This window comes from Chenopodium quinoa, unplaced genomic scaffold (assembly GCF_001683475.1).
Source record: "Chenopodium quinoa cultivar QQ74 unplaced genomic scaffold, ASM168347v1, whole genome shotgun sequence".
NCBI classification, from domain to species: domain Eukaryota; kingdom Viridiplantae; phylum Streptophyta; class Magnoliopsida; order Caryophyllales; family Amaranthaceae; genus Chenopodium; species Chenopodium quinoa.
Genome location: NW_018743175.1, coordinates 1270314 through 1324591, shown reverse-complemented (window position 1 = coordinate 1324591; position 54278 = coordinate 1270314). Strand labels below are relative to the sequence as shown.

Here is a 54278-nt window from a genome sequence, read left to right as displayed (position 1 = left end):
CGTATGATGATTACGGTCCATTCAGTCAGAGGGTTGATGACATGTACGAGACACATATGGTGGAGGTGCGTAAGGGTAGGGGTGGTAGGTTTGTTAGTAGATCTGGCACATCATCTGCGTCCACTGTATCTGGGGCAAGCAGGAAACGGTCGAGGGTCGTTAATGATTCTTGGGTTGTTAGGAGTGAGGTGCCCGATGGGCCTGTTGACGGGAGTGTGATTCCTAGCTTTCTAGGACACATAGCTGCCCGTATTTGGGAGGACCAGAAGAGGCCTTCAGTTACGGGGTTGTTGAAATGTCATACCCGGGAAAAGACTTGTAGCTTTTTGCGTACATGGGCTGAGGCTTGGCCGGCGGAGAGCGAGATGTTCGAGCGACTGGAGGGCACTGGGGTGAATCACGTTCCTGCCACCATGCACGATAAGATTGACAGTACGATGATCACGGCTTTCGTTGTCCCTCCTCCCCCGGCATGCCCGATGAAGGCGGTCCGACCTGCATCGTCGAGGGACTACGTCGTGCAATGGCCGGATATCATGACTGGGACGTGGGACCAGTTTCCGATGGTGGCCCGCTTATGGACTGCGGAGTTGCAGAGGCCGCCCTCTGGGGTTCCTCCCATGTGTGACCACTACTACATGGAATGGTTCAACCGGTATTCGCACCCGAGGTTGATCGCAGATCTCGACCACAGCGATGATGATTATGTGCCACCGCCTACTGCCATGGAAGCGGTATGTCTCATAAAATATTTATCGTTGTTTTTAATTAAGTTTTATATGTTGTTATTGTATTTCATCTTTTATTTTTTGTTGTATGCAGTGGATGGGAAAGATAATGGAGGACGTACAGAAACTCTCTCTGGAGAAGGACAGCATGAGTGCAACAGTGAGAGCTGCTGTTGATAGTCTGGAACAGACCCTTGCGCATTGGGAGTCGGCGTCGAGGAGGGATTACTGATGGTTTTGTCATTTTATTTATAGAGCACTTTAAATATTATCGTTTTAATTTATTAAATTGGACATTATGTTTTAAGTTTGTAACATTTTAGATTGTTCTTTTAGCTTTCAACTTTGACATATTATCATTGCTGTTTTTAAATTTTGACATAACCTTTCGTGGATCCGCGCAACTTACCCATGCAACATATAAAATGCAGTAAGCAATACATTATAAAAAATTAATGTTCTCATTAAAAGAGCAACGTACGAATAAGATTACATAGGAAGAATGTAAACATGAAAAACTAAAATGCAACTAGGGTGTTCCATTCGTGGATCCGGTCATGGTATAGCGCATCCCAACCCTCTACGCTCGCTGTGCGAATGGTGTACCACCGAGGTATAATCGGTGGCACTGGAAAATCGGATGACATGTCTAGTCGGATGAAATGTCTGTATGACGACCCAAGAAACGCAATAGTTACCTCTCTGACCAATATGGTGACAGTCTCACGCGAACGCCAAGGGAGAACCGTGGTACAAGGATAATAAGCTTGACTATGCAATCCCAGGCCGAAATGCATGACTGCGCACTTGTAAATGTTTGCAACGGCAAACAGGCGCGTCAAAATAATGATTTTGGCCGCAAGGTCCACCTCCCCACCGGATACTCCGCAGAGCGCCATCCAAGTCATCCTGGTACACATGACGATAAACATTTCGGTTAGAGGCAATTTCGCTGTACATCAACTGACGCACCAAACCGTAGTTGTCTTCGCCCATTTGAAAAACATCAGCCACGACCCGGAATCCGCAGTTACCATCTCCGACTACATCATTCCACCCTTCCAAGTACGGCATGATGATCGCAGGTATCCTGTCCTTGTACGGAAACTGATCAACATCGTCTCTTCCTATTCACCATATAATTAAACACAGTTAAGAAGGCAGGAGTAACCTTATAAACAATGTGCAATGTAAAAAACCAAAACGTACCAGTTCTCAGGGGCATATTCACAGACGATGAAGATTGACTACGACTAGATGACGAAGTCCGACCACGAGCACGACCACGACCAAGACCACGGATATACTCAAACGCACTCCTGTTCCGCCGTTGGCGACCTCGAGGACGGTCAACTCCTTCGGGTTCCTCAAAATCTAAGGTAGACGTGTGGAACATGTCATGAAGTACATGAGTAGCGTCACGAATAATAGAAGGATGGCTGGAGGACACTCGGTCGTACATCGAACGAAACTGCTCCAACTCCTCCTGTTCACGGTCGGCCGTTTGAGTATCTGCATGCTCACCAATAACGAGCGTCCGCCAGAATGAATGGACCTGATCAACATGTAACGACGCCCTTTCTTCTGTAATAACGCGGTGAATGGTGCATGCGCAAGGTAATCCATGAGTTACTGAAATAGCACACCCACACCGAGCATACACTTCGTCAGCCAAGTCCCTCATCCTGTTCAGCTCAGTGAGAATCAACCCCAAGCAGTAGTGCGACACACGACCATGGAGAATCTTAAATATGAAATGGCTATACATCGTACCATGTCGTCGTCTGGAGTCCTCTAGAGAGTTCCTGATGCCGTTCTTCTGAGTTTCAATTGACTTGTTAAGTCTATCGAACAGTGTATCCAAAGCAGCGGTCGATGAATCAATCCAGTCCTTGGTAGCTCTATGAGCGCTCTCAACTCTACATGTTGTAGTGTTCCCGAAATGAAGTACCTGGTTTGTCCAATATTTGACAAACTTTTCCCTGTGAGGGACCCATTGCTGCATCACATAGTCCACCAGTGTCGGACACCACTGGTACGAATCCCTGAAGTTAGCCAATTCTCGCTCGTACGATTCCTCTGTGGTAGCCTGTAGGATCTTCCGCCACTTACCATTCACCAATCTCTCTACCATTTCCAAATTCTTGTTGAAAAGGTTGTAGGCTTTCACTTTCACGCAGTTGTTGATGTGCCATGTGCACAATAAGTGGTTCGATTCTAGAAACAGCTCTGCTATGGGGGCAAAGAGACCTCCCTCACAGTCGCTGACGATGGCTGCTGGATGAACATTAGGCCCGATGTAGTTTCTCAGCTTCTCCAAGACCCAATAATAACTTGGAGTCGTCTCATCCTTGATGATTGCATGACCAATCAGAAAGTTCTGGTTCGTTGGAGTCATCCCCATGATCTCAACCAGTGGGAACTTGTACTTGTTTGTCTTGTACGTTGAGTCGATCAAAATCACAAATGGCCAAGACTTGATCATATCAGCACAATCAGGATGCACAAGGAAAAGATGAGTCACCTCCGCTGTATCTTCATCAGAATCAAACCAGAACAGGTAACCACGTGATTGTGCCTGGTGTAGCAGCTGCTGTATAGAGTTCCTTCCCTCTGACCGTTCAAACCTGAGTTGCTGTCTGACGTTGTAGATGTGTCTTCGGTTTGGATGGTCTTCTGAAAATTTCTCTAACACAGATGCTAATATTTTAGCAGGCTTGACTTGAGCATCACTCATTTCTTTTACAACTAGTTTCGCAGCAGGACTTAAGCCGCTCAGCTGTCGATGACCCTCTTCATATACTATCTTCTCATGGTTGTGATACCCCCATTTAGAGTAACCAATCACTTCCCAACCGTCACGACTCCGTAGTTGTCGGACCTTTACTCTGAACTCACACCCACAACCTTTCCGCTTTGTATCAAACCGAGTGGCTGTACGAAAATCTCTTTCTTCTCTTTTGCGATAACGGTCACATCTCAAAATGCGATCCATTCTACCATCCCGTTGAGATTTATGAGTTACTACTACCAAGCAAAATCCAGCTGCAATTGCAACCTGTTTTGCCCAATCAATCGCTTGTTGAGCTTCTTCGAATGGACCATCATGTCCAAATATCCCACTGTAATCATTTCCGTCACCACCATAATCCTGCATCAATTATATATTATAATAAATACATTTAACGGATAATACATTTAATTTCTATATTTACACAGAATTAACAAAAAAAAAACATAATTATGTATAATATTATTCATACACATACACATACAAATTTTAAACACAATCATTTATAAAAGTCACATAAACAATTTCCAATTTTTTTTTAATACAATTTCGAATTGTCAAACTTAATTTTAGAAAAAAACCTTTCTCAACAATCAAACTTAATTTTTAAAAAAACCCAATTCGAATTTTCAAACTAAAATTAAAAAAATACCATTTCGAATTTTCAAACTTAATTTTAAAAAAACCTATTTCGAATTTTCAAAATTAATTTTAAAAAAACCCATTTCGAATTTTTAAAAAAAATCATTTTCGATTTTTTTAAAAAAAAAATTAAAAAAAAAAACAACAAAATCAAAAAAGAAAAAAAAAACGAAAAAAAATATAAGGTGGCGTCTGCCAGGGCCGCCACAGCCACTGGACTGGCGCCTGGAAGGGCCGCCTCATCCAGTAGAGTGGCGCCTGGCCAGGACGCCAGTCTGGTGGTCTGGGCGTCTGGGCTGGACGCCACTGTGGTGGTTATGGCGTCTGGCTTGGACGTCCAGGCTACGGTTAGGGCGTCCATCCTAGGCGCCGGAGCCACTCCTACGGTTAACCGTGAATTTTAACGGTGACTTACCTCGTTTTCCGTCGACGACGACGTACCTCCGGCGTCCCCCGCATCTCCGGCCTGCCCTCCGGTCTCCCCCGGCGAGCCAGTACGGCTCCACATTTTTTAAACCGAGATTTATTCAATTTTAGAAAATGGGCATAATGGTCACACCATGTCATATTTGTGGGCTTTATATGGTAATTTGCGGGCGATGTTTAACAAATCCCATAATTAGAAACAAAGGTAGTATATACTTGTACTTGTTTATTTTTATTTTTGAAAGGAAAAGTACTTGTTTATAATCAATCAATATATATATATATAAACAGACACCAGGAATGACACATGTCACTTCTTGGTACTGTTTTTTCCCTCCAAAATCACCCATCCCCCCCACCTTTTTTTTTTTTCTCATTTTCATTTTTTTTAGTCAATATCACTTACTATAATTTATACGCAAAATATTTACTAAATAATATAATCGTGGTAATTTTAATTCACATACTTTACATCTCTATAATAAAATATTTTTCATATTTATTACGTTATATCTTAACTCTTAAATATACCTGGTTCACATTACTTTATTGTGAACGACTAATATTAGATACATTATGGTCATTTTATTAATAAAAAAAAGGTCACTATGTCAAAATAAAGGTTATTAAGTTAACATAAAAGTTGTTGTGTTATTATAAAGGTCATAAGAGGCTATTATTATTTTTTTAATGAAATTTTAATATATTGGTCAACATGAATAATAAAGGTCACTATATTAAAATTAGGGTCACTATGTTTAACATAACGTTGTACTTCAGATTTACAATAATATTAAAGATCACATAAGTTTTAATAAAGGTAACTATGTTAAAATTAAGGTTACTATATTAAAATTAAGCTCACTATGTTCAAAATATAGTCAATTGCGCGTGTATACATCTCAGATCCATAATAATATTATTGTGAACGGTCCACACAAGTTTTTCCGCATAAATATTACTTCGTACTTCGTATGTCATATCTTTAAATAGCATAATACATTATATTTTATTATTTCAAATTATTAATATATTTTAACTAATCTAATATAGTAGCAATATTAAAAAAAAATAATAAAAAAAAATAAAAAAATTGATGAATCTATTATAATAAGAGATTCATAGTTCGTACTACACAAATTTTTACTTCCTCCGCTTTTTTATTTTAAATAAAGTAATGTATAGTTTGTTTTGGACTTATCGTGCGTGACATGGGTCTTAAACTAGTGCAGTAATAAGGTTGAGGTGGGTTATTTGCTTTGATTCTTTCCATATGTTATCACAAATTTGACAATGACATCAGGCACCATAGTGTCCTTTCAACAAAAAAAACTGAAACGAGAATAGAAAAATTAAACGAAAATGTAAAGAAAGGTGGGGACAATCGGACAAATAACGAAAGCTTAGATATTGAATTGAATTTTTGATAATAACGCAAAATCTTTTAATTCTAGAGTAACTGAAACTAATTAAGCACTATATAAGCTACGAATTTAAACATGATTTTACGCTACTATTTACAAATGAGATAGGGAAAAAAAATAAAATCAATTAAAGAGCTAGAATTAAAAGAACAAGACTAAATGCAAATTATGCAATTCATCATACTCCCTATTCAATGGAGATTTTCCCACATTAATCTTGTGTAACTCAACCATCAATTTTCCCCAGCAACTCAAAACGGAAATATACACACTTTGTACACACGAATCGATCATTCCTTATGAATACGAGCCAGTAAAAGACTTGAGATGACCAACTTCAACTAACCGCATCAGCAGCAACTGCCTTTAACTGATAAACTATCCCAGTAGTTTGATTCACCAAAACCCTCTCTTCAACATCAACAGTGGCAACATCCCCTGTTTTAAATTCATCACAAATTCTTACCTCAGATTCCAAAGCAAAAATCAACCCACTCGAATTCGAGTTCTTAAGAAAAACCCCATCATATGATTCAGCCACAACAGCTCTGGTTCCTGCATCACTCAAAGCATCAACAGCAGCATGTTCTCTTCCACAACCAAAATTATTCCCTGCAATAATAATCGAGTACTTTGACTTTATCCCGTCATCCTCAACAAATCGAAGAGGGTAATGATCCAAGCTGGAATAATATTGTGTAGGAATGATTTGATTAGTCTCAACATCGTCCCGAACTACGTAGCAAAGACCGTAAAAGTATGTGGAGGATGAAGGAGAGGATGAATTTGAGGTGGTGGTAACGGAAGAAGATAAGGAAATTGCGGTGAGTGGTGCTAGTTTTATTCGAGAGGTGGCGAATATAGAGAATTAAGCAGAATTGTGTTTGCAATTTTCTGTGTGTTTATTGCTGGTGATAGTACAAATATTTATACACAGAACCAAGGTTACAACAACTACTACCAAAAATACAGCCTAAATATTTGCAGAATAAATTGGTCAATATTTAGTCCCTTTAATTAAGGAACTAATTATGGTTATTTCTACACTCCCCCTCAAGTTGGGCATTTGGTGCTCCAATGCCTAACTTGCGTAATGTCTCATCGAATGCTTCACTGTTGACAGCTTTTGTCAGGATATCAGCTAACTGATCTCTTGATCTCACAAATGGAAGTTTAATTATCTTATCTTCCAGTTTGTCTTTTATGAAGTGTCTGTCTATCTCAACATGCTTCGTTCTGTCGTGTTGAACTGGATTTTCTGAGATACTTATTGCTGCTTTGTTATCACAAAAGAGTTTGCATGCTGTTTTTTGTGGAAAACCAATTTCACTCATAAGTTTCCGGATCCATAAGATTTCAGTTATCCCTTTTGCAATACCTCTGAATTCTGCCTCTGCACTTGACAAAGCCACTACTTTCTGCTTCTTACTTCTCCAGGTGACCAAATTACCTCCTACTAGGGTGAAGTATCCAGAGGTGGATTTTCTACCATCACGATCTCCTGCCCAATCTGCGTCCGTGTACGCAATTAGATCTAGGTGATCATTCTTGTCAAAGTAAATCCCAGTACTACTTGTACCCTTTAGGTACCTCAAAATCCTCATTACTGCTGTCATGTGTTGTACTTGTGGAAGATGCATGAATCTGCTCACTACCCCTACTGCATAGGCTATGTCTGGTCTTGTGTGAGCTAAGTAAATAAGTTTCCCCACAATCTTTTGATACTCCTCCTTATTAGTCAATTTTGCACCTTCAAGAATTTGAAGGCCATGATTTGCCACAATCGGTGTTTCAGCTGGTTTGCAACCAAGCATTCCTGTTTCTGCCAGAAGGTCAAGAATATATTTCCTCTGGTGAATGAAGATCCCTTGCTTTGATCTCAAGACCTCTATGCCAAGAAAATATTTGAGATTGCCCAAATCTTTCATCTCAAATTCCTGAAATAATTTTCCCTTTAAGTCTGCAATCTCCTCCTCATCATTTCCTGTAATAATCATGTCATCTACATAGATGATTAAACAGGTGATTTTCTCTTTTTCTTTCTTCAGGAATAAAGTATGATCGGAATTACTTTGCCTATATCCAAACTTCTTCATAGCTTTTGTGAATCTTCCGAACCACGCCTTAGGAGACTGTTTTAGTCCGTAGAGAGCCTTCCTCAATCTGCATCCTTCCCCATCTCTAAAATCATGAGAATATCCAGGAGGTACCTCCATATACACCTCCTCGTCAATGCTTCCATGAAGGAAGGCATTTTTTACATCAAACTGGTACAAAGGCCATTCCTTGTTTGCAGCTACAGAAAACAGAACTCGTATCGTGTCAATTTTGGCCACAGGAGAGAAAGTTTCTGAGTAGTCTATTCCATATGTCTGAGTGTATCCCTTAGCAACCAGCCGTGCTTTGTATCTCTCAATAGTTCCATCTGCTCTGTATTTGATGGAGAATACCCATCTACATCCCACCTTTTTCTTCCCCTTTGGTAAGATGCATTTCTCCCAAGTCTTGTTTTTCTGTAAAGCCTGATACTCTTCTTCCATAGCCTGCTTCCATTTTTCATTCTTGACAGCTTCCTCCACATTCTTTGGAATGTCTGCGGAGTATAAAGAGGCATTGAAAGCTATGGCTGTGCTGGATAGATTTTCAGTGCTGATTCTTTCGATTGGGTATCTCGACCGTTGGTCCTCATATTCAGGATCATATCTCCTTGGTGGAACTCCTCTCGTACTTCTAGGAGGTAACTCATACCTGTTTTGTTCACTTTCATTGGAGACAGGATTAATTTCAGGCATATTATAGGAAACAGGAGAGCTTTCAGATGGTACCTCTTCAGATGGATGCTCATTTGGCGGATTTGGTGGAGACCGAAGAGGAAGTGAGACTACTGCTTCTGGGGTAGCATCGGTGGTATTGCCTACTTGTGTTGTAGGATCTGGGTCCACCATTTCTGGATATGTCAGCCAGCTAAGGTCATCACTCAAATTCTCCCCCTGAGGACTTAGCGGGGTGTAATAGTAAGTTTGTTCAAAGAACTCACAGTCTAAGGTGGTGTAGACCCTTTTTTGAATTGGATCGTAACAACGGTACCCTTTTTGATGAACCCCATACCCAATAAAGACACATTTAACTGCCCTAGGTTCGAGCTTATTTCGAGCCCGTTTTGGTAAATGAACATAGACAACGCACCCAAAGACTCGTGGAGGTAAAGAATGGACTGATGGGATGGTGACATGAGAGGATAAGGTGTCGAGAGGTGTTTTGTAGTCAAGTGGTTTACTGGGAAGTCGGTTTGTGAGATAGGTGGATGTAGCAATGGCTTCTGGCCAAAAATAGACCGGGACATGGGATTCTAACATGATAGCTCTGGTTATTTCAAGAAGGGTTCGATTTTTCCGTTCAGCAATCCCATTTTGTTGGGGAGTGTCTGGACACGTGGTTTGGTGAATCAGACCATGGTCAATAATGAATTGTTCCATATCTAAGGTTATATATTCCCCCCCATTGTCCGATCGTAAAATTTGTGGGTGAGCATGAAACTGAGTGCATATCATATGATAAAATTTAACAAAGACATCAAACAGTTCAGATTTATGTTTTAAGAAATAAACCCAACTCATACGAGTACAATCATCCACAAATAAAACAAAATAAGAATAGTTATGGAACGCAAATTTAGGCGCTGGGCCCCATACATCGGAATGAATCAAAGCAAAAGGTTCAGAGGCATGACTTAAACTAGGATGATAAGTATGTTTATGACTCTTAGCTAAAACACATGCTTCACAGTTCAATGCTACATCAATATTTTTAAATGAGGGAAATAAACGTTTAAGGTAACCAAGAGAGGGGTGACCTAGCCGACGATGCCACATCCAAAGTTGGTTTTCCGGTGATCCATGAGCAAGCAAAGCGTTACCCTGTTGAGCCACCTCATCCACATAGTACAAACCCCCTCGTTCAGTACCACGCCCAATGATCCGTCCTGTTAGAGCATCCTGCACAATACAACCAGAATCCATTATTAAGACTGTACAATTAAGCTCTTTAGTCAACTGACTCACAGATAAAAGCTTATGAGTGAGACTGGGAATTAAAAGACAATTATTTAAATGAATGTCCGAGGTAACATCAACGGTCCCAGCCTGGGAAACAGGAATATATTCCCCGTTTGCTGTTTGAATTTGGTTACGATGGGTGGTTTGAGTGGCTTTAATATCTAATGGGTCACACGTCATAGTGTCAGTAGCTCCACAATCAAAAATCCACGGGATAGGTCTATGACAAACGAGGCCAAAAGATTTTTGGTTTAAGCTAGGGGGCTGAGTATTTTCAACTTGGGCTCCTATTTTTTGTTTTATTGGGCTAAATTTATTTTGTGGGCTTGGGGTTTTAAGAGGGACGGTTAGAGGGTGAGAGGGGGTGGGTTTTTTGTGGGTTAGGTCTTCTACCGTCCTTGCCTCATCCTTCCCATTTTCAATCCCTCTTTCCATTTTCTGCTCTCTACCTTCCTGACCACCATAATTCTCGGTGGTACTTTCTGCTTCCTCCATGCTTGCGATCTTCTCTGCGCAACCTTCCTTGCCTGAGTTTTTTCCGCCACCATCATTGTCAGATCTACTGGGGGTTGGGCTCGATTTCACGGCAAGATGTGCCCTGCCGCCGGTCTGGTTCACGCCGACCTTGGTGGCGGCCTTCTTCTTTGTGTATTCCTCCCACCATTCCGGATACCCGATAATTTCGAAGCACCCCTTTTTGGTGTGTTTCGTTCCTCCACAATGGGTACACTTTAGGTGGGATTTGTCTTCTCGCCGGAATGAAGATTCCGACCGGCGATTAGCAACGAGCCCACTTCCAATTTCTGAGGGATTTTGTCCCGGTGATGAAACGCCGGTCATTATCCCGCGACGGGCAATTTCCCGTCTAATGAATGCGTATGCTGCGTCAATTGATGGAAGAGGGTCCTGATTCAGTAAGTCCCTCTTCTCTTTGTCCAGTGAGTCGTTAACACCAGCCAAAAATTGGTATAATCTCTGCCTCTGTATAAATGAATTAAAGAGGGTAATATCTTCTGAGCACTTCATTGGGTTTGGCATTCTCCTATCAATTTCTTTCTAGAGGGTATTCAGTTTACTGAAATACACCTCTAGGTTTTCGCTTCCCTGCTTCAAAGATGCAGCCTTTGTGTTCAGATCAAAGGTCTGTAATTCGTCCCTCCCACTACTGAGTAGGGTTTCAATGCCCTTCCACAGATCTCGAGCATGTTTATAATCTAGGAATTGGTTCACTAGATCTCCATCGATGTTTTCGATGATCCAGGACAGAACCAATGAGTCCCTTTGTGCCCACTGTGCGTACTCCGGATCATCTGGTGGTACGGGGTTGGCAGTGATGTGATTGAGCCTTCCCCGGCCACTAATTGCAATTTGCATCAATTTACACCATTTGGTGTAATTCGTAAAATTCAATTTTTCAGCAACACGCACAGTTTGTGATGTCCCTGATTCAGTGTTTATTGGGTTTTTGTTTAATTTCTGGAACATTTGGAACATTTGTTCCATCTGTTCCATAGAAATCAGTTGGTTGTTGTTGTTGTTTTCCGGTGGTTCCCCCATTTCAAGGTAAGTCTCCGGTATATGATGAGGCTAATTTAGGTTTCGGTTTCCCGAAGATCCGAACCTTACGGCTCTGATACCATATAGAGAATTAAGCAGAATTGTGTTTGCAATTTTCTGTGTGTTTATTGCTGGTGATAGTACAAATATTTATACACAGAAGTATCCTGTAAATTAGGCAACTACTACCAAGGTTACAGCAACTACTACCAAAAATACAGCCTAAATATTTGCAGAATAAATTGGTCAATATTTAGTCCCTTTTAATTAAGGAACTAATTATGGTTATTTCTACAGCGAAAGCGATGGCGGGAAGCTTGAGAGATGAAGGGGGGTGTGGAGGGATTGAGGGTTTAAGGGGTGAAAGGAAGGTGAGGGTGGTGGAGGAGATAATGTGGGATGTATTAGCCATTGTTTTTTTTGTAGTGTAAGAATTGAATGAGTTATGACAATATTATGAGTTTAGACGTGGAATTTATGGTGAATATATCTTCAAGAATTGAAGCACGTGTTAGACGCGTGAAATTTAGAGTTGATGGTGATGTTTGTCTTTTATAATGCAATATGCATGTAAAATATCAGAATATATATGTGATGTCAATAGAATGTCTAATTAAGCTAGTTCACAAAAGAAGTTCTTGGAATAAGGTTTTATTATTATTGGTAAGAATTTGGAGTAGTTTAATATAAGATTATTTCTCTCTTATACTTCGTATAAGGAAATCGTCAATACATTCTTTTTTATATGTTTTCTTTGTAATCTTCCCTTATTTCAATTCAATATTTGTGAACTTTGTGACATACCCTCTTCTAGAGCTATATATAAATATATAGTAAATGTATTTCTTAAATTGGTACTCAATATTGACTTAAAAATGTAAATGTAAGATAAAATCACAAATCAATTTTATATTTTATGCATAATTTATTTCTTTATTTTAAAAAATTATCTAAAAATGTAAGAAAATAAAGAGAATATAATACGCAATTTATATAAATCAAATTTTTTGGGGTGTACAAAGAATATATTACGTATGATAGATGCATATGATTCAAGATTCCATACTTTATTATTTTGGTTCATCCAAAGATATAGAAGATTGTGCATCACTAATGTAGGATAACTAATCTTTTAAAAGAGATGATCCCAATTAATCATTTGAATATAGTCTATAAAACTGGTTATGTTAAAGAAGATGGAGAATATAGTGATAAAAACAAGTTAAAAACAAAGACAAAGCCTTACAATAAGTTACAAATACTACGTATAATAAATATTAATAATATTCATAACATCAATTATAGAATATTGATTGTTTGCTGTTTTCAGCTTGTGAAATATGAAGTATGTCAATGAGAAAACAAGATAAAATAGAAAACCAAGGAAAATAAATCATACGAGGTATAAATTATAGAATACAATGGAAGTTTATGTAAGATTTTTAATTCAAACCTGCATTTCTAATTGATTGTCTTATTTGAGAAATTTCAATGCTTATTGAATCTAATACTTTATGGATATATATGTATTTTAAACATAGTCATTTGTAAAGTCTTGTTAGATTCATCTCGATTTTTATTTTTTATTTTTTTTTGGAAACAAATGAATTTATTAATCAAAAGTCATACATCATCTACAAATGAAATCTAAATCAACAAATACATAAAATTGAATTAAATAAGGGTTTCTTTCATCAAAGCTACGATCGTTGAATAAATATTGCACTATGGTACATCTCTCGCACACATTGCTGGAATATACAACTTTTTCAGAGAGACGGTCTAACGATTTGTTGTAGCCGTAAGGATGATTTTCATCTGATTCACTTGAACGCCTTTGAAGATTTGACAATTGTTGCGATTCCGGACAACTCTTTACCAACGAACTGATAATAGGGCAAAAAATGATTACCTTTTTAATAAACCCTAACACAAAAAAAAAAAAAAAAAAAAACGGCGAACGAATATCTACACTACTCGTGTAGATTTATTGAAAACTAAATTGCAAAACTAAAGAAAAAAAAAAGGAAAAAGGGTCGAAAATAATCTAATTTCCTAAGAAATTAGACTATTTTCAGCTTAAACTACCAAGAATTTGAAGACACCCTAGAAGAGAGGAAGAGAGAAGAGGAGAGGCAGAAAGGTTTTAGATTCATCTCGATTTTAAGGAGGGTATTATGTCAATTTCATAGAGTCATACTAATCTCAACATTTTTCATTTTATTTTATGTAAAATTGATATTATTTCCCACTTTCACAATTTTGTCCACGTTGTGTTTCATGCTATTCCTTCCATCCCTATTTTTTTTTCTCATTGCCAAAATATGGGTCAAAATTTAAAAACTTTGACCATAAATTCCCGTTATTCTACAAAAGAAAATATAATCATGTGAGATCTTATTTGTTTCGTCTCATTGTAAATTTAATTAATATCCCTATTCAAAAAAGTTAATATTAATTTTTTAAAATTTTTACGTATATGGGAATGAAGATATAAACGTTTTAACACGTGTGTTAGAGATTGCGCAAAGTCAAATGAGGCAAAAATAAAGGGATGGAGGAAGTAATTGCTAACCCAACGTCTCAAGACTCTCAAAGTCTCAAGTCAAATGAGCTGCCAATTCATTGTTTGGGTCAAGTCCATAATGGGTTGGTTGCTGGTTCATTTGTTGTCCTTCTACAAAACCCCCCCAGAAGGGCCACAACACCCAACTCACCACTCTCCCCTCATTTGGCGAAAACCCTACTCATCTCCGGGAGCTGAGCTGCAGTAAGACCAGCACCAGCAGCGATGGGTGAGCTTCATTATCTCTTTCATTTTCTTAATTTCGTGTCTTTCTTCTAAATTTCAATGTACATTACGTTCTACTTTGAAATTGCTTCATGATTTTGAAGGATTTTCTGTTCTTGATTATTGCATTTTTTATTCATTAAGCTAAAATAATGGTTTTCAATTAGTATTCTGGAATTGGTTCATAATCAGCATGAAACTGACTCAATTCTTTGTATCTTCTGCGTTTAACCGAAACCCTATTTATGTTTGCTAGGGTTAGTGTGACTTTGCTAAATGAAGTGCTTGTGGTAACATATCTTATTTGTCATTGTAATTTTACACAATATATACTCGATGATTATTATTCTGATTATTGATTGAAATTTTGGATTTTGTTTGTAGCTGGATCAAGTTACATTGTTCGAACTTGGAAATGTTATTGAGTCCCTTGCTTAAGCCGCCTCAAGCTCAAATGAGTAATTTGGTGTGTTCAACTCTAAAGAATGATCGAAGAATGGTGGGAATTCAACCATCTGTTATATGAAGTTCAATTAGTGTGTTTTATATGGATTGAGATATTGGAGTAAAAGTAACTGATTGTATTCTTGTAATTATTAGGGATTTGTGGTCTACCGCGTTCGTGTGAGAAGAGGTGGTCATAGGAGGCCGGCGCCAAAGGTATTGTGAATGGTAAGCCAACAAACAAGGGTTTAACTCAGTTGAAGTTCCAGCACAGCAAGAGGTCAGTTGCCAAAGAGCGTGCTGGCCACAAATTGGGTGGCCTTAGGATTCTCAATTCCTACAGGCTCAATGAGGTTTTCCACCTGGTTACCCCATTTTAGCTTCATATGCTAAATATGGTTGGAATTTTTTTATTTTGATTTTTCTTAAAAATTGGGCAAATGATGAGTAATCTTGAGTTCCTATAGTTGTAGCCAACACCACTTTGTGGTAGGAGGCTCACTATAGATGAGTTTGCTTTGAGCAAATGTTGAATGCAGTCTTTCATTTTATAGCTATAGCCTCCCTGCGCTGCGGTTGTTGAGGCTTTGCTAATGATCTTTTGTTTCATAGCAATAGCCACCCCACTTTGTGGTTGTTGTGGCTTTGCTAATGCAGTCTTTAATGTTATAGCTATAGCCACCCTGCTTTGCGGTAGTTGAGGCTTTGCTATAGACTTTGCTGCTGTTGCTAAATTGCTACTACTGTTGTTGTCTTTGTCTTTGTTGTTGTTGTTGTTGTTGATGTTGCTGCTATTCTGTTCTGCTGCTGCTGCTGCTGCTGCTACTGCTGTTCATTATGCCTCTTCCTTCCTATTCATTCCCTTCTCTTTTGACAATTATTTGAGGGTAAAAGAGTTCTAAATTGTCTCAAGATCTGATGCCCATTTTATCATTTCCTTTATACTAATTTTTTTGTTTTTCTAATGAACCTGAGAAAACTAACTGCTAAAATGCAAGACTCTCACGCCTGTCATTCTTCTGCAGAAGTAAACTTTCATGCATTATGGAGTACGGAGAAATCCTTACAACACTGTTCGCAACGCCACAGAAACAACTCGAGAATCAACTGGAATTACAATCCTGTCCACAAGCATAGAGGAGAGCTCTGTGACATATACATTCGCAGGTGAAAATACAGCAGTTTTGGCAGTGGTCAACCTCAAGAACAGGCCATCTTGCAGGGCAAACATGGAACATAAACCAGACCAAATCCTTTCGTCGATACATCTAATTTCGGTTATTTGGCCTTTTTTCGCATCAAATATTGGGTTCTTTTTTAGTCTGTATTGCTACTTAATCTGTAATTAAAGTACTGAATTGTTCAAGTCTATCTTTCTTAAACAGGCAAAACAGCAGTCTAAGACAGATGGTGTATCTAATTCTGGTTGAAATAAAATATTGGAAACTTTCTTCTAGTCCCTTTTCAGATCTTTTGCCTTCTGGAACGAATGTTGTTTGACATTCAACAACTTTGATTGTCTTTTTTTTTTTTTTTTTTTTTTTTTTTTTTTTTTTTTTTGTTTTTTGACAGCTATATAATTGTACAATCTATCTCTTCAATTTAAAAGGCACATCATTGCTGGGTTAACTTATGTTCAACAATCTTGAAGTTAATTTCTTTGGACTACCCCCTCAAGGGAAAATAGTGATTTAGTTGAAGTTCCTAACATGTAGAGCTGTAGAATGTAGATAGAAGAAGTTTGTCCAACAAAGTTTTATAATGTAAGAGCTCAACAACAGTCTTTGTATTACATCTCAATGATAACCTTCCCAAAAAATATCCTATGAAGAGAGAGTTCAAGTGCGTCAGGTCGTAAGCACTCTACAATCTGCCACTAAGGTAATTCTCTTTGAGAGTCTGAAGTGCTTCTCTTATCGAATCTTCATCATGATTAGAGTGCTTCAAGCATATCAGCCTCTGTGCCACACGGTAAAGCATCTGAATGGGATAGTATTGCAATTCATTCACCTCCATCTTCTTAGCTTCCTGCACAAAATAATATTCAAATGTGACTACTAGACAACATAAATCTTTCTGACATATTGAAAGAGTCAAACCATCTTGAGAGGCTAGAGGTTTAGTAAATGTTGATATTAAGAGCGAAAAATGGCTTTACAATGGTCTACTATTGTTAGGTTCTAATTCGATTGCAGAAAAAGAGAGAAATAAACTAGGAACTAGGAAGTATGGAGATCATGAGGATTTGAAAGATTGACCCTCTCTAGCACTTCAAGGTCTGTTAAAAAAAAATATCTTCAAATCATTTGCTAACCTAGAGGAACCTTATGGTCTCCCATTGTTTCATTTTACTAAGTGTCGAAGGGGTCATATGATCCAGTGTTTGGGACTGCAGTTATCTAATCTAATAAGTCGATGTTTTCACCAAAAGAAAACAAAGCATACAAATCGTTTGATACAGAATTATGAAGACTTCATCAACAAGCAATTAGTGCCATCCCCTGGGATCACAGAAAAATTTATTCTCTCCAGCCTATATACTTTCCATAAATAGTTTTAAAATGTGCGAGGATTAACCCTAACGATGTTAGATTATTGGAAATAGAGAAAGATGATTTGGTTAGAATTGTATTTAAGCCAAAGAGGAAAGTTAAGTGATGGAGGCTAAAATAAAGCATTTGAGCCAAAGAGGACAACTGAGGGAGACTGAGAGAGTTCTCAATACATATCACCTGTTCTAAGATTCTAGACGTGATGACTGAGGCTGTCTCGATCACGGATTTAGGAAGTCCTGCTACACCTGCAAGTAGAAGGCCATAGTGGGGAATATGCCGAGGCCCATCCTTCAGTTGAAACTGGCAAGATGAATGAATCAAGTGTTTAGTCACAGAAAAATAAAGAAACATGCCTTTCTGGCCTCTTTTTTTTTTGTTTGAAATTTGTAGATTAGATTGCTACCTTGAAATCCAATCGGTTGTTTCTTATGTCGACATGAAAATGTAGAATTTTCACATTGGGGTAGAGGGTTGCTAAGTCTGACAGATTTTCCATATGAGTGGCAAAAATCGTGTACCTAGAGATCAGCAAAAGAAGCATATGTCAACTTTCCTGGATAAAGCAATGCCAAAAACTTTCTAAACAAAACCTTTATTGGAGCCAGTAGTCTACACTATGCAGACACAGAACAAGTGTAATAAAGGGAATATGGAAGCTAGCAGAATAAGTAGATTCCAAGATAACAGTTCAGCTGCTTACGCTTTCAGAGATAGCAGATGCTCACAGCAGCTCCATGCAACTGCAAATCCATCTGATGAAGAAGTGGCCCTCCCAAGTTCATCCATGACAATTAAACTTCTGCTTGTAAACAACAAAGAACTGTCAATATGACAACTATAAAACATCTTACACCATTAAACCTCACATGTACCTCTGAGAAACATTCTGCAATATAAATGCTGTCTCTCTCATCTCCGTCATGAACTGTAAAACCAAAAAAGATTTATGTAATGACTGTTTCTCTGTAGAAATGAGTAAACTAAAAGTTTCCTTGCACTAATATATATTCTGCTTAAGTAAATAAAATTTACTGAAGAAGTGCATTGCCTTTAACATCTGAAAACTTAACAGGACTTCTGATAGGTCTTTGTTCAGAGGGTATAGGCAATCAGAACCAGGTACAGGGAGCCAGGGTTTCATCATTCCCTGCTTAAATGGTTAAAGAAACCACACCAGCAGTTCAACTAAAAAATTAGCATAGGCACTACGGTGGACAGTGTATCCAGAGGAGGTCTGTCCCAAGTAGGCAACCATTAGAAAAATATGGAAGTTGTCTAGACTCTAGGGTGTAAATGTGTGACAATTTCATAATTCTTTGCTAAACACTGTAGACTTCACTTTCAATGCTTAATAAGTATATTAAAGATCCTTATGGACTATAGCCCCTTTTTTCATATATCATGTAGGCTATGGCGAAGAAGGCCAGGTCTGGTGTCAGGCACACAATATACACACTCTATGGGAATTCAGGCACAAAGTCATTCTATACTTGGCATCTTTTTTTTTTTTTATTTATTTATTTTATTATTATTATTACATCTGTACTCCGTTGCCAGTTAAATAGGCAGTATAGGGCAGAATGTCAGAACATAACTTAGTTTTTCAGAATGTTGGATAGCATAGCATAAAGTAATTTAATCCACTAATCCCATGTCGTGGACTCGTGGAGAGAACATACCGTACTAGAATTGGATTCAAGATTATCTACAGCTCCCATTCGAGTAAATATACGATCAACGACTCTTATAGTGGCAAATCGAGCTGGTATGTAGCAGCCAATTTGAGCAAGGATGACAATAAGACACACTTGTTGGAGGTAAGTGCTTTTGCCACTCCTGAAAAGAAAAATCCTTTATTGCAAGGGTAAACTATGCCGGATCTCTTTGTATAAACAAAAGGGAGCATACTTTTGATGGTATATGTTGAATGGAAAAATTCCAACTCCAAGAAAAAGAGGGAGGGGGGGGGGGGGTGGAGGAGGAGAATTAACCAATATGTTGAATGGTGATTCGATTCATTAGCCACCTTATCACTTCCAAATATAGCCTAGATACCAAGGTTTCTCTATTTTATGTTAGGATAGGTCAATATGAGACAAAAGCAACTACAATTTCTATGTGGATCATGAGCTCTGTACACAATAATCGTTCAGTTATCTTGAGCTTCTATTGATGTCCCAAGGACTGGCAAAGATGAAACACATAAATACTGATAATTTTCAGATTTTACAAAAAAAAAATACTTATGCCATTGTGCTGTACAGATACATACTTCATACATTATAGCACTATGTTGAAAAATAATTAATGGAAGTGTTTCTTACATGTTTGGACCCATAACAATCACCATGTTTGATGCTTCTGAAAGAAAAACATTGTTGGGCTGCCAAAAGAAGAATTGGAGAAAGAAAACTTGTTTAGATATATCTCTTATGCAAGAAGATAATTAAGAAGAATTTCACAAGATAAACACATCTATCTCATACAATAAAGTCACTGTGTATACTCTCAAGGATAGGATGTCTTCCAGCATCAATTGCCAATGGGCCACTATCTGCAAGATGACATGATGTAATTATTGCTGCAGGCACTTAAATGCTTATTGAACAACCTAAAGCTAAGCCAACCATATGAGATTACCTGTAAATCCTGGTCTAATATACCGATCAACTGGCTTGGTTGATATCATGTGAGCAAATGAATTGACAATCATATCCAAAAGGCACAAGACCTCTGCAAGCAAAGTGAGTGCAGATACATCTTCCCTGATGGCATCATTGAGAGCTGTGGTTCAAATGGAACATAATTAAGTTCTCATAGTAGATCTATTGCATTGATATTTAAAAATCTTTATTTCCAATTTTCTGTCGTCAATAAGACACGATGTTTATGTGTGAAACAGTAACTGTAACAATCAATGGGCATAACAAAAATTCAAATTCAGAAAGAAGAAAGAAGGGATAAATATCCAAAAGTACATGCTCAGTTAAAATTATTGAATACTAGTTTTGTAATGACTGAAGCACTAGTTTAAGTAATGCAGTATCAATTATCGAATTTCAGTTAAAAAGGAGAAGAAGAAAAAAATTAAAAAGCTCTGTCCAATTAGGGAATCTAGTACTTGTATATATTTATAGCTTGATTATGAGTTGAGTTCAAGTTAAAGTTATGCTACATTGATCACTAGAGACAGAAAGAGGGGCTTTCACTTTTCACTTTATCCTATAATTGTATTTCCAAATTCCATGCTTACATGTTTCAACTTTCAAGCAAAAAGCCTTGAAGGGTAGCATAAGATAAACTTTACAATAGCAAAGTTGTCAACTAGTTAGACAACACCTGTTACAAAATTATTTTCAAAGAGGAGCATATATTATTACCCTTTTAATTTTTATTTTTTTGATTAGTTATTACCCTTTGATTAAAAGTGGTACAAAACTACTAAAAATTAATGCCTTCTCAATTATCATTAAGTTAGATACAACCTTCCAAGCATAGTTCTGTTCTCACACAACACTCTGCAGCTGCAGACTTGCTTCTGACATTCAGCTGCAGAAGTTACGAGCAATATATATAAAAGACATATAAGTACAAATAAATGAAAAACTTTTACAAATAAATTTAAAGATACAGGTGAAAACAGAATGTGATGGTGTAAATGATGATTATCAAAATGATACTTACAGATGCAAGTTCCAACGTAGAGCAGTGTATATTGTTTCCATGTTTGACAACCTGCTTCTAAAAGTCAGAAACTGTAGGGGTATACAAACACAATATACAGTCAGAATGTTCAAATTCAGAACCTGAATGAACTTGCTGGGAAGCTTTTCTTGAACATCTTTTTGAGGTATGCTGAAGTAAAACCCTTGTCTGTTGTTGAAAGGAAGTTTTAGGTTCGGCAGTTTAAAATCTTCACGATATTTGTTTGTTAGCTTATGTATTGCTGTCAGGCACGAGAAAATTTATATGGTGAAAAAGTGGATAGACTTCCTATAAGTATTAAGTCATAAAAAGGTGTTCCCAGACAAATAAAGCAAATAATACCTTCACTAGTGTCACAAAATGTCCTCCTAGCAACATCAAGCAGCCCATCAATACCAGCCTTGACAGCAAAGCATTGTTGTGTTCGAGCAATAAAAGGAACCCTTGCATGGACTACATCTTCATCTATTACTTCTCCTATTCTGCAAGACAATTTGGTTTTTCGAAATAGATTTAGCCAAATAAAATCAAGTGTTTTCTCTTAGTTTTGGGAAAATATACTAAATTGCAGAAAATGCACAAGTAGCTTGTGGAAAAATTTGTGTTCGTTGACTTTTAATCAAAGGCTTCGTTTTAGCCATACAGACTGATATAAGGCTAGAAACACAAAGATTAGTTTCTTCAAGGCTGCTGTCTACTAGTAAGTTGCAAAAGGTTGACAGGATGTTGCAATGCCAGAACAAGAAAACAAATAGAGCTGAAAAAGTGACTAATCAGAAGCATCCTAAGAACATAGCATGTCAGTTAGTATATGAGTGAATAACAACCTACATAGGCATTGGTTTTAGTCTGATTTGTCAATGGAAATGCACATAATTCAGTGTAATCTCATAGCAGTTGATACAGAGATTTTCATGATACGAAAAGAAATTTACATAAATTACATTTAGCAGACGAGAATTTGGAATACCTTTGTTTGATGAGTGCATATTTCTCATTTTCACAAATAGATTTGTAGATATTTCCAAGAAGAAAGCTTTTTGCATCTTTTAGCACCTGAAGCAATGCAAGGATTATCAGCAGTTGGGCTGTGATAAATGGAATAGAAGTGCACATGTTTTGTTAATTATCAAAGCAGTGAAATATACCTTGGACAGTAGAGGCAAGGCATCTAAAGCAGTTTTGAGAAGTATAATGCTTGATATTATTATTTGGCTCTTTCTAGCACCGTCACCAGCCAAGACTTTGTTTGTGACCTTTGGCTTGAAGCAAAAGTGACATAATACTCTATCTGAATATAGAAATCAAAGGCATTTGCAACTGTTAACTAACATATGAGCAAATAATATATATGTGAAACCCTTCGGTTTTCCTGCTCTTCTTTTCCATACCAGTTTCTTTTGGAAATTTGCGGAGAACCTGAGATAGTCCAAAGAAAAGCTGTTCATTGCTCATTAATTCATCCTGTATGTAAATCGTGGAAAAAGATCTTTTTGTCAACTATAAGCTTCAGGGGACTCAGTCCACAAGAAAAGAGTAATGATGAAACTGTCATGAGGTAAATGAACTCATTTAAAAAACAGGACGACCAAACTCATGCACAATCAGGTAGGAAATAGGATGACAAATCGGCTCAACCTAGTCAATACAGCCATAGAACAGTAGAAGATACTAGAGCAGTCAAGGACATTGTTAGATACTTTTGGGGTGTAAATCTTGCAATGGTGCATGTAGTTTTCAAAACTAAAGTAGCAGTCACCCCCAAAATTTGAGGAACATTTGTAATCTTTGACAAAACCTCAATAAAAAATAATTTTCAATGAATTCTAAGTGGCCCTATTAATTAGATAATATGAGATCTAGGGTTTGAAACAAGGGTATGGTTCACTATATATAATCATAAACAACCATAAAGGTCAGTTTAACCCATCATTTACCTCAAGGTTCCCCAAAAAGGTATAGAATCTAAACCAACACTTCACATTTCTCCTAAATTCTTAATCCCTTTGCACCCGATTAATTTGGACACTTTCCTTTTTATTTGCACCAAATTAGTTAGAACACTTAATTTTTTTTGGAAAGTACCGCCAATTGTTTTATCATGTCATCTCTCCTTTTGGACCTACTAATTCCTTTTATGCCTGCATTACTATTTAAAAAATGATACAATCATCAATAACTTAATACTAAAACAGACACCGGGAGTGACACGTGTCACATCCTGGTTCTGTTTTTTCCCTCCAAAACTCCCCTTCCCTTTTAGCCAAAATAATTTTGTAGAATATTTGTACAATTCAACTATAATAATTTTATTCCAAATCTTTTATAAATATTATTTTTTATTTGGTATTTTTTTATTCTTACATACACATTTACCTAAAATATTTCCAATTCTTGTATAATTATCTTTTATAAGGAGTATTAGATTTTGCCAAAAATTTAATATCCTTTCATTACCTTTTTTTCAATATTCATTTACTAACTTTGCCCGTTATTTTTTAGTAACGTATAAAATATCAATTTTATTATAAAATAACGGGACATGCATACAAAATTCACATTAGAATTACCGTTACATTAAAATAACGTATAGTGGGGATCGTCGGAGAAAAAAAAAAAAAAAAAAAACATTTCTATTCATATTATTGATTTGAAATCTTATGAAACAATAATAATTGAATTAATTTTCAGTAAAATATTAATGTAATTTTACCAACTTCTATTTTTTTTTTTAATTAAGGTTTTCTTTAAAAAAAATTTCCAAAAAAAAAATTGATAACGACATAGATAAAACTTCGTGAAATATGAGATAAAAAATAAAACAGTAAAAATAACAAAGGAGAAAGAATTTTTAGATTTCCTCAATAATGTGCATGCTCTAATAAAGGGTCTGTTGTGTTCACCTTATTTTCACTTATTTCAGGTCTAATAAGTTCATTTAAGTTCAGATAAGTTAATATAAGTTCAGATAAGTTAAGTTCATGAAAAATAAGTTATGATAAGGGTTACCAAGGTTCAAATTACGACTAAAATAAGTTTTAATAAGTTCCAGATAAATTAAGTTAAATTCAGATAATTAAGTTAAGATAAGTTAAGTTAAGTTCAATTAATTCAGATAAATTCAGATAAGTGAAAATCAGGTAAATAGAATACACCCGAAGTACAAATTGTTGTACAATTAGTTTTATCTAAAATATGAGTTCATACATTAAACTTTTGCTTTGCCTTTTGATATAGATTTATGACAATGTACTTTCTATAGGTTTGATATGTATGTTATATCAAATTTTGTTTGTTAGATTTTATTATTTTCTTTAAGAAAAATAGACTTATCGTGCATGACACGGGGCCTAAACTAGTACTCTCACTAAATCTCGTCACATCTACTTTCTTACTTCCTCCGTTCTAGTAATATTGCAATAACTGGACTTTTACACTATTCATCATGCTTATTTGACCACAAATTATGATTTATATGTAAAGTAAATATAGTCATGTCATGTGGGGTCTTGTTAGATTCGTCTCGTAAAATACTTTCACAATATCAACTTTTTGTAATTTTTACAATTATATAATTATAGATATTTAACATATAAAATGTGCTTTGGGATGCATAATTTCATCCTTTGTTGCAATATTTGTGGAACAGAGGAAGTATAAAATAACACAGCCACAACTAATTTCCTAGAACTCTAAGTATTGATAAGTGTTCAAACTAATGCGGGATGGTGGGAGTAAATCATCAACCAGACAACCACATATCAATAGAGAAAAGAAGAAACTATTAAACGACGTCAAAAACAGAAAAATCTGCGATATGTGCTCACAATTGGGCTTGAGAGGCAAACAAGTTAGCCCAAGATAAGTATGCATAAATTTAAGAGAATCAAAAAATGTATTTTATGAATGTTGTATCCCCATTCTTGAGTCCAACATTAGAATGGTATGTATCCTCGTGTCTTAACACTTGAATATGTTTTGTACTAGGATTTAGAAAATTTAACAAGCCGATTTCCAAAGACAAGCATCTAACACTAACCAGGCAATCTAGGCGAGCATTTATAGTTTCAATATCTTTCAGAGGCTGCAGAAGATTAGCACGGAGTAATCTAGTGCTGAGAACAATACAGAACATAAGGACAGATAAACAGGAAAATAATAGAAGTTCATGATTAAATTGTATGTATAGAATGAAATTACATTAGATCTTTTGAACTTTGGAGATGCAAGGAACAGCCAATATTGTTTTTAGCCAATATTGAACCTTTCATTTGCACAGTAACATATTTTTTTTTAGCAGAATACTATATCATAATTGATTGAAATTTCAAGATTCAAATAAGTAATCAACACATAAATAATTCCTACAGGAAAAGAGCTCTCTAATTAGCTACTCATGCTAGCCTTTTGAGCTACAGATTCATAATCCTTTTCAGATCCATGCTTCATGGAAGAAATAGGTCACTGCCTTATATATTCATAATCCTTTTCAGATCCATGCTTCATGGAAGAAATAGGTCACTGCCTTATATATATATATAAAACTGTAAGTAAATCAATAGTAGCAGTTCTACGGTCTATTAAATCTATCATTTTCTGATCTAAATATTTGAGAACAGTATAATTAACATGATAGAGACTGGGAGTAAATCAATAGTAGCAGTTCTACGGTCTATTGAATCTATTCACTTTCTGATCATCTTCAAAACAGTTAAAGGTAGAAAGTCCTAGAAATTTCACTATTAATATTAAAAGGGGAAATTGGGCAGAAGATGTTAATATTGTTGATCACACACTGAATGGACCAGCAAAATTATTGAAAGCGTACCCCCCTGTGGTTCTAGTTGTTTTAAGCATATGGAAGATACTTTTCTTCTTGTTGTTTGTGCCCCAAAGATTGGAATGCAATGGCTCGATGAGTTCCAAGTTTTGCACACTGTAAAAAAAAGCAAGAAATTAATGTTTCTAATGACACTTATCTCAGCATAAAGGGGCAGTGCCAATAGACATTCATCTCTGATACCATGATGGATAGATAGAATGCTCTTGATCAGAGTCCAAAAAACAAATGTTCATCCTCAACAATCTTGCCTTTTGCAGTTAGCTCCCAGACATAGAATTCTGAGACACTCAGGAAGCCTTTGAGGAATCAATCAATGTCAGTGTTTTATATAGCTTCATTACATTTACAGAGATCAGAGATGGCCATCCCAATTAGTTAGATTTTCATGTATAGTCAATGTAGTTATTAATGTACATGCACTGTCTTAACAAGGAATGAAGTTTTATTAGAGATTCAAGAAGGTACCTAGTAGCATCAATATTCATATGATCAAATGACCCATTAAAAGTGACCTGAAAAGTTAGAAGGATGTGAAAGTTGAGATTATCCACAACAAATGAGAAAGTTGAACTATGAGTGGAATGTGCAATATTGTGAAGCATTGAGAAAGAAAGAAAAATTTGCCTCTCATGATGAATCTAAACAGGCTCTAGGAGCATTAAATGTTGATCCTTTAACTTTTGAAAGTTTGATATGTACAAAGGTTGAAGAGAATTATATGGAAAATTGCAAAAAAGTTGGATTTTCTTGAACAAAGATATGCAATTGACTTGTGCTATAATTATAATGAAGGAAAAAAAAAAACAATTGGAACATAAAGAAAGCAAGGCATACCAATAATGAATGATTAGTTATAACAACCCCTTTTTCTGCTTCTGTCCTGCACATCATCAATATATATAGTTTATAATCCTTGATTCCTTGACTTAGCCCTTCTAAGGAACATCAATTCGTATAAATGCATGAACAAACAGTTGTACATGTTCCATATCAACAACTTATTCACAGCAATGAGCTTAGGTTCCTTCAAAAACACATTCCAAGTCTCCAGGAGAGTGATCGTTAATAATATAAACAAAAATGGAAGATTATATACTTTGAAATCTTGATTTGATTATTGAAGAAGCTATAAAATCTTTCATAAACGATAGGAGGAGCATTTGAAATTACCATCTAATAGTAGCAGCTGCTGCAGCCAAGCAAAGATTATATTGCTTGTAGTAACTATCAAGACCAAGGGCCGAGGGTTCCTTTGCAGCCAAATTCTTGACCAAGACAGCTCCCTGACCATAAAGGTGTCATCAGAAAAAGATACTTAACATAGAACATCAATATCAATTAGCTAGTTATCTCAATTGAACTTTTGATTTTGGAGTAAGATTGTTCAACCTTGGTGTCATCAAAGCAGCCACGTGCCATTATTACCTGCAAAAAAGCACATTTTTGTTTGTTGAGATGCCACACGCCCACACCAAAAAACAAAAATTGTGCAGTAGATATGAAAAGGGCTATCACCTTCTTGCTTGCAGAGTAATATCTGTCTACTATTACTGATACTCCAACCATACTATCAGGAGCCAGCTTGCTAGGAGGAACAATAATTGACATTGGGTCATAAAATTGCAACAAGGTCTTGGTATTTTGGTAAGAACTACTGGTTTCAATGTACTGGGAAAGGTGAAGTGAAGCAGATCTTAAGTCCAAAGCCGCAACACCAACCTGTCCAAACAAATATTAGCACTCTCTTCACACGACTTATCAAATTTAGCAGATCTCATTAAAACTCAAACTATATACCTTGATGAGCCCCTTAAATCCTTGGAAATTGACAAATTAGTATATTACCCAAGTTTTTATTCTGACAGCAGCAATTAGATTTTGTTAAAATCAACAAAGTCCCCCATACCTCCCCCCCCCCCCCCCCAACCCCCATTTGAGGAGAAGATAAGGTAAAATCAGCCTAGAAGATCCTTAAAGAGCAGTCCAACAAAAGCTTCGTTACACACAACAAAAAATCTTATTACAATCACCAATACAACAAAATTGAAATCCTGAAGAGTAAGGTCTTCCCAAAAAAAAATAAAAAAATAAAATAAACACCATAGATGAGGCAAATGAACAGCTGCAGAAAACTTATCGCTTCTCCCGTGAAGAACTTTTGGCTATATTGAATTGGTAAATTTACTATTCCACTTAAGTGACTTAACTATCAAATTAAATGCAATTACATAGTCAATATTTCTTCGTTTCAAAAAAATTTAAGCAAAATGATGAAATCTTAGTTCAATATCTATATTCTTATTCACCTGAAAAACCACATGTAAATATGTAATCACAGAATAAACTATTTGTACAAAAAAAAAATAAAAAATAAATAAATAAATAAATAAATTATACACATGATTTGATATAAAATTTCTCCATGTGAAAGTGCTCCAATGAGTGAGAAGTATAGTGTGCATTAAAGTTCGCATTCATCTTCGAAAATTTCATGATTCAGCTCTCTCAGACATTGAGGAACTTATTAAAGTGAATGCGCTAACGCTAACTTTAGGAACAATTTCTAACACTTGCTATTGCATGCATACTGGTCACATTGAAAAAATTTGAAAACAAATCCTTCAGAAATAGAAGTATTAGTACACAATGAAGTTTGCTTTCATCATCAAAAATTGTCATAATTCATTTCTCGTAGAAATTGAGAAACTAATCTAAGTGAATGCTAACAATTACAACGAATTCAAACACTTGCAGTCGCATTCATTCAGGTGGCAATCAAAATTGTCAAAAAAAAATTGTTCGGAGGCTTTCCTAAAATGGCAATTGAACAAATGTGATCTTCAAATTGTTCAAATTCGACGATTATCAAAACCTAATTCATCATAATTTACAACAGCCAAAAATTGCAGATTATTGAAGAAGAAATTTGCCGAAAATTCAATAAAAGTAGAGGAGAGAGAGACTAATACCTCTTTGGCTCTGTTTTCAATGATGCCGATGACGAAGCTCGATTTCTCTCCATCATCCTCCATTGTCACGAGTTAGAGTTCCTTTGCTTCAAATTTTTCTCAACTGCGATTTTTAAATGCGCGCGAGGCGTTCCGAGTAGGACTTATGCTTCTGCTCCCTCCTGTTTTTTAAGAAAAAGGATATAAAGGTGGTTACTCACGTCTCTCACGTGACACGGTGTTTTAAAAAATGGATTGGAATTAGACAAGGTGAAAAGAAAACTTGTACTCGGTAATTAGGGTTTGTTTGGCATTGTTTAGATTTTCTATTTTTTTTTGGTTTTTTTAATTTCAAAATCATATGATATATGTCATATAATAAATAAAAAATTAGTCAAACTTATTAAAATCCTAATAACTTAGAAAACTGACAACAAAAAAGTGGAAACGTCTTTTTCTTGTTTCCTGTTTTTGGTTTTTGGTTTTTAAAAAAACAGAAAACTAAAAACAAAAAACAATGTCAAACAAGCCCTAAGGTAATACTTGCATAGTTGTATGATATTCAAGTGCGTGGGTTGGGTTTGATGAGGACAGGTCGGGTCGGATTTATTTCAAAACTGAGTCATGATAAATATTGTTTCTATGCAAGTTGGAATCTGAATTCAGTTTTCAAATTGGATAGGATCTAATTGGTTGGGTTAGTTTTGACACTTCCGGTAAAAAAATAAGATCATAAATGCTATATAGCGTGTCAAGGTTATTAGATAAATTCAAAATGTGTTAGCTGACAGTGTGTACTCTTAGTATAAATGGATTAATGGGTTGGTATCTTAGTATATCAATCTTAAATTCTCTTTATTTTCCATTTATAACAATGGTTAGTTCCGAGTAGAACATTATTATGTTAAAAATTTAAGGGAATAAAATTAGCTAATAATATATCTGTTAGGTTAGGAGTCCAACACTAACCCATGATCAAAATCATCATACAAACATGGACAAATTTGGTGACAACTAACAACTCCTGAAGATATGATTTGTCAAATAGAGATTGAGGTACTTGATATTACACACTGATATAGACAATAACATTCAAAAGTTGCAATTGCTTGAAATAATATACTATACAGTTTAAATAATACTTCGTAATTTCTTAATAACATTCTGAGATTTACAAAGGCACTTCTTACTAATGTTACAGAAAAAAGAGGCCGATAGGAGCGTATTAAAACACTCTCCCGGACTATACAGACAGATGAGGTGATGATTATTCAGCAACCTCAGAACCTTTTAAGACCTCTTCCATTGTAACAAACCTACCCTGCTCAATTGAAACCTGTGCAGCAACTCCAATAGCAACCGAAATCAACCCGTCTATTAAATCCACCTCAGGCGCCTGGGTGCCTTTGTTCCTAATGGCATGCAAAAAGTTTAGGTGCTCTAAGAAACTTGAACCATGATGTAATCCATCATATCTGCAATGTAATGTAATATAATGTAATTAGAGAAGCACTATTTTACTAACATTGGTCATCATATCTTGAAGCAATAGGATTTAGAGAAAGAGTGGTTTACTTTATTCGTTCATCTATTGTTTGTATAGTTTGCACACCATTCCTCCCCGCTTCTCGAGTGCCAAACCTCACAATGCCCTCTGGAACAAAGGCCTCGCCCTGAAATGAGATTTTCAAGGATTCATGAGTATTAAAACAAAACCTCAACATGCCACTTCTGGTTTTTCGAGGATTGTGTGGAAATAAATCAACAAATTGGATATGCTATGGAGTCGATTTAACAATTAGGTTTCACCTTTCCTACATCCCCAACTACAGATATTTCTTGCTCATTTTTGCTTCCTTCGGCAAACATGCACAGGTCAAGCATGCCCCGTGAGCCATTGTCAAACTCCACAATAACATATGCGTTGTCAATGATATCAGGTACCTGTCTCAAAAGCAACCACATTGTTATGGACTCCACATTGCAACTTTTTGCCAAGAATGATTTTAAGTGAACTCGGATCTGAATACTAGAATGTGCAGAAAATTAATTTATTTAATTTCTTAAAAGGCGTTTCTGAAAAGACTCAAGTGGCGGACCTTTTTACCAATTTTAATGACCATTCTGACTGATGTAGACTTAATTATGAGTCCACTTAATGCATTACCTTCTGTTTGTTCCTCATAGTCAGACGTTGCAAACATCAGTCTTCTCATTTATTTGATATCATTGTAATATTGTACTTTGCAATTTTGCATTAATAAATTAGATGTATAAGCAACTTCACTGAGCAAAATTACTACCTTTCCATCATAAACTTCATTCTTGTGATTAACATCCATGGCACCAGAAGCCATCACACGAACAGGATTTGCACCCACAATTAATCTCATGAGATCAAAGAAATGACAACATTTCTCCACTAGAGTCCCTCCGCTGTTAGCATTGAATCGATTCCAGTTGTTGACCTATATGTGATCGATAAACAGGATAGAAAACCAGGGATTACAGATTTACAGCGAGTGCCTGATTGGTTCATAAAAATTGTAGCATTACTAACCTTAACCAAGAAAGGAAATCTGTGCTCTCTTATTGCCACCATTCTGATTGGACCTACTTCTCCTCCCTTAACTATTTCTATCAACTTGGCAACCGGTGGCATGTATCTGTACTCTAAACCCACTTGCACCATTATATCTGGTCTTTCCTTGGCAGCATCTACTACCTGAAAAATAAAGCTTCGATTATGAGTATCCTTTGACTTGACTAATTCCAACCATACCCATGATGAAAACTTGAAACACCCCAACAGAATATGAGTACAAAATATATGTCAGATCTTTCATCTATGGACTCAGATATGGCTACCTGTATTTAAAACCAGTGTCCTAAACTTGCAGAATTAGCCTATAAAACACTCAAATGCATACCCATACTTCAATCAAGTAATATGGACTGTACAAAAAATAAACATGAAAACAGATGAAAGCATTATCATGCAACATATAAGTCCAAAAGTACATAAAACAATCTTTATACATAATCAATCTGCATGAGCTATATATATATGATCATCCTTAATTAAACTCCAAAGTAGACAAGGACCAGAAAGAGTTTTGGACACAAGGGACGGAATGCTGCACGCAGATATCTTATGGTTTCAGTCTGACTTTCTAGTGTTTGCTTGTCAATGATTACTTAATAAGGAATACCATCGGGTGGGATAAGGAGTAAGGTTTAAGAACTTATAACCCCTGTATTGGCTCTATCACCATGTACAATAACAGTTCAACACAACAATGCTACATCCATTGTTGAGGATCCAAATTTCTGAACCAACTTTTTCTGATCTATTGTATCTACTACAATTGCAGTTAGATGTAAAGCAAAAGAGCTAATGTGAGGGTTCCTCATGTTACTCAACTCATGTGATGCAGTTTGGGCATAAAATTCTTCCTTTAAGGTTGCCCATGATGTTGTGAAAGTCAATATTGGATAATGGTACAACCAACTACAGAAGTATTACACTATTCATTGAGGGACAATGTAGCAGCAGAGAAATTCAAGGAAATTGAAAGAAAACCTAGTTCAGCTTTTCTGGCATTTCAAATTTGCCTCACTATGTGGAAAACAATCAAATACAGTTAAGTACAACATGCATTCCTTTCCATAACTAGAGCCGGCTCAAAGGCATGAGCTCCATAATCTTCGTAAACAAGCTAAGTAAATTCTTTCAACAACTTTAATCTAGAAAATCAGAGTAAAGTAAATTGAATAGCAACTGTATTCCTTCCAATGAATTTATGACAAAATTGAAAGATTCATTGTACATACGAGTTCTACACTATAATTTTTTTTCGTTAAAATCGTGCATCGCACAGGATCATCTAGTTTCTAATATTATACAACTTGATTGCCAATTTGCCAGCACTAAACCTCATAATAGTATAATCATAAATTCATGATAAATCAAAGCAATTATACAAAAAAAAACCAAAAATATAATGCAGAAAACTTTGTTACTCGTACTCTTAATTCATTTCAAGTTTAATGTTGGATTCCCAATACTTTACATGGATAAAATTCATGTAAAATTTTCGCAGAATTGGCAACTTGGCAAGTCGGAGACTTAAACATTACCCATATCCGATACAAGTACCCGTGTCCGGGCAATGTAGATTAGAAACATACCTGTTGGCAATGGGGGACAGTGGTACAAAGAGGCTTCTCAACAAGAACATGATGAGGCTTAGGATGAGCAATAATATCCATAAGAATTTGATAATGGGTCATATTTGGAGATGAAACTATCACAACATCACACAAACCACTATCCAACATCTCCTTATGCCCTGAAAACACCTTCAATCCCAACAACACCCATTAAAATTGAACCAAACAGCAATCAAACTCAAACATTATTTTAACATTGTAGCAAAATTAGAAGTGAAAATTATACCTGAAGGGGCCAATTGAAGGAGTGAGCAAGATCAAGGGCGGAATCAAGGGAAGGAGGGTGAGGGTCGGCGGCGCAGACGACGGAGACGGCGTGATCGCGGAGGTGGTAGAGGTTGATAAGGTGTTCTCTTCCCATCATTCCAACTCCTATTATCCCGTACTTTACTACTGTCTTCTCCTCTTGCTCTGATGCTGCTGCTGCTGCTGCCGCCATTGTTGTTGAGGAAAGATCGTGAGATTTGTGACTGTGGGAGTATTCAGTTCAAATGGAAATTCTGTGGGTGAATTTGGCGTTTTGGTGGATAATGGTCAAGTGGGAGTTGGGTAGAGTTTGTAAATTGTAACTGGATGAGAGAATTGTTACTTACGTGGGTTGGGAACTTGGGATTGGATATGTTATTAACTTTAAGATGACACTTGGTCGGGTTACTACTTTATGAATTTAAGATGACACTTGGCGGGGCTAGTTTAAAGCACGTCTAATTGGATCTAAGCAAAAGACAACCCAATGCAATAGTTATAGTGGTTCATGTACCATGCTTGACTTTTTTATTTTGTATTTGGGCATAATCCAACCCATGTCACGAAATTAATCGATTGTGCACGTGTGTGAAACCTTTTTTCTATGTTGTGGTTAGTCAAGCCTTAAGGCATATCTCTCCCATCACGAAAGCCTTTTTTCTATGTTGTGCTTATTGTCTATGTTGTGCTTACTGCTTAGTCAAGCCTTACAGTATGTTTGGATATTAAAAAGGGAAGGAAAAGAAGGGGAGGGAGGGGAAGGGAATGAGAGGGGAGGGAAGAAAGATGAGTTTTCCTTCCAACATCTCCATTGATGGAGAGATGAATTTCTTACAATTTAATCCCTCCATTTTTCTCCCCTCCATTGGTGGGCAATGTTGAAGAAAGGTATCCCACGAAGGTATGTGGACCTGGTTAAAGATATGTATCGAGATGTGTCAACAAATGTGAGGACATGTGGAGGGTTGACAAAAGATTTCCCTATTACAATTGGATTGCATCAAGGGTCTGCATTGAGCCCTTTTCTTTTTGCAACGGTTTTAGATGAAGTACCTAGACCAATTCAAGATGAAGTTCCATGGTGTATGCTGTTTGCGGATGATGTCGTTTTGGTGGATGAAACTAAAGATGGGGTTAATGCCAAGTTGGAGCAATGGAGGCAGAGGTTGGAATCTAGAGGGTTTAAGCTAAGTCGGAGTAAGACTGAATATTTGGTATATCGCTTTGGTACTCAGAGGGGGACCAGTGATGAAGTGGTGAGTTTGGATGGAAAGGAATTGACCTACCATGAGTGAATGTTTTAAGTATCTTGGGTCAATCATCCAGAAAAATGGTGACATTGATCAAGATGTGGCCCACAGGATTAAGTCGGGGTGGCTTAAATGGAGAGCGGTCACGGGATTGTTTTGTGACCAAAGCATTCCTTTACATTTGAAGGGAAAATTCTACAAGATTGCCATAAGACTAGTGTTGCTCTATGGTATAGAATGTTGGACTTTTAAGAAGGAGCACGATAAAAAGATGGAAGTTACAAAAATGCGCATGTTAAGGTGGATGTGCGGAAACACTATAAGAGATAGAATAAGAAATGAGGTTATTCACAAGAAAGTAGGTGTGGCAGGCATTCCAGACAAACTAAGGGAAACTCGCCTGTGTTGGTTCAGCATGTAAGACGGAGACCCGAGGGTGCACCAGTTCAGTGGCAAAGTGGGACCATGGAGGGGTTAAACGGGGAGAAGGAGACCGAAAATGACTTGGTTGGAAGGAGTTAGGAAGGATATGAAGTATATGGATTTGCATGAGGATGAAGCATTGAATCGTAAGGGATGGAGGAGGAAGATTTTTGTGGATGACTACACAGAATAATCAGATTTGGTTCATGTAGCTGACCCCACTTATGGGATTAAGGCTTTGATTGATTTCCCCTCCAATTCCCTTCCTTTCTTATTTGTTATCCAAATAAAAGATAATCAATCCCTTCATTTCCCTTCCCTTCCTTTCCCCCCATCTCCTCAAATCCAAACATACCGTTAAGACATATCTCTCACAGTTTCACATCACGAAAGAGATGGATTGACATGAGCAAAACATGTTCTTGCAGTAGGAGTTGTATTAGTGGTAATGCGAATAGAAAGTTTTTCTCGTGGGCTATAGCTCATTTGATCTAATTTAGCACGACATGTGCAAGATAATGTCTCGAATTCTCACATTGTTGTGGCAAGACCGAGTATATAGCTCACAAACGAGCGAATGATAGCCCGGAAGCATGATTGTTTGTGGCAAAGCCAAGCTATAGCTCGAATGCAAGGTTGCTCTTGTGTGCGTGTTGGAGGGAAAAGCTTTCATTTGTTTCTTTTGTTATTGACTACTCCTATATATACACTCTTTTAAGTCCCCATATGCTAGACATAGAAAAGATTGAAACCCTAAACACATCAAGCACATATCAACCCTTTGAGATTTGAACAGTTTTGGTAGCAATTCCATCTTTCGAGTTTTGGGTGCATGGATTATGAGGGAATTTACATTAAATTTGGGGCGTGCATAACTAGGTAATTTGACCAGGTGGCGTATTTCGCTTCTAAGGCAGTGAATTTTGTTTTGCTACGCGATTATGTTATTGAGATCAGCAAAATTCTTTTATTTTGGTGATTAACCTAGACAACATCTTATAAAATTAGTCTAGTTTAGATAATACTTGTAATTTTTTGTAATGTTGTTTAAAAAAACAAAAATTATATACATGAAAATTAATTTGTGGAATATTGAATAAATAAATCAATGCTCCGTACATCACTTGAGCAAGTATTGGAACCGGCATTCCACTGCGCCTGTTACTGTCTTGGCCTCCAAGACAACTGCTCCTTCCATGTCCTGCAACAAATTCCAGTACCTGTAAAATCATAAGCAAAGAAAACTCCCAAAATGAAATTTAGGGTTCATCGGAAATTCCCAGTATTCGATAATATCTATCGAATTTCCAGTCTCAAAGTACTTCAATGTCGCAATTTCAATCCCTTCTTCCTTAACCAGCTTCGTACCTTTTCTTCTTCTGCTAAAGCTGCTCTCAACGACGGCCATAACAGCAACAGCAGCAGTTCTAATGGTTTCTTTCTCCTCTTTTTGGTAAATTTATTTGAAATTTTCAGTAATTTAAGCTCATCAATTTTATTTAATTTGATTTTCTTGAAATAATTTTTGCAGGAAATACATATTTGTTGCCTGGCGCAACTGTAGCTACTATACTTATGCTTGGTGCTCTTCATGCTCGTCGCCTTTACGATGATAAGAAGGTCATTTTTCCATTCATATTATTTCTGTATTAATGTTATGCTTATTTAGTTTGGTTGATTAGTAGTGAACTTATTTTGAATTGTGTTATTGTTGTTGTGTTGTAAAATTAGTATGAAATGGATCAAAATGTAGTTCCATAATTAAACTCTTATTTTCTGTTGACGATTTTAGCTATTGATTAGATTGTTTAGGCTTTGTTTATGACTATTTGGTTTAGATAAGTTCGTGGCTAATTTGTTTAGATAAATGCAGGAATAATAAGTTTAGGTCACATAAAATAAGTTAGGTTTTGGGCAAAAATGGCTACCCTAGTTCAATTTACTACTGCAATAAGTTCATGCCGAGATGTTCAAATAAGTTAAGTTCAGGGCTATTAAGTGTAGAAAGTTTGGATACATGAAATTCAGGTAAAGAGAACATACCCTTCCGGGCTTTATTTTTACTCTATAAGATCAGTTCATGCTTGTGATTTGTGAAATATATGTTGGTTTTGATATAATGTTTTAGTGTCCAATGTTGAAATTTTTTGTTGATAGGTTGAGGAGGCAAAGGAGAAAGGCTTTGAACCTGGGTTCCAGCCTGATGCAAAGGTAATGTGCTTGTTTAATTGTCTATTTGGCTTTTGACGTGGACATTTATTAAAATTGATTCATAAATTCGATATGAGTACTTGTTTGACATTTTTGTGAATATTCTTTGTATGCACGTAATAGGCATCATTTTTGGGACTTCTACCCCTATGCACTATTTCTCGTATGTGGGGCTCCTTAATGAGTGTGGTGAGTTACAACTTTCGCTTCAATTTGTAACCAGAGACAGTTGTTTACCTTATGAATATAAACCATTGGCTGTTCTTGATCTTTCATACATGATGTGCTGCTTGTTGTGGTCAAAATAAATCTTCTCTTGTTTTGTTTATCGCAGGAACTTCCTGTAAAAATGCGACCATATGTTTACAGAGCATGGGCACGGGCATTTCATTCAAGTAAAATCATTTGCATTGCTTTTAGTGCTCCACTTTTTTCACTTGACATCAATGATGAAATCAGTCTTTATTTGTGTTGAGCTATTGTGAGCTTGAGACAATGTAAGCTTCCTGCATGGAGTTTTATGAGAGGTTTTTATTTGCAGACTTAGAGGAAGTGGCTTTGCCTCTGGAAGAATACCCATCTATGCGGGATTTCTTTGCTCGGAGGCTGAGAGAAGGTTGCAGACCTATAGACAGTGATTCTCAATGCCTGGTAACTGGTAACAACTTTTTGGTTTCTTTATATGTCTAACCAGCATTTTTTATTATCTGCCTTTTGTTTATTATATGGTGCTCATTTATGATGACAGATCAGCCCTGTCGATGGCATTGTTGTGAGATTTGGGGAGTTGAAAGAACCTGGTGCCATGATTGAGCAAGTTAAAGGTTTTTCCTATTCTGTGTCTGCTCTTCTTGGACTAAATTCTTTCCTTCCCATGGTATCTGGGAAAGACGTGGTCGAAAAGAGCAGTGAAGTAGAGAATGTTCACAGGGATCAAACTAAGAAGTCATGGTGGAGAGTATCTTTTTCTTCGCCCAAATTTCAGGAACCAGTACCTGCTAGGTAAAGAGGCTATTCAGACTACATAATTTTCACACTTTTGATGCTTCAAAGAATTTGTTCAGTATTATCTTGATATCTTCTACACCTTGACATTACTCTTGGTAATTGCTCTTATTTTGTTCTTATTCTGTGTTCTGATTGTTGCCCATGCACGGGCCATATTTTGACCTTTGATTTGCTTCCATTGCATTGTTGATACTGTAGTTATTACTTTATGCAGGTATTTGGTCTTATAATTTTTCATCATTGATGTGTGCCTGCTATGTTTCATTCCTTTTACAAGTACACATAGTCACATATACATAAATTGTCACATCTGCTAATAATTATGATTTATTTTGCAGTCCAATTAAAGGTCTTTTTTATTGTGTCTTGTACCTAAGCCCTGGAGACTACCATCGTATACATTCACCTGTTGACTGGAATGTTCTTGTCCGCAGACATTTTTCAGGTGACTCAAAAATTCAATTTGTTTGTAGGGAAAGCTCTATCTAGCACAATTTGCTGTACGGAGAGGAATAATTTAGATAGTCGTGGTTTGGATAGCCAATTTCAGCTTCTTGAAACAGAATGTTGTTATTTCCTATGTAATCTTTATGATACTATCAGTTGATAGTATAAATTTCTTGTCATTCTGGCTGGCCTAGTTATGCTCTCAATTTAGGTTGCCTTTTGGCAAGCAATAGCTTGAATTGAAAGATTAAGCTACATGCTCATATTTTGTCTTCTTAGGATGTTAAGCTGCTGTGTTTTACCATAAACATTTATTAATCCTTCATCTTAATTTCTGTATTGCACCTTGCTGGTTGAATGCTTATAAATTTACTGGCTGAAACACTTAGCCAAAGTAAACTGACTCGAGCAAGGCTAACTTCCCGGTGTTATGCATTTTCTGCTGTTGCTATTTGTTTTTAAAATTTACTTCAGCTATCACCTTCCTTATTTGGTGGTTTTAATTATAAGATTGTCATTTTTATTGTTGCAGGTCGCCTTTATCCTGTGAATGAGCGTGCTACTAGGACAATCAGAAACCTATATGTCGAGAATGAAAGGGTACGCAAACTTCTTAATTTCATAACTTTCATAGCTGTAGAAAGACTAGAAAATGCACTCAGCAGAATCATTTGACGATTAAGGAGGAATTTTCTTACTGTAAGTGTCAAACTGGGCTAATCTGCTTTTATAATGGTCATCATTGGCACTAGGAATGACCACTAGTTTCTTTTTTCTGTTATTTGTGGTGGGTGAAAACTAGCTAAAAGTCAACATACAGTCAATGTTAGACATAGTAACACCTTCTACAGTCTGCATGTGGTTGAAAGTCTAATACCACAAGCAAATTGCTCATTTTACCACAATGCTTACGAGATTAATTTCTCTTGAAGTCCCATAGGAGTCATATGCAGGCCACTAGTCTTTTACACCACATCCCTAGTCAGCCACTAAAATGCTTTTCAGCTCCTAATATCATGAGTGATGGGTCTGGGATTTTGACATCAGTGGAAGCACTGCAGCTGCAAACATGATTTTGTACACTAAGAAGCTAGATAATATATGTTTTTAGAATTTGTACATGATCTTTTCACATTTTTGTTAATGAGGTTTTCTCTGTTTATTATTCGTCTAAACCAGATTGTGCTGGAAGGTCAGTGGCAACAAGGGTATCTAGCACTTGCAGCAATAGGTGCTACAAACATTGGTTCTATTGAGGTAATCTTATCTCTATCTCTAATTGTTTTATGCTAGAGATTTAATTTTTTGTATTTAATTCGGTGCCCTTTGCTTTGTGTTGCTTGATTTGTTTTCTTATAAAATGGTACGTGCTATTGGTAAGAGTTGTAAGACCACCCTTTATGTAAAAAATACTGACCTTTTTGAAGCCTTGATGACCGGAAGCAAGCTGTGTACTTAATAGCAATAGCTTATCCAACTTCTGCAAATTTCAGACTTTTTATTGACTTTTTAAATTGTCAATTCTTAACATGATTTACTTCCTTGCACATCAGCTTTACACTGAGCCAGAGCTGCGGACAAATCGTCCTAGAAAGAAGATTTTACAGTCAGAGCCACCTGAGGAGCGCGTTTATGAACGAGAAGGTGTTGGCTGTATGGTTAAGAAAGGAGAAGAGGTTAGAAATGAAATCAAATCTCTCTTCAAAATTACTTTACCCTTACAGATTTTCTTGATATTTAGAGGTTAATGGTCTTAATTATATTATCATTCGATTCTATGTTTTGATGGTGTTTCATTTCATTTGTTGAGTTTTTGTATGACTGCTGATGAGTGATGACTGTTAGCCTCAAGTCTCCTATGTTTTTGGGATCTGTTTGCTAGTATAGTCTTGATAATTTCGTTACATTATCAAAATAATTCAGGTTGCAGCTTTCAACATGGGGTCAACAGTGGTACTTGTCTTTCAGGCTCCGGTAGCCAAATCAACAAAAGACAACACACCATCAACAGACTTCCGATTCAACATCAAACGTGGTGATAGAATCCATGTGGGAGAAGCCCTTGGGAGATGGAATGATTCACAGAAAAAAGTATGAGGCAATATAATGGAACGTGTAGGAGCACACAAATTTTTTTAGGTGACAGAAGATATCATAGAAGTTTTGCCCATTGCAACTATTGAGAGAGCCATTACTAACAAATATATACGCATATAGTCCCAACTTAGAATATAATGTATGGTTTTATGTGAAATTCAATTGATTGCCTAATTGTAAAGAGGGCTTATATTATACACTAAACACCTATATTGAGGCTTATCGGTCCATATTATGTAGAGTATAATACTATATGAAGATTTGCTCTCTTTTCTTTAAGGCGTAGAGCATCTGATCACAAAGTTATTCTTCAGTTGATTGATCAGGTGTAGACTGTAGAGCGCATTCCAATTCATCTCATGTCTCCATTTCCATCTGTCTACCACAGTAATGAGTACTTGCATGATTCCTCTGCATTAAATTATGTCTGGGCTACTAATAGGGTTTTCTTGTCAACAGATTGTTAGTACCAGATACAATAACATGCATCGTGTATACTTGTATCATGTAAAAATGCATAATCTTTATGGCTAAAATCCAATAAACAGAACGAGGTGGATTTATAAAATAACTTCTTCTCAAATTATAGCAACCCTTGTTTGTAATAAAAGGAAAATCAATCAATCATATTCATATGATATTTTTATGATGTAACCATTGCTAAGTAATTTTACAGAAAGTTAGCAAGAGCTGCGGATCCCCGGTACTGATAAAATGGTCACTAGCAGATCAGCAAATTCCGACTTTGGATTATGATAAGCAAATTTCTTTACTGCCTCTTTCGTAGAAGGTGGGAGATCTGCATTCAATCTGAGTGTCACTGTGAAAAAAATTTCCTACCAACCTTTATGATGATTGAACGCCATTATATGTATATTTGACATATTGTAAGCCTTGTACACTGTTTTACCAGTCAACAAGGAAGAAGATGCAAAAAATAGTCATCAACTCATCAACATCACCAATTTACAAATGACGCATTATCACATTAGCAATGAACAAAAGAGAAGGATACGGAGTACTAAGCAAAATAAGTAAATTATTGACACATCAGGAGATTAATATGTGTTCCAACCTGCAAGTAAAGGCATAGTCATATATACAGATCTCCGAGTGAGGATATATTTAGTCTTTCCAGGCCAAATAGAGGGGTAGGGGTATTTTGGGTCAATTTCCCGCAAGTATACTCTGAGATATGTCAAACCTTCTCATAACAGAACAGCAGGAGCTGCATGAATCAGATAGCTTACCTTCAGGGTAAGCCATTCTTCTCTATTGATTGAAATAGAAATATGATCACAGGAATTACCTAATGAAAAAGAGTGGAACTACTCATTGCTGTCACAAATAGGAATTCCCAGTTATGATAATTGACAGAAGCTGTGCTTTATTTGAACAAGCATCATGAAAAATCAATGAGGAGAAATTTACGAATATGGTGAATAAGCCATAGGTGATAGGCCCTGTATACCTGTTGCCTTATAGAACAAAATGAAAGATTCATGAAATTCTAGCAAAGTCAGAGTATCTCCAATGGTTGTTGTTAAGGACTTGCTTGTATTTTACAAAGCCCCAAGCTACTAGCTTAACCATTGGAGTTGAAATGAAAAACTAGCTTGGGCAAGCTAATTTGCTTGACAAAAAGAGGAAGAAGAAGCCAACCTATTGACAAGTGAGATCTATTTAAATAGCAAGCTAGTAGCTGACCATAGGGATAAAAACTAGCTAGCAAGGAAAATAGCTTGAAATCTCATATGGCATGACAAATTTAAAAGTTAATTTGGCAATTAGCTTGTCGTTGGAGATTCTCTATAAATTTTAATTTGAAGGACCCCCCTAACAGAATTATCAACACATTTCTCTCAGCATAGGGCATTACCGGCATAGGCAACAGGTAGTAATAATGTTAACAAGAAACCAAGTACAGAAGTGGCACCATTTACCATAACCCACACACTGACCCTAACCCCAATCCTAGGGAGTCAAGTATGCTGCTCACTATAATTCACTTAGACTTGCAAAATAGAGACCCTAAATACTAAGGAATTGAACCACCCAAGGGAAGAAACTTCATAAAAAATCTGCACATTTACTCTCACTTGCACCACCATACTGCCAAGGCAACCAGCTTTTAAAACCCAACACGGCAACAGTCTGCCGATCTGGCCATAAGCCAACCACTTTTCTAAGCCACTAAACACTAGAATTGTTCATATGGATAACTAGATACAAACAAGGGAAGTTAGGTTACGCTTAAGTTTCAAAATGCAACTCTAAACTAGTTTTTGAAAGACAAGTCTCTGGACTGTATTATGAAGGGGAAAGGAAAATAATAACTTGGAAAATCTCCACAGTTCGCATCAAATGCCATCTCAAGTTCCAGATAGATTAGAAGAGGTTCAGTGTTCACCTACTTAAGAAAATTTCAAGCTGGAATTTCAAGACCCAAAGTGAATGGAATCATGAGGTGTGCAGCAACATTGATCTAAGATTCCACATAACTGAATTCGAATTAAGCTACAAAAAATTGTAAGACGGCAATACAATGATATTGTGCAATGAACACATCTGAATAAAAATTCATAATCTCCTTTTCATATAACAACAATTAACAATTCCATATGACCATACATTTACATTGCCACTATATGGATCAGTCAGTGCATTACATTACCCTTTTACTCATGTCACTCTTCATACCCAAATGAACATGCCGACGAAATCTATAATCACTTCTAACATCAAAATTGCTCTATATCAACCCTTTGTTCCTGAAAATACAACCAAATCACACCCTTCAAAATCCCTCCAAAACAATGTCGAAACAAATGACAAGATCAAAACCAAATTCATATAAATCACTGATAAGATGCCAAAATCCACATCAATCCACCATCCAAAATTTCAATTTTCACACTAGTTATCAATAAACTAAAATCAAAGTTTTACAAAATTGAAGAAAACCTAAATCACAACAATATCAACTAATATGAAATTACAATTAAATTCTGAGAAAAAAATACCTACGTCTGTTTGGAAAAAGAAGGAGAAGAAGGAACACGCTTATTGCGGAACATCATGTAACCAAGCGGCAATACGACGCCGATCATCATCACAATTGCTCCGATCAAGTATCTCAATGGACTCGGTGGCTCTACTTCTATCAATTTTCCAACCTGCCATTCCCAAATTCAATTAGAGATCTAATTGAATTAGCTACTGCTAAAGAAAGAATGCCAAAAACGATAGAAGATTCTAGAAAAAAGCTAGCTTACAGGCATTATTGAGAATTGGAATGCGCAAGGAGATCTGGATTTCTGGAAGTTGTGTTCTGATGATGATGATAGTAATTCTTCTTCTTCACCTAAATTGCTCTTTATTTTGCAGTTTACTACTGGTACAATCTCGCCTTGGAAGGCTGGAAAAGTGAACGCCAAATTGCTAATTTACCGTTTTGGTATCGGGTTGATACTTGATAAAGTAATGGTTTCGGGTTGTGATCGTTTTGGGTTGTGGCAATCGGGTTGATCCATGGACTGTGTTTGTATTCGATTTAGACATTTATCTCATTATAATTTATAAGGTTGTTAATAGATCGAAATTGAGTTTTATTGATTAAAACTTATTTTTACTACTTATAAATTTTACTTCGTATTATCTAAAGTGAAGAGAACATTGTCTTGATTATATAGATACAAATGGATTTGTACTTTGCAAAACAAAATTTTAAGTGTCGAAATTGTCAATCAAAAAATAAGTAAAAATTATGAGTAATATATATTTTAATGACTCAATTACAAAGCCACTGAAATAAAGGTCGCATGTTGCACATAACGATCTCTCTCATTATTTTTATTTTTTGAAAGTAAAAGATTAACTGATTATAGTTACAAACCTGCAACAAGACTCTATAAATTATTAGTTGTTATCGGGTACATCTATAGACAGATATATCCACGAGTATATCTTATAATCCTATTGGTTTATTTTATTAGTTTCTCATATTAAAAATTTTAAGGAGATATTTTCATGAGCCATATGTTTTTTATTTTTGGCATTTCATAACTCAAAAGCAAAATTATGATTAATAATAGTTGTAAAGATACAGTCAACCACCTTTGCTAAAAGGGTCAAGATTTTGCTTCAAACATGATTTTTCGAAAACGGAGCCCACCCAAACGGCGTCGTATAACTTGATCCCCATCGTAGATTTATAGCGTTGTCGTTTGGACCCTACAAAAATTTTGATCCTTACCAGAGGAAAGTGGTTGGCCACCATTTTTCCCGATTTCAGTTTAAATAAAAAAAAAAAATCCTGGAAAATGGGAGGCACCCATCTTCACCAAGAGGAGAGAGAAACTGAATGACTGATAAAAAAGATGAGATTCTTCCGAAAAATCTATTCACAATCCCAGTTTTCTAAAATTACTCTGAGATCCTTCAATTCTTTCAAATTTACTGCCGACTCCCTAGATCCTCCTCTTGTTCATGGCATTCATGTCTTCCATTGCCCAGTAAGGTCTTCTTATTATATTTGTTTTATTCAATTAAATTTGGCTTAATTTGATACAAGATTGTTTTTTTTAATTATTTTTTTTATATGTTGTCACTGTTGTTTTGGTGGGAAATTTGAAAAATGGGTAAATTTGTTGGAAACAAAAAGGATGCAGTTGGAATAGTGGCAAAGTTATCAGAATGTTTAGCTTCAAGGGGTGGAAACATTTTGGGAGCTGATGTTTTTGTACCTGAAAAGAAGCATGTCTTTTATTCTAGAAGGTTGTTTCTTTTGCTTTTTATCTTTGTTTTCTTCTTCATTTTTATTACCTTAATTAGTTTTGGTATATTTCTATATATTATAATGTTGCCTTTTGAATATTCCTGCAATAAGCTAATCATGTTTCAAGTGTTGTTTTTGTGAAAAAATGTACTTTGGTTGTTGTACACTTTATTTGTGATTGAACCATAGAGGGTAAGGTTATATTGATTGGAATGGAGTGCTTAAGTGACATTTAGATGGTTATATGTTGCTTATGAGTTACGAGTACAATCCGAGTAATTGTATCACACTTTCACTGAATTAATAATGTGGTGGATGGTGCAGAATGATGAATTGAATGAAGGATGTGATTGTTATGTGAAAATGAGACTAATTTAATCCTAAAAAGGAAACTGAAATGTCCCAAATGAGTGAGACATCTCTATTGGGATCGAATGAGTAGGGACTAGGTTTGGTTTTGTGTTGAGGTTATTTATAGAAAAACAGTTAGGTGGAGAAATGAAGAGTGTTTTAATTGGAACAAGTCAACTAACCCTTTTTGACTATTATATTGGAAATTTGATTTTGCTATGTAGATTAATTGGTTTGGGGATTTGAAGGAAAAGCTATGTGTATGTTCTGTGCTTCATAGGCAAAGAAACCAAATTTCATATCAGTTGCTCACCTTAAAGGTTAAAATTTAATGATAAAAATTGTGTATTGATGATTATCATCATTCATCAGTAGATAATCATGTATAGTTGTGTTTGCAATTTTCTGAAAGGCTATTTCACATTCTCACTTATGATGGAGACTGTGACGAGTTTCTTTGCTTTTCGTTTTTATTGTCCTTCACATCATCCTACCTTAAAGGCAATGGTATCATTGTGTCTTGTAGGCATCTAGTTCTGCTGCGCAAATGTGATGTGAATTGTGTTATCTAGCAAGTGACAATGGCACCATATGTAACTTTTGAATTTATCAAGGATTGGTATTCACATCTATGAATATAAAAAATGTTTGCACTCTTCTCTTACAGTGAATTTGTTTTTGATCCCTCTAAATGGCCAAGGGAGCAAATGGATGAGGACTTCCAAAAAATTGCTGAAATGTTCAATGCAATGAAATCAGTTGTTCGTGTGCCTGATTTAGATCCAAAATACAAAATCGCAGTTTTTGCTTCAAAACAGGTCTCATTACTATATTTTTTTTTGCACTTTTTTTCTTGATCAGGATATGGGCATGATTTTTATTTTATTTACAAACCTTTGTCATTTTTTTGATAGGATCATTGTCTTGTTGACTTGCTACATTCATGGCAGGATGGAAAACTGCCTGTAGATATAACTAGAGTGATAAGGTCATTGTTGAAGATACTCTGACCATGTCTTTTGTACTCTTTTTTGGTGATGTGGGCATTGACTTAAATTTTGGTTTTTTTTTTCCCCCTTTTCTTGTAGTAATCATGATAGACATCCTGATTCCCATGTGATGCGTTTTCTTGAGCGTCAGCGTATTCCTTATCATTATCTGAAGCCAGTCGCTGGAAACAAAAGAGAGGAGGAGATCTTGGATTTGGTTCAGGATACAGATTTCCTTGTACTTGCTCGGTACATGCAGGTACCTCAAGTTCCTGTATGCAGTCTTTTTTCTTTTCTGTGAAACTGCAAATTGTTTGTGTTAGCCAGTATATATCCTTTTTATAGATGGTAATCAAGTCCATTCTTAGATTCATTTGATTTCTTAGTATTAATGACTTTCTGTAAGCATTGTGATCTTGAGACTTTAAGTTTACTGCTGGGAGAAGGAATGATATGATGAGTTCGAGATTGAACTTTGGAGAGGGTAGAGCTTAATGTTGGGTTTAGATTACAAGTTATGATTGAATATATTTTATGTAGTTAAGTCCAGAACTGTGATACCTGCAGTTTATAATTTACCAGTGTATTGTCTGTTAGACTGTTACTTCAAACTGGCAAAATCATATTTGTTGCAGACTAGAAGTTAGAGGCTAATTTTATTTTGTAAAATTGACCATGATTTAGTTAAATAGATTAGTTCAATAGTTTTGCTTCATGATGACATATGGAAATATGATATGCCAGGAAGTTGCTAAGAAGTGTGTTGAATATTGGTGGCCTACTAGAGTCAAAGACAACCTCCTTTTTCCATGTTGCTCTTGTGTTACTTCTAGATTCCAGTTGTTGTAGGAAGCTCGATTCTCATTTCTTATAATCTGATATTCTGATTATTGTGTTGCTGATGCTTTGTTTTGCTTCTGGTATCTAAAATCACTTGTCTGTTCCCCCTGTTTTTAATTATTATATTATTTTTGCAGATATTATCAGGAGATTTTTTGAAAAAGTATGGAAAGGACGTCATTAACATCCACCATGGTCTTTTGCCATCATTCAAGGGTGGGAATCCATCAAGACAGGTTCGTTTATTTCTCGTCTATAGCTCTGGTCATATCTCTCTTTGCAAGGTATTTTGCTTGCTTCTCATGCTAATATTTCGTTGTTAATATTGGCAGGCTTTTGATTGTGGAGTAAAAATGATTGGTGCCACAACTCACTTTGTAACAGAAGAACTTGATGCAGGACCAATCATTGAACAAATGGTATGTGTTTTGATTTATGTATTTATAATCTTTTATTTTTCCACTGATCCATTTGAGCCTACTTAACTTGAGCATATTATATTTGTGATTGGTTTCTAAAAAAGTACAAGTTATTATTTATTTGGAACTGCAGGTTGAGAGAGTTTCTCACAGGGATAACTTGCGAAGTTTTGTACAAAAATCAGAGAACCTTGAGAAACAGTGCCTCTCGAAGGCAATAAAATATTACTGTGAGCTACGCGTTCTACCATATCTGGATAACAAGACCGTTGTGTTCTGAGTGGAAAATGGTTGAGACTCAGCTAATGTATGTATATACAAACATTCATTTGACTCAGATTTTGACAAGGCAATTATGATTATTCTTATAGAGAAAATGAGATAAATATATTCAGCTTTCGTTGCCAAATGCAGGTCAAGTAAAATGCAATTTATTTACGATGAATACAGTTGCAAGCCTGCAAGTGTAGTTCAAATAGAATGCAATTTTAGGCTACCTTGTGAGCTTACATGGTGATACAATGTCTTTGTTTTTTCCTCTTTGCTCTGCTCCTGAGATTTTTAGCATCTCTAGTTCTCTAGCCTTGAGGTTATTAATGCACTCGTTAGTCTGTAAAAACAATACTTGTATACTGCGACAACTTTACCTGCTCCTGTCACACTGTTTTCGATTTTATTGCTGTATCTTCTCTCTTAAAAATTCCAGTGTGATTGTGTACTTTACTATCAAGCCTTTTGATGCCCTGTCCTTCCCTCCCACCCTGAAAGAAAAAGAAAAAAACTGAGAAACCAATAGTGCTTACCTTCTAAGTTGACAACAGTCTAGAAAAAGATGGAAAGATCAAATGGAATCCAAATTCTGACCAGAAAGAGTAGTAAAGTGTCGAAGTAATCATCTTTTCAAAAGGAATTAGATATATGTGAATGTCTGAGGTCCTCTCCATATTGATTACTTGTATAGTGGATATGGTAAGTACATGAAAAAAGTGAAGTTTTTCAATTGCTGTAAAATTATCGCTTTGTCAGAACCCAGACTTCTGCTATCCTAGGTAAGTTGGCTATCTGCTATGCCTATTTAGTTCATAGATAGACTGTTATGAACGACTTTGAGTGAAGGGAATGTTTTATAGGACTGCTATTCATTCAGATTTTCTATAATAATTGGAATATTGGGAGATAAGATAAGCTCAGGTTAAGATGATGATTGTGGCCTAAATGCATATGTTGAGGCGAATGAGTGGTAATAAAACAAAAAAATGGAATCAAAATTGAAGAGATCCGCAATAGGGTCAGAGTAGTAGATACATATATTCAGATGGAGAACTGGCTACAGGGATTTGGACATTTCTGATACCAACATCACAAGGCATACACTTGGAGAATGGAAAGAATGAGAACAATGGGAGCATCTAAGAAATTGAGGGAAATTAAAGATTACTTGGATAAATTGTGTAAAATAGGTCATGGAAAACTTGGGTTTCTAAGATCATAGTGCGCTGGAATTTGGTTAGGGTTGAGGTGAGTAGAGACATTCAAGTGAGTGGATGGCATCTTGGTCTGAAGTCTGAACAATCGACCCCATATTTGTGATCAAAGCTCTGATGTTGTTGCGTGTCACAATAGAGACTACAGAGGGAAGGGGATTTCTTTGTTTGTATAGATAAATGGCAACAAGTTTGGAAGGGCATTAGAGGGATTCATTTTCTTTCCACTTCTAATAAATTTGGAAGAGAATTACAAGACCATCCATTTTCATAGCTCCTTTTCTTTCTCCGGCCTCCCCTTCCTTTTCCCTTGACTGTTATGAAGAATAAAATAAAGGTTAGTAGAACTCTTATGGAGAGATGGTTTCTTAAGTTTATGGTATGGCGGCTGAGGCAGGATAGAAAATATATACAATGCGACAAAAATATAATATGAGAAAAAGCATTTATAACTGATTTACATAGTTCCTTTGAACATTGCCTGTGGCTGTTGGTACTGTACCAAGTACATTTCAGTTATTTCAGTACAATATGCCACCCTTAACCCTCCCCCTTTCTCTATCAGTAATATGTAACATTAGGTTCCATCATATTACCAAAATCCCTGATCTTTATGCACATACAGAAAATCAACTAAGAATTCTTATTTGACATTAATACGCTGCAACGAGCTGTCAATGTCTTCAATACAACATACTTTATCTAGCATACTTTGAATCCCATCAACCCATTGCTGCTTGTGGACTTTGTTCTTGCACTTGAACTCCAAAAACCCTTGTGCTGTCTTAAGTCCAAAATAAGCCTCTAAATTTTCCCTTTCTTTTCTGAAGGGCCATGTTGAGATCTGATCACAAACTTCATAGACTAGACCTGTTACGACAAAATAACTCGATTTAACACATGATTTCAGTTGTTAATTTGGAAGAGATCTTGATATTGGAGGTAATGGTTAAACTTACATTTGTCCTTCTTTGAGAAAGCACCTCCTACATGCTTGCTTTTTAATTTAAGTATGACCTGTTTATTAGAGTTAATGTCAGAATGAAACTGATGAAAATGCTCAATTCTGCTGTCATTTCAGGAAATTGTGTATACCTGAGATTTTTTGTTGATGTAAACTGTGACTTGCTTCCATCTTAACCCGCCTGAAAATTAAAACGCGCAAATTTTAATATTGAGCAGAATTTGGATAAACCAACTTATGATCTGTCTATTCTATTGATAATTAATCATATTATTAAATCCTATATATAAGTTGTAATATGATCTCAATGATATGGAGGGTAGTCATGCATGTTTGAATCAGAATGATTTTTCAATTAAAAATTGTGCTGAATTATTATGGTTTACAACAAGTCACCAACCCTCTAAGTTGACATGTAGCCGACTTAGACTTTATTCAGGTACTAGTTCATGGGCAACATGTCCATTAGTCCATGTTAGTCAATGAAGATATCTATTGCTAATCAGACTTGGTTAAAACAGTAATTAAATCAAACTTGTATCCATTATTGATTAATTCTCATAATCGTGACAATAGCTGAGACATACCTTTCTTTGAGTGCTGCATTAGTTCACCAATGCAGGGGAATTTTGGCTCTTCGGTTTCACTGTGGTAAGGATCGACGCTATTGGCATCGCCTAATCCTTTATCGTAGGGACTGATAGCAGCATTCCGCTTTGCATCTTTTGGCAACCTTGACCTTAATGCTGCTTCTGCTCTTAATGCTGCAATTAGGACCAAGAACAAAAGGCTTGAATCTATTACAAAAATTCCAATTCATAGCTGAACAGAACACAACACACGAAAATTTAATCACTCGAAATAGTATAAATAATTTTACCAGTTGCAGCAGCTGCTGTCAGAGTCATCAGATCACCAGGGCTCTGAATATCAACAGCTGATCTGACAGCTGATGCGACACGATCATGATCAGCTCCTGCCTGCTCAGCAATCTCAATGCAATGGGATGCTAAGAGCTCAGTAGCTGATGCAATTGCCCTGCTCATTTTGGAGACTGATGAGGAATCATCAGGCGCCGCAACAGCAGCAAGTGCTGCTGCTAGGCCTGCAATTGAGAGCGCAGCGTGCATATGGGCATTCTCTGCTCTTGCCCTGTCCTTTTTCCTAAACGAGTTGAGATTTGATTTCGAGTCCTTGTGGTGATGAAACCACTTTCCTATACCCCCCATTCGCCGGTGGTTAGGATTATTCTTCGATTTATCAACCTGATCAGTTTTAGTTACAAAAAAGATTAACACCTAAAAATTTTCGCGCTCTCTGAATCAAACAAAACAGACATTGAAAAACACTGAAAGAAAGTAGCAGTAGGATGTACAGCAGAAGTATAATTATGGAAAAAACCAGTAAAATTGACTTTTTTTCAAAACCCAAAATATTTCAGACTCTGATTTCAGAAATATCCTCATCAAACTCTTAAATGTGTTAACATCTACCATGTTTTCTGATCTGAATGCTTAGCATCATACTGTTAATTAGTAGTGTAACATAAGACACAACTAGAGAAAAAAGACGACAAAAACAACAACAACAACAACACGAAAAGCTTAACATCCAACATGAAGATACAAGAATAGTAAAAAAAAAAAAAAAAAAAAGCAGAACTTACAATATGAGGAGGTGAACTGAGTGATGGTTCTGAAATGAAAGAAGGGCTGTCAATGAGATGCTTATCAAGTAGAAAATGCTTGTGTTTATTAGCAAGTGCCTTTGAAATTTCTTCAGCTGATACACTCCATGATCTTGACAAGAATTCCATTGGCTCTTTCGGTGTTTGTGGTTGAACAACTAATGGTAGTGATTTAGCTTGTTTTAGCTCTTCTTCTAAACCTTCTACTTCTCCTAAACCATTTATTTTGCTCTTCTTCCAACTTAGATTTTGACCTGCTTTCTCCATTTTTCTAATGTTTTTCTAGTTGAAAAATATCAAGAATTTCCTAGGAAATTACTTATGCCAGCTTTCTGTTTCCTGCCAAAGAAAATTCAAATACAATTTAATTAGATGTCATTTGAAACTATACCAAAAGTCAGATTTGATTTCACCAAATGATTTTATAACTAAAATTTGAAGGTTTCAAAAGTTTTTGTGAGAGTGGATTAAGTGGTAGGATGCACTATCAAATAAAGAAATTGTACGAAATTTTTTAAGGAATTCACATAGATTGTTTTCGCGATATGAAAATGAGAGGTACCCATGTTGGAGAAACTAATGCATGTTTTGTTGGCAAAAAAAAATCTACCTATTAGAAGTTGCTAACAAAAACAAAACCCATAAAAAATCTTAACATTATTAGAATGAAAACATCTATACAATGAAGAAGAATGAGTGGAACACATGTAATTTAAGAGAAATAGATGCTTTTCTATTGCATACCAACCTTTTAGAATTTGATTGCAAAAACCCTTGAAATTTGAATACATGTCCACTTGTGTAAGACATGCATATATATACCACACCAAAAAGCAAAAACAAAGAGCAAAAAAGCTAGGACAAAATCCTATTATAAAAATAATATTATTTCAATAATTAAAAAAAAAAAGAAAGAAATTAGAGGGAGGAAAAGAGGATTGAGTGAGGTTTAAGGGAAGAAGGAGATATTATAATAGAATAATTAAAGTATGCTTTGTAACAATAAAAAGGATTATTAATATAAGGAAGCAAACAAGGGAGAAGAAAATGATGCGGTTAATGTGGGGGGATGCTCCACTACACTCGTGCATCTAAGCGCGCATATCTAAGCCCAAACCTTATTATTATATCTAAGCCCAAACCTTATTATTATTATACTGTATTATTATGCATACTTAAGGATATATTTCCTTAGTCCCATAATACATGAAACGTTGGACTTTTTTTTACTATTTATATATTAGGTTTGACCATATTTTTTTACTAACTTAATAAAAATATTTTTATCATAAAATATGTCGTTAGATAGGTTTTAATATAAAGTTTCATAATACAATTTTTAAAATAATTTTCATTAATATTTAATTATATAAAAATAAAGTCAAACTAATGCATTGATATGTATACAATGTTTGACTGTATTATATATTATGAGACAGAGGGAGTATTTATTTTTGTTCATTCGACAGTTTTTGCTAAACATTTTCCTTAGATGTACCTACTATGTCTCTATGTATATATAATAGAGGACGATTCTCAAATTTTGGAAATGATATTAGATTTCGCGTGCGTAAAATTATTTTCTAATATTGTTTTCTTTGACTATAGATGGGCCGTTGATTATTGCAATTGTTGGGGGAGAATTAAGACGTAGAGAAAGGCAAATTTTCGGTTGGTGTAAGTGAGGTTTAATAAAGTATTAATATTTTGGGTAACCCCAAAAAATAAGGGGGTGTATGTATACTTGTCTAGGGTGTATCAGCCGTTTCATGAAACTTTGACTATTTGAGATGGTCTTGGTGTGATGCCCCATGGTGGTTAGTGCAAGTATTATATATACTAGTATGCTTTATATTTGGCGTTAATTTGCTTAGAGCATGTTTGGTTAGTGTATTTTTTTTGGATTGGAAACGGATTTGATTAAACCAATATCTTTATCGAAT

The 54278-nt window shown here is 36.0% G+C and overlaps 7 protein-coding genes and 1 long non-coding RNA gene across 11 annotated transcripts; 3 read left to right on the top strand and 5 right to left on the bottom strand.

The window, feature by feature from the left end:
• Positions 1 to 5428: 5428 nt before the first annotated feature.
• Positions 5429 to 6873, bottom strand: LOC110732818 (3-isopropylmalate dehydratase small subunit 3-like; the record flags this gene model as incomplete). Its single annotated transcript, XM_021912822.1, has 1 exon — positions 5429 to 6873. A coding segment is annotated over one exon (525 nt), but the record flags the coding sequence as incomplete, so codon positions are not given.
• Positions 6874 to 14097: 7224 nt separating this feature from the next.
• Positions 14098 to 16325, top strand: LOC110732356. 2 transcript variants are annotated; one of them, XR_002513477.1, is made up of 4 exons: positions 14098 to 14418; positions 14799 to 14913; positions 15015 to 15745; positions 15884 to 16325. It is a non-coding gene; the product is annotated as an uncharacterized LOC110732356 (long non-coding RNA). The 2 variants fall into 2 exon arrangements; XR_002513476.1 differs by having other exon boundaries at positions 14189 to 14418; positions 15015 to 15211.
• Positions 16326 to 16379: 54 nt separating this feature from the next.
• Positions 16380 to 29051, bottom strand: LOC110732355 (DNA mismatch repair protein MSH4-like). Its single transcript, XM_021912288.1, has 24 exons — positions 28931 to 29051; positions 27477 to 27680; positions 27351 to 27386; positions 27132 to 27244; positions 26796 to 26841; positions 26427 to 26473; positions 25947 to 26054; positions 25158 to 25233; positions 22510 to 22582; positions 22267 to 22409; positions 22089 to 22174; positions 21461 to 21600; positions 21220 to 21359; positions 21098 to 21148; positions 20899 to 20962; positions 20054 to 20197; positions 19900 to 19967; positions 19738 to 19796; positions 19093 to 19249; positions 18286 to 18338; positions 18114 to 18212; positions 17817 to 17931; positions 17591 to 17713; positions 16380 to 16886 (listed from the first exon to the last, which is right to left on the bottom strand). Exons 1-24 carry the CDS (start codon positions 28991 to 28993, stop codon positions 16722 to 16724), a joined length of 2373 nt encoding a protein of 790 aa, XP_021767980.1. The 5' UTR covers positions 28994 to 29051; the 3' UTR covers positions 16380 to 16721.
• Positions 29052 to 29988: 937 nt separating this feature from the next.
• Positions 29989 to 33754, bottom strand: LOC110732354 (inositol 2-dehydrogenase/D-chiro-inositol 3-dehydrogenase-like). The gene is made up of 7 exons (XM_021912287.1): positions 33369 to 33754; positions 33101 to 33271; positions 31470 to 31634; positions 31213 to 31377; positions 30719 to 30853; positions 30485 to 30582; positions 29989 to 30384 (listed from the first exon to the last, which is right to left on the bottom strand). Exons 1-7 carry the CDS (start codon positions 33579 to 33581, stop codon positions 30177 to 30179), a joined length of 1155 nt encoding a protein of 384 aa, XP_021767979.1. The 5' UTR covers positions 33582 to 33754; the 3' UTR covers positions 29989 to 30176.
• A 2414-nt stretch (positions 33755 to 36168) lies between these two features.
• Positions 36169 to 41188, top strand: LOC110732353 (phosphatidylserine decarboxylase proenzyme 1, mitochondrial-like). Its single transcript, XM_021912286.1, has 12 exons — positions 36169 to 36494; positions 36593 to 36681; positions 37219 to 37272; positions 37396 to 37461; positions 37607 to 37667; positions 37814 to 37923; positions 38021 to 38274; positions 38619 to 38725; positions 39260 to 39327; positions 39907 to 39984; positions 40281 to 40403; positions 40651 to 41188. Exons 1-12 carry the CDS (start codon positions 36314 to 36316, stop codon positions 40822 to 40824), a joined length of 1365 nt encoding a protein of 454 aa, XP_021767978.1. The 5' UTR covers positions 36169 to 36313; the 3' UTR covers positions 40825 to 41188.
• Positions 41189 to 43310: 2122 nt separating this feature from the next.
• LOC110732351 lies at positions 43311 to 44320 on the bottom strand. 2 transcript variants are annotated; one of them, XM_021912285.1, is made up of 3 exons: positions 44100 to 44320; positions 43848 to 44000; positions 43311 to 43595 (listed from the first exon to the last, which is right to left on the bottom strand). In XM_021912285.1, the coding sequence occupies exons 1-2, from the start codon at positions 44103 to 44105 to the stop codon at positions 43848 to 43850; spliced, it is 159 nt and encodes a 52-aa protein (XP_021767977.1). In that variant the 5' UTR covers positions 44106 to 44320; the 3' UTR covers positions 43311 to 43595. The 2 variants fall into 2 exon arrangements, with proteins under 2 accessions (XP_021767977.1, XP_021767976.1); XM_021912284.1 differs by having other exon boundaries at positions 43852 to 44000; positions 44100 to 44308.
• A 739-nt stretch (positions 44321 to 45059) lies between these two features.
• Positions 45060 to 48751, top strand: LOC110732350 (formyltetrahydrofolate deformylase 2, mitochondrial-like). 2 transcript variants are annotated; one of them, XM_021912283.1, is made up of 9 exons: positions 45060 to 45338; positions 45488 to 45600; positions 46620 to 46770; positions 46867 to 46940; positions 47041 to 47200; positions 47919 to 48017; positions 48114 to 48200; positions 48334 to 48507; positions 48615 to 48751. In XM_021912283.1, exons 1-8 carry the CDS (start codon positions 45204 to 45206, stop codon positions 48478 to 48480), a joined length of 966 nt encoding a protein of 321 aa, XP_021767975.1. In that variant the 5' UTR covers positions 45060 to 45203; the 3' UTR covers positions 48481 to 48507; positions 48615 to 48751. The 2 variants fall into 2 exon arrangements, with proteins under 2 accessions (XP_021767975.1, XP_021767974.1); XM_021912282.1 differs by having other exon boundaries at positions 45061 to 45338; positions 48334 to 48751.
• A 1367-nt stretch (positions 48752 to 50118) lies between these two features.
• On the bottom strand, positions 50119 to 53427 carry LOC110732349 (VAN3-binding protein-like). Its single transcript, XM_021912281.1, has 7 exons — positions 53084 to 53427; positions 52315 to 52674; positions 51529 to 51913; positions 51236 to 51412; positions 50780 to 50829; positions 50644 to 50701; positions 50119 to 50554 (listed from the first exon to the last, which is right to left on the bottom strand). Exons 2-7 carry the CDS (start codon positions 52600 to 52602, stop codon positions 50328 to 50330), a joined length of 1185 nt encoding a protein of 394 aa, XP_021767973.1. The 5' UTR covers positions 52603 to 52674; positions 53084 to 53427; the 3' UTR covers positions 50119 to 50327.
• Positions 53428 to 54278: the final 851 nt, after the last annotated feature.

What these genes read in the sequence shown, in the direction of transcription:
- LOC110732353 (XM_021912286.1), top strand. Translation starts at nt 36,314, where the DNA reads ATGAAATTTAGGGTTCATCGGAAATTCCCAGTATTCGATAATATCTAT. An exon ending in GCCTTTACGATGATAAGAAG is followed by an intron (nt 36,682 to 37,218) that starts GTCATTTTTCCA and finishes TTTTGTTGATAG; the next exon opens with GTTGAGGAGGCAAAGGAGAA. An exon ending in CAGGAACCAGTACCTGCTAG is followed by an intron (nt 38,275 to 38,618) that starts GTAAAGAGGCTA and finishes TTTATTTTGCAG; the next exon opens with TCCAATTAAAGGTCTTTTTT.
- LOC110732349 (XM_021912281.1), bottom strand. Translation starts at nt 52,602, where the DNA reads ATGGAGAAAGCAGGTCAAAATCTAAGTTGGAAGAAGAGCAAAATAAAT. An exon ending in TCAGTTCACCTCCTCATATT is followed by an intron (nt 51,914 to 52,314) that starts GTAAGTTCTGCT and finishes AAAACTGATCAG; the next exon opens with GTTGATAAATCGAAGAATAA. An exon ending in ACATCAACAAAAAATCTCAG is followed by an intron (nt 50,702 to 50,779) that starts GTATACACAATT and finishes TCTAATAAACAG; the next exon opens with GTCATACTTAAATTAAAAAG.
- LOC110732355 (XM_021912288.1), bottom strand. Translation starts at nt 28,993, where the DNA reads ATGGAGGATGATGGAGAGAAATCGAGCTTCGTCATCGGCATCATTGAA. An exon ending in ATGAATATTGATGCTACTAG is followed by an intron (nt 26,055 to 26,426) that starts GTACCTTCTTGA and finishes TTTTTTTTACAG; the next exon opens with TGTGCAAAACTTGGAACTCA. An exon ending in TTGCAGAATGTTTCTCAGAG is followed by an intron (nt 18,213 to 18,285) that starts GTACATGTGAGG and finishes GTTTACAAGCAG; the next exon opens with AAGTTTAATTGTCATGGATG.
- LOC110732350 (XM_021912283.1), top strand. Translation starts at nt 45,204, where the DNA reads ATGAGATTCTTCCGAAAAATCTATTCACAATCCCAGTTTTCTAAAATT. An exon ending in GATATAACTAGAGTGATAAG is followed by an intron (nt 46,941 to 47,040) that starts GTCATTGTTGAA and finishes CTTTTCTTGTAG; the next exon opens with TAATCATGATAGACATCCTG. An exon ending in GTGGGAATCCATCAAGACAG is followed by an intron (nt 48,018 to 48,113) that starts GTTCGTTTATTT and finishes TAATATTGGCAG; the next exon opens with GCTTTTGATTGTGGAGTAAA.
- LOC110732354 (XM_021912287.1), bottom strand. Translation starts at nt 33,581, where the DNA reads ATGGCGGCAGCAGCAGCAGCAGCATCAGAGCAAGAGGAGAAGACAGTA. An exon ending in ATGAAGTTTATGATGGAAAG is followed by an intron (nt 30,854 to 31,212) that starts GTAGTAATTTTG and finishes CTTTTGAGACAG; the next exon opens with GTACCTGATATCATTGACAA. An exon ending in ACAATAGATGAACGAATAAA is followed by an intron (nt 30,385 to 30,484) that starts GTAAACCACTCT and finishes ATTACATTGCAG; the next exon opens with ATATGATGGATTACATCATG.